Source organism: Electrona antarctica (assembly GCF_951216825.1).
Source record: "Electrona antarctica genome assembly, chromosome: 3".
Lineage (NCBI taxonomy): Eukaryota > Metazoa > Chordata > Actinopteri > Myctophiformes > Myctophidae > Electrona > Electrona antarctica.
The window spans coordinates 7844947-7905894 of record NC_136808.1 but is presented as its reverse complement, the minus strand read 5'-3'; the positions used below and the strand labels follow the sequence as shown (position 1 = coordinate 7905894).

At 40.1% G+C, this 60948-nt stretch overlaps 1 protein-coding gene and 1 long non-coding RNA gene across 2 annotated transcripts in view; both read right to left on the bottom strand.

Moving 5' to 3' along the window:
* Positions 1–2408: 2408 nt before the first annotated feature.
* On the bottom strand, positions 2409–35077 carry LOC306920424. Its single transcript, XR_013789659.1, has 4 exons — positions 34966–35077; positions 33506–33746; positions 3809–3882; positions 2409–2613 (listed from the first exon to the last, which is right to left on the bottom strand). It is a non-coding gene; the product is annotated as an uncharacterized lncRNA (long non-coding RNA).
* A 13865-nt stretch (positions 35078–48942) lies between these two features.
* The window catches only part of LOC306920646 (growth/differentiation factor 2-like), a gene marked incomplete at its 3' end in the record, with an annotated part of 69150 nt that continues 57144 nt past the window's right edge, over positions 48943–60948 (bottom strand). Inside the window, exons 3-7 of the mRNA XM_079497455.1 lie at positions 56821–56894; positions 52574–52723; positions 51558–51647; positions 50372–50465; positions 48943–49241 (exon numbers count right to left, since the gene is read on the bottom strand). Coding sequence (XP_079353581.1) covers positions 48943–49241; positions 50372–50465; positions 51558–51647; positions 52574–52723; positions 56821–56894 — 707 coding nt within the window. The remainder of the gene's footprint in view (positions 49242–50371; positions 50466–51557; positions 51648–52573; positions 52724–56820; positions 56895–60948) is intronic.

The following is a 60948-nucleotide window of genomic DNA, read 5'->3' as shown; positions in this document are numbered from 1 at the left end:
AAATGGCCAGTCTACAAGCTCACATGTTTTTCAAAATAGTAAAAAAAAAGGCAAAGAAGTTTAGGGATAAGGGGTTTAGGCGGTGTCTATTTGCTCAGACACTACGACGTAAAATTCTCTATTCATTGGGAATTTAATGTTTGTGTAGGACAAAGTTTGTGCACACACACCAAAAGCTGGATATAGGAGGGGCTAGCACCCCTAAAAAATACAGTTAAAAATAGGATTTTTTTTAAATTAACCCATTCTGGGCAAAATTATTTCAGAAAACTGGAGGATTTAGAAGATTTTTTTTAAATTTCGAGGGCAGGTCAAAATGGGTTAAACAAAGTAAAAAAAATGAAGAAAAGCAAGAAAATGGCAAAAAGTGCCTACTAACCATAAGGTTGGAGGACATTAGCATTGGAGTGGAGGAGTTGATGATTGGTGCCAGGCCCAGTGTCTCACCGGAGCCCAGAGTGAGGGGAGAGTCCAGGTTCACACTGACCCGGGCCACTCTCTGAGGCATGGCATCACCCAGCAGGAACTCCTGTCCAAGGGGGAAGTTTGGATGTATTGTCACTATCATGCACAGCGACAAGAGTAAAAACTTTTTTGTTTGGCTTCCTTCAGACAATGTAGGAGCATATAGGTAATAATAATAATATTATAACAATAACTATTAATATTGTTATTAACCCATTTAGGCCTGACCTTCTAAATCCTCAAGTTTTCTGAAATAAATATGGAGGATTTAGAAGAATAGCAGACCTACAAGCTCGTAGCGCGCCACTCGGTGGCGCTCTATGAGCTTGTTGCACACAAGTAGGCCATAAATGGCCTACTAGTGGCCTACTAGTGCGCAAGCAGAGCGTGCAAGTGCTGTAGACCGCTATAAACTTTCAAATCTTAGTCTCACATATTGAATTATTAGATTTACCTATTTGCTACGTACCTTGCTTCTGAAGGAAAAAAAGTAGTATTTTTAAGTATGGTAAAATCATCGTTACGTCACCGTCAACTATACCCTGGCATTGGTACATATATTCATCACGTCATATGCTCATATGTCCATATATGTGTACATGTCTATATGTATGTATATGTAGTTTTCTGAGTGGTTGGTGGTATAATGTGATCGGCTGGGTGGTTTGATGCGTATGTACTTGACACTGAAACGTATCATCATTACGTCACCATCGTCAACCAATTATACCCTGGCATTGGTACATAATCTTTTTTCACGATTCACGGAAAACATACCTGCACGGTCAGCTTCCGTATGTCCGTATGACATCATATCACATGCATTCTAAGGGACATTGGTACATATCTTCATCACGTCATGGGACATATGCTTCGTAGCATGACAAAATGGCCCGTAGCACTTGCCCTAGCCTATCCCCTTAGATAGCACATTATGTAGACTTAGATAGTATTTTAAACAGACTTATAGCTTGTTACGTAGACAGCTCTAGAATTGCACTTTATGTAGTCATAGCACTTTATAGTACACATGTATAATATATTATATAGTATAGTATGTATAGTTTACATAGATACTCCACTGTTACGTTCTTAGTTTACGCATGATTCATGATAACTACTTTTTTTATATATGTGATGTATACCATGCTTTTGTTATTGCTTAATGTAAATCGCTCTGGATTAAGAGTCTGCTAAATCCCTAAATTGTAAAAACACACCTGCACGGTCAGCTTGGGGCCAGCATATGACGTCATAACATGTGCTGGCCCCAAACACGCGCATCGTAGCACCTGACTGAAAACATGACTTGCACGCTCTGCTTGCGCAAGTAATAAATATAGCTGCAAGCAGCGATAAGACGGAGCCAAGCAATAAAAAAAATCACACCCCCGTGTGAACTGAGAGGTGCGGGCTGCTCAACAACACTGCTCGCTTTTCAAAATGTCATTATGCTTTAAGTAGCATGTGACATGTCAAACTAGGGGGGTTTTCATGTTTCTGAATCCATTCCACGTAGTTTTGCATGAAAAACACTCCTCCGGCTAAAAAACGGCCATAGCCATCATCACAAAAGTGATGAGGTCAGCACATTTGGCCAAATTTAGCCCAAGGCAGTGACATATCTCTGGCTTACAACCTACAGGGGTCAATTCTCGAGCAGCCCAGTCCACACACACGCAGGTCTAGAGCGGTTCTAGAGCAATAAATAAATAAAATACAATATAATTATAGGCTATACCGATACAAAACATTTTTCAATCAATCAATCAATCTTTATTTGTCACATACATATTTAAAAACGTATCTTTAAAATGCAGTGAAATGTACGTAGTTCAGCCCCACAGAAGTGAGCAGTAAAACAGGACAAGAAGACTAAAAGCTAAATAAATTCTACCATTTAAAAACTTCCATCCCTAAAACCAGCAAGACTATAATAAATAATTAAGTTAGACTACAATACTAATAATAATGTCCATTTGTGTCATGTCCATATGAAGTCCCTGTGAAGGGGTGGGGGAGGTTGTATGTGCATACGTGCACGTGCACGTGTACTCAACTGCCCCCTCTCCACGCCCAAGTGCGTGGGTGATGACCCGATCCCTGCCGTCTCTCAAGGTACATGTCATCATTTAGAATCCTAATGGCCTGGGGAAAAAAGTTTTTCCTCAGTCTTTTTTTCTCAGTATACACAGCATACACAGTGCTGCCTTGATCCCGCCTCTAGCTGCCGCTGATTGGCCAGGCCGTTTTGTGCCCGGGCATCAAGTCTGCCTGAGAGTTCCCAGATGGGAGCAGGAGGGGGGAACCCAGTGTACTCTCTGCTGCCCCATCTGGCGGAGTCAGGTTATACTTGTGTAGCCTAGGCCTATTAGATTTGTAGCCTAGCCTTAGATTTTTTTGAGGGGCGAATGCATGGCTTTTACCTCATATGGCAGCCAAGTCTATTGGATTTTAAATGTTTAAGAACACTTACGACGTAAATCGTTTGCCAGCAAAGTCTATGAACTTTGACATTATTTTGTTTAGAGCAGGGGGAGCACTTTACAGCAATCCAAGTCTATATGAACATATAGTAGCGCTTTAGGAAGCACTTTACAGCCAGCCAAGTAAATGGACTTTAATGTTTGTTTCGAGCACTTACTGTATGACATAAAATGTTTGCCAGCCAAGTCAACGGACTTTAATGTTTTTTTCGGGCACTACATGACGACGTAAGACGTCATGTGGCCGATGTAAATACAGTGGGTGCCCCTTAGGCCTCACTCACACCTTCGCATCTAGCATACAACATTGTTGAATGCTAGATGTAAACAAAGGGTTTGTTTACATCTTGCCCCAATGCATTTCCAATGGAAGTCACATGGTTTGACACAACATTTTTGTTGTACGGCTTTCGGCTGTGTTTCGACTGCCCCCCCTCCCCCTCATACAACAAAAATGTTGCGTCAAACCATGTGACTCCCATTGGAAATGAATTGCGAACTTGCATCAGTAAACAAGTCTCATGCATCAGCTATACATCAATCTGTTGTGCACGTGTGAGTCAGGCCTTAGCCTGGCTTGGACATACTAACTGCCCCTCACTTTTATCAATTAATGAAAATTCTTTGATTTGTTTGATATTTAAAATGAAAAACTAAATGTAGGAAATAATACTAAGGAGATATTTATTTACTCGTGACCCATACAAATGGACTCGCGACCAAAACCTGGGCAGTATATAGCATGTATAGCACTTTTCACAGAGACTCACAAAGTGCTTTGCCGTATACAACATGAAGTGATATACATACAGTCAGTATTTTTCAGAAGCTGGCCGAGCTGCCACAGTATAGCTTACCTGGAGCTCAGAAAGGAAGGATAAAGTGTCTAATGGCCCCTGGGTGGATCCGGTAATCGCTGCTCCTTTCTGTCCTGTAGAGTGTAGAGCAGTGGTTTTCAACTCGGTAAGACCCAACGATGCTTTTCGGTAACATTTTTATTTTAATTAATCACTTAATTTTTTTTCTTTTTTTTCTATTCTATTCTTGTTTCACCTAAACATCAACATTGATGTTCATTGTTTAGTCTTGCAATGCCATTGGTCATGATATTTGCATATAAATACCCCCCACAGAGGCACAAATTTACACAACTTCAAAATCTCTGGACTGCAATTTCTAATCAAAATTGACCTATGACCTTTAATATTTAACCCTGATAAAAGTAACTAAAATGCATGTAATACATATATTTGTGTGATCATTAGAATGTCTAGAACAGGGTTCCCCAATAGGCGGCCCGCGGGCCATTTGCGTCCCGCGGAGCGCCCCCTTGCGGCCCCCTTGTTGGGGGGGGGGGTCCCAGATATAAATGGCATTAAATGGGGGTCAGTAGCCTATGCATGTCAAACTGGGCATCCTTTTCAAATGGGGTCTTGCCCTGAAAATGAGGGCAAGACCTTGACCTCACACGTGCGGACTCGGCCCCCAGCCTGGTACCCTAGTCAAAATATTGCCCTTGAGAAAAAATAATTGGGGAACCCTGGTCTAGAACATGTATCATGTATTATTGTGAAAGATATCCACCGAATGTAAATTATTAATTTATTATTATTTTAATATTATTTTATGTGCATAACATTTTCATTAAACTTTTTTTTTTTTAACATATTTTTTAACATAAGTCCTAGTAGTACAAAGTAGTAGTAAGGTTGAAATCTCTTTTTTGCAAGTAGAAATGTATCCGGTCTTACAGGTAAGGTACAATAGCCTCTCAGACCCAAAACTTTGAGTGTTGTCGTTGGATAGATTGGATAGATTTTGTCCATATTTCCATGCCGTATTGATGTAGGGCATTAAGCAACTAGTCGACTAGTAAATCCACTAGCCGACTAGTTGACTAGTTTTTTTCCCCCCGATTTTGTAGGCCTCAAGATCAGGTAGATTATAGTTATAGTCACCAATGTACACAATTTTTAAATGTACAAATATTTATTCCCCCCCCCCCCCAAAAAAAACATACAGTAAACTAGGCAACTAGTAAAAAATTACTAGAAGTGAATGCCCTATATTGATGTTGTACCTATAGCAGAGATAACAGGCAGACATTGATCTCTAATTGTGTAGATTTCTTGTAAATTAAGTAGTAAGTAGTAAGTAAGTAAAACATTTTTATAGAGCACTTTTCAAAACGATGTTACAAAGTGCTGTACAACAAGGTAAAACAATCATGTTAACAATAGAAGGTAAAACATTGAAATGCAAATAAATCAAGTATAAATACATCAACAATAAGAGGTAAAACATTGAAATGCAAATACATCAAGAAAATACATCATAAAATAAAGTGCTGTGGAAATAAGCCTCTTATCTCATGACTATGGATGTCAAATAGTACCTGGTTGTTGGGCCAGCTCCAGTCCATCCATGCTGTCCTCTGTCCATCCCTCTGTTCCCCTGGAGAGGGACACCACAACACAAATCAGGGCAAAATGCATGTTTTATGTCTCTCGGTATGAGGAGGCCTTTTATTTATAATGTACAAACGGTCACACCTCTCTCTGAAAAGTCCCTCCCTCAAAATGTATAGTTTCTATATATGGTAATATTGATCTGGGTTCTGCCTGCCTGTGTTGGTATGTAGGACACAGCTGCGTTGGGTCGAGTAAGGAGCCAAGAACTTACATGACCTATTCACGTTTGGAAACCCCAGTCTGACTCCAAGAGTTACATAGGGTCACAGCCTTAGTTTATAGCTTTCACTCCCACAACAGCCAACCCCCAAAATAGTCTCAAGACTTAAAGGGATAGTTCAGATTTTTTGAACTTAAGTTGTATGAAATACTTGCCATTAATATAGTGGTTGCAACTGTATTCATTGATTGCCCGAGTCCCATGGTGGGAGTTCTGCTCCTGCGTGGCCCCCAGTGCCCCCCACAAAATGACCGGAACTACTTGATATTTCACCAAAACCAGAGCAGAACTCCCACCACAGGACTCGGGCAATCAATTAATACAGTTGCAACCACTATATTAATGGCAAGTATTTCATACAACTTAAGTTCAAAAAATCTGAACTATCCCTTTAAGCCTCTTCTCACAGTAACAAAGTAAAACTAGAAAGCAGTTCCTGTAGAAACTGCGTGGGCTCGCTAAAAACGCAATGTATAAAGTTATAGCTGTGTCTGTGGGACCACCCACCAAGTCTGAACACTGGAAAAAAGTACAAAAAGTTAAAAAGTATAACAAATTGTAAAAAATAATAATATAAGCATAAATAACTGCTTTTTTTTAAGTTAAAAAGTTTTTCTTTTACGTTTTTTTTAAGTTTTTAATTTTGAAGTTTTCTTTTGAAGTTTTTTTTTAAGTTTAAAAAAAAAAAGTTTTTAAAAAAAAAAGTTTAAAAAAAAAAAGAAATTTAAAAAAAAAAAAAGTTTAAAAAAAAAAAAAAGTTTAAAAAAAAAAAAAAGTTTAAAAAAAAAAAAAAGTTTAAAAAAAAAAAAAAGTTTAAAAAAAAAAAAGTTTAAAAAAAAGTGAAAAAAAAAAGTTTAAAAAAAAAAAAGTTTTTCATTTTTAAGTTTTCTTTTTTAAGTTTTTTATTTTTAAGTTTAAAAAAAAAAAAGTTTAAAAAAAGAAAAGTATAAAAAAAAAGAAGTTTAAAAAAACTTGTGGTGTTGGTACGATCGAAAATGTGGTTATAAGAGCGAGTTAAGAATTGTCTTCACGATACTTTCCTCGTAAGAATTATACAATGGAGGTCAATGGGCAGCTTGACTGTATTTGTGCCACTTAAAAGGCCGTAGTTGACATTCTGTATGTATCTGTGCTTTGGTGGTTACATTGTGTGAAAGAGGACATGTGTGGCTACAAAATGACCAAAGAACATCCATGTAAAGTGAATATTTTGGCCAGGACGACAATTTGTTTGGTAGATTTCCGAGGGAAGCATTTCAGTTTCCACACTCTACTCAAGGAGGCCCCGCACTCTAAGGGCGCACTGATTAGGCGATACGGCCTGCGATTGAACTGCGATTTCGGAAAAACCGTGTAACATATTCGAATACGGTTTGAACCACGACAAAGCCCACAGTCGTGTGAGCTAGCTAAAGTTTAAATCACGTTTCTACGACAAAGTATGCCAGAGTAATGAGGCTGCAAAAGTGAGGTTGATTTAGAGATAAAATCCCATACATTGTCTATGAGAGAAACATTTTATAAATAAAGTTAAATATTTTAAAAAGTATAAACTTTTTCAAAACGTTTTCACCAATGAAAATTCAAAGGTTGATGAACATTTTAAAGTTTGAATGGAGTTTCGCTGATATAGGCCCCTCCCAGTAATTTTGCCAGCCAATTACAATGTGAAGTCACCCTTGTGATCATGCATAAGTCATTCGGAGGGGATTTCCCACCCGAAATCATGTTTTTGCAATAAACTGGTAATTGTTTTTGCAATTGTAGCGCCCCCTATGGATGAAAATGGAATTGCTTTTGGCTCTGCGTTGATTAAGCCACCCTCGACATGTGATTTGGATTTGGGATGGATCGGACATTCCGTGCGTGAATTGTGGCATTTTTTGTAAAATAGGCCCCTCCCACTAACTTCGGAAGACGATTACGGACGAACGATACAGAAGATCAAAATTCTGACTGTGCTGTTTTAATCGGATAGGTCCGGAGATCATGTGTACCGATTTTTGTGAGATTTGGACAAAATCTGTAGGTGGAGGATCCAAAAGTGTGTTTTGAACAAAATTAAAAATGGCGGAAAATCTATCTAGACGCAAATGGGCGGGGCCTATATGGGGAGATGCGTCATGACCCAAGGAATCCAGGGGAAAAAAAAATTGATTGTACGACCTATGGTTCAAGAGTTATACGCCAAAACGTAAAGTGGGCTGTTATAGCGCCACCATGAGGCCGATCAATATACTTATACGGTTATTAATTTTAGTAATTATTATGAACCTTCCCCCCAAGTGTTGTAACTGTAGCCCGTACGGTCTCAGAGGGAAAAATACTTGAATGTGAGTTTTTGCATTTTCCCATTCATGTCAATGGGGAAATTTAATCCACTAATTAATTAATATCAATTAAACTTTACAACGGATGTCTTAGCAAGGAGATAGCACACTATTCCCGATAAAGCCGGTCGTTTTGACATATGGCTCAAGTGTGTGCGGCAAAAACTGTGGGAGGAGTAGCACATCAAAATAAAGTTTATACAGAAAGAAAACAAGAAAGAAAGAAACTAGAAAGCAGTTCCTGTAGAAACTGCGTGGGCTCGCTAAAAACGCAATGTATAAAGTTATAGCTGTGTCTGTGGGACCACCCACCAAGTCTGAACACTGGTTTTTCATTTTTAAGTTTTCTTTTTTAAGTTTTTTATTTTTAAGTTTTTTTTTAAGTTTAAAAAAAAAAAGTTTAAAAAAAAAAAGTTTAAAAAAAAAAGAAGTTTAAAAAAAAAAGTTTTTTAAAAAAAAAAGTTTAAAAAAAAAAGTAAAAAAAAAGTTTAAAAAAAAAAGTTTAAAAAAAAAAGTTTAAAAAAAAAAAGTTTTAAAAAAAAAAAGTTAAAAAAAAAAAAGTTAAAAAAAAAAAAGTTTAAAAAAAATATATTTTTTAAGTTTATATTAGTGTTCCTATTGGTGGTGTAAGTCCATAAACAAATTGTCAGGACTGTATCATGCTGCAAACAAAAGTTAGAGCTGTGTAAAGGCCAGCCAATGGGAAGACAGAAGGGCGGGGCTTAAGCAATTAATTAAGTACAGCGTGCTCCTATTGGTGGTCTAAGCCCATGGAGCAAATTGCAAGACTGTAGCATGCTGCAAGCAAAAGACAGGGTTTTTGTGTGTGTGTGTGTGTGTGTGTGTGCGTGTGCGTGCGCGTGCACGTGCGTGTGCACGTGCGTGCGTGTGCATGCATGCGTGTGTCTGTGACTCTGTGTGTAGAGCCTAATTGCACAAATAGCAGACCTACAAGCTGCGTGCGTGCGTGCGTGCGTGCGTGCGTATGCATGCGTGTGTCTGTGACTGCACAAATAGCAGACCTACAAGCTCACAAGGTTTCGCAGAGCAACTCATTGAGATCTTGTAACTCTAATGTCAGCCCTGTAATTAAGCCCTTATATGTCTCAGCTGTGGGAGAGTAAAACAGTGCTTCACTATGACTGGGAGATTTCAATGGGCCTGAATAGGGAAAAACCTATGCCCGAACAAATTGCTCTATCGCAAAAAGTAAAAGTCGAATGCAAATATTTTTTTCACTTTGAGTGGCCTGAGCCATTGAGGTACAACATGTGCGATGGTGGTGTTGGTACGATCGAAAATGTGGTTATAAGAGCGAGTTAAGAATTGTCTTCACGATACTTTCCTCGTAAGAATTATACAATGGAGGTCAATGGGCAGCTTGACTGTATTTGTGTCACTTAAAAGGCCGTAGTTCACATTCTGTATGTATCTGTGCTTTGGTGGTTACATTGTGTGAAAGAGGACATGTGTGGCTACAAAATGACCAAAGAACATCCGTGTAAAGTGAATATTTTGGCCAGGACGACAATTTGTTTGGTAGATTTCCGAGGTGAAGCATTTCAGTTTCCACACTCTACTCAAGGAGGCCCCGCACTCTAAGGGCGCACTAATTAGACGATACGGCCTGCGATTGAACTGCGATATCGGAGAAACCGTGTAACATATTCGAATACGGTTTGAACCACGAAAAAGTCCACAGCCGTGTGAGCTAGCTAAAGTTTAAATCACGTTTCTACGACAAAGTATGCCAGAGTAATGAGGCTGCAAAAGTGAGGTTGATTTAGAGATAAAATCCCATACATTGTCTATGAGAGAAACATTTTATAAATAAAGTTAAATATTTTAAAAAGTATAAACTTTTTCAAAACAACTTTTTCACCAATGAAAATTCAAAGATTGATGAACATTTTAAAGTTTGAATGGAGTTTCAAAGTGAAAGTATGACAGAGTAATAAGAGCACAAAAAAGTCAACTGTGAAAAATGGGACGTTTCTCCCATCGACTCTCATTATAAAGAATGTCAAAAAAAGTTAAAAAGTTAAAAAGTTAAAAAAGTATAAACAATTGTAAAAATCTAAATGCAAGCACACATAACTGCAAAGAGCTGAACAGTTTGAAGTTTGAACTAAATTTCTAGCATAAAGTGTGTGAAAGTAGTAGGAATTCGAAAAAAGGGCGGAAATTGGAATAAAGCAAGAATAAATATAAACTGGCAATAACTAGTGTGTGCTCGCTGTTGCGAGCCCACAACTAGAAAGCAGTTCCTGTAGAAACTGCGTGGGCTCGCTAAAAACGCAATGTATAAAGTTATAGCTGTGTCTGTGGGACCACCCACCAAGTCTGAACACTGGTTTTTCATTTTTAAGTTTTCTTTTTTAAGTTTTTTATTTTTAATTTTTTTTTTAAGTTTAAAAAAAAAAAGTTTTTAAAAAAAAAGTTTTTAAAAAAAAGAAGTTTAAAAAAAAAAAGTTTTTAAAAAAAAAAAGTTAAAAAAAAAAAGTTAAAAAAAAGTTTAAAAAAAAAAAGTTTAAAAAAAAAAGTTTAAAAAAAAAAAGTTTAAAAAAAAAAAAAGTTAAAAAAAAATTATTTTTTAAGTTTATATTAGTGTTCCTATTGGTGGTGTAAGTCCATAAACAAATTGTCAGGACTGTATCATGCTGCAAACAAAAGTTAGAGCTGTGTAAAGGCCAGCCAATGGGAAGACAGAAGGGCGGGGCTTAAGCAATTAATTAAGTACAGCGTGCTCCTATTGGTGGTCTAAGCCCATGGAGCAAATTGCAAGACTGTAGCATGCTGCAAGCAAAAGACAGGGTTTTTGTGTGTGTGTGTGTGCGTGTGCGTGCGCGTGCACGTGCGTGTGCACGTGCGTGCGTGTGCATGCATGCGTGTGTCTGTGACTCTGTGTGTAGAGCCTAATTGCACAAATAGCAGACCTACAAGCTGCGTGCGTGCGTGCGTGCGTGCGTGCGTGCGTATGCATGCGTGTGTCTGTGACTGCACAAATAGCAGACCTACAAGCTCACAAGGTTTCGCAGAGCAACTCATTGAGATCTTGTAACTCTAATGTCAGCCCTGTAATTAAGCCCTTATATGTCTCAGCTGTGGGAGAGTAAAACAGTGCTTCACTATGACTGGGAGATTTCAATGGGCCTGAATAGGGAAAAACCTATGCCCGAACAAATTGCTCTATCGCAAAAAGTAAAAGTCGAATGCAAATATTTTTTTCACTTTGAGTGGCCTGAGCCATTGAGGTACAACATGTGCGATGGTGGTGTTGGTACGATCGAAAATGTGGTTATAAGAGCGAGTTAAGAATTGTCTTCACGATACTTTCCTCGTAAGAATTATACAATGGAGGTCAATGGGCAGCTTGACTGTATTTGTGTCACTTAAAAGGCCGTAGTTCACATTCTGTATGTATCTGTGCTTTGGTGGTTACATTGTGTGAAAGAGGACATGTGTGGCTACAAAATGACCAAAGAACATCCGTGTAAAGTGAATATTTTGGCCAGGACGACAATTTGTTTGGTAGATTTCCGAGGTGAAGCATTTCAGTTTCCACACTCTACTCAAGGAGGCCCCGCACTCTAAGGGCGCACTAATTAGACGATACGGCCTGCGATTGAACTGCGATATCGGAGAAACCGTGTAACATATTCGAATACGGTTTGAACCACGAAAAAGTCCACAGCCGTGTGAGCTAGCTAAAGTTTAAATCACGTTTCTACGACAAAGTATGCCAGAGTAATGAGGCTGCAAAAGTGAGGTTGATTTAGAGATAAAATCCCATACATTGTCTATGAGAGAAACATTTTATAAATAAAGTTAAATATTTTAAAAAGTATAAACTTTTTCAAAACAACTTTTTCACCAATGAAAATTCAAAGATTGATGAACATTTTAAAGTTTGAATGGAGTTTCAAAGTGAAAGTATGACAGAGTAATAAGAGCACAAAAAAGTCAACTGTGAAAAATGGGACGTTTCTCCCATCGACTCTCATTATAAAGAATGTCAAAAAAAGTTAAAAAGTTAAAAAGTTAAAAAAGTATAAACAATTGTAAAAATCTAAATGCAAGCACACATAACTGCAAAGAGCTGAACAGTTTGAAGTTTGAACTAAATTTCTAGCATAAAGTGTGTGAAAGTAGTAGGAATTCGAAAAAAGGGCGGAAATTGGAATAAAGCAAGAATAAATATAAACTGGCAATAACTAGTGTGTGCTCGCTGTTGCGAGCCCACAACTAGAAAGAAGCAATTCTGGGAAATTGCAAAGTGTGGTTGCCTCACTCGCTGATATAGGCCCCTCCCAGTAATTTTGCTAGCCAATGACAATGTCAAGCCACCCTTGTGATCATGTGTAAGTAATTCAGAGTGTTTTTTCCCCCCTGAAATCATGTTTTTGCAATAAACGGGTAATTGTTTTTGCAACTGTAGCGCCCCCCTATGGATGAAAATGGAATTGCTTTTGGCTCTGCGTTGATTAAGCCACCCTCGACATGTGATTTGGATTTGGGATGGATGGGACATTCCGTGCGTGAATTGTGGCATTTTTTGTAAAATAGGCCCCTCCCACTAACTTCGGAAGACGATTACGGACGAACGATACAGAAGATCAAAATTCTGACTGTGCTGTTTTAATCGGATAGGTCCGGAGATCATGTGTACCGATTTTTGTGAGATTTGGACAAAATCAGTAGGTGGAGGATCCAAAAGTGGGTTTTGAACAAAATTCAAAATGGCGGAAAATCTATCTAGACGCAAATGGGCGTGGCCTATATGGGGAGATGCGTCATGACCCAAGGAATCCAGGAAAAAAATAATTTTGATTTTACCACCTACGGTTCAAGAGTTATACGCCAAAACGTAAAGTGGGCTGTTATAGCGCCACCATGAGGCCGATCAATATACTTATACGGTTATTAATTTTAGTAATTATTATGAACCTTCCCCCCAAGTGTTGTAACTGTAGCCCGTACGGTCTCAGAGGAAAAAATACTTGAATGTGAGTTTTTGCATTTTCCCATTCATGTCAATGGGGAAATTTAATCCACTAATTAATTAATATCAATTAAACTATACAACATTTCTCTTAGAAACGAGCAAGCACATCATTCCCGATGAAGCCGGTCGTTTTGACATATGGCTCAAGTGTGTGCGGCAAAAACTGTGGGAGGAGTAGCACTCCAAAATAAAGTTTATACAGAAAGAAAACAAAAAGAAGAAATAAAAGGTAAGGGGAACAATAGTATGGTTGCCCATAGGCAACCACACTAACTAGAAAGAAGCAATTCTGGGAAATTGCAAAGTGTGGTTGCCTCACTGGCTGATATAGGCCCCTCCCAGTAATTTTGCCAGACAATTACAATGTCAAGTCACCCTTGTGATCATGCGTACGTCATTCGTAGGGGATTTCACCCCCAAAAGCATGTTTTTGCAACAAACGGGTAATTGTTTTTGCAATTGTAGCGCCCCCTATGGATGAAAATGGAATTGCTTTTGGCTCTGCGTTGATTAAGCCACCCTCGACATGTGATTCAGATTTGGGATGAATCGGACATTCCGTGCGTGAATTGTGGCATTTTTTGTAAAATAGGCCCCTCCCACTAACTTTGGAAGACGATTACGGACGAACGATACGGAAGATCAAAAGTCTGACTGTGCTGTTTTAATCAAATAGGTCCGGAGATCATGTGTACCGATTTTTGTGAGATTTGGACAAAATCTGTAGGTGGAGGATCTAAAAGTGTGTTTTGAACAAAATTCAAAATGGCGGAAAATCTATCTAGACGCAAATGGGCGTGGCCTATATGGGGAGATGCGTCATGACCAAAGGAATCCAGGGGGAAAATATTTTTGTTTTTATGACCTACCGTTCAAGAGTTATAATGCAAAACGTAAAGTGGGCTGTTATAGTGCCACCATGAGGCCGACCGATGTAATCATAAGTTAATTAATTTTCGTAATTATTATGAACCTCCCCTCCAAATGTTGTAACTACAGCCCTTAAGGTCTCAGAGAAACAAATGGTTGAATGTGAGTTTTGGCATTTTCCCATTCAAGTGAATGGGGGAAATTAATTCACTAATTAATTAATATCAATTAAACTATACAACGGATGTCTTAGCAAGGAGATAGCACACGATTCCCGATAAAGCCGGTCGTTTTGACATATGGCTCGAGTGTGTGCGGCAAAAACTGTGGGAGGAGTAGCACGACAAAATAAAGTTTATACAGAAAGAAAACAATAAATAAAGAAAGAAATAAAAGGTAAGGGGAACAATAGTATGGTTGCCCATAGGCAACCACACTAACAAGTCACCCTTGTGATCATGCGTAAGTAATTCGAGGGTTTTTCCCCCCGAAAATATGTTTTTGCAACAAACTGGTAAGTGTTTTTGCAATTGTGGCGCCCCCTATGGATTCAAATAGAATTGCTTTTGGCTCTGCGTTGATTAAGCCACCCTCAACATGTGATTCAGATTTGGGATGGATCGGACATTCTGTGCGTGAATTGTGGCATTTTTTGTAAAATAGGCCCCTCCCACTAACTTTGGAAGACGATTACGGACGAACGATACGGAAGATAAAAATTCTGACTGTGCTGTTTTAATCGAATAGGTCCGGAGATCATGTGTACCGATATTTGTGAGATTTGGACAAAATCTGTAGGTGGAGGATCCAAAAGTGTGTTTTGAACAAAATTCAAAATGGTGGAAAATCTATCTAGACGCAAATGGGCGGGGCCTATATGGGGATATGCGTCATGACCCAAGGAATCCAGGAAAAAAATAATTTTGATTTTACGACCTACGGTTCAAGAGTTATATGCCAAAACGTAAAGTGGGCTGTTATAGCGCCACCATGAGGCCGATCAATATACTTATAAGGTTATTAATTTTAGTAATTATTATGAACCTTCCCCCCAAGTGTTGTAACTGTAGCCCGTACGGTCTCAGAGGAAAAAATACTTGAATGTGAGTTTTTGCATTTTCCCATTCAAGTGAATGGGGAAAATTAATTCACTAATTAATTAATATCAATTAAACTATACAACATTTCTCTTATCAATCAACAAGCACTCACTGGCTGATATAGGCCCCTCCCAGTAATTTTGCCAGCCAATTACAATGTCAAGTCACCCTTGTGATCATGCGTAAGTCATTCGTAGGGGATTTCCCCCCCAAAAGCATGTTTTTGCAACAAACGGGTAATTGTTTTTGCAATTGTAGCGCCCCCTATGGATGAAAATGGAATTGCTTTTGGCTCTGCTTTGATTAAGCCACCCTCGACATGTGATTCAGATTTGGGATGGATCGGACATTCCGTGCGTGAATTGTGGCATTTTTTGTAAAATAGGCCCCTCCCACTAACTTCGGAAGACGATTACGGCTGAACGATACAGAAGATCAAAATTCTGACTGTGCCGTTTTAATTGGATAGGTCCAGAGATCATTTGTACCAATTTGTGTGCGATTTGGACAAAATCTGTAGGTGGAGGATCCAAAAGTGTGTTTTGAACAAAATTCAAAATGGCGGAAAATCCATCCTGACGCAAATGGGCGTGGCCTATATGGGGAGATGCGTCATGAGCCAAGGAATCCAGGGAAAAAATAATTTGTTTTTATGACCTACGGGTCAAGAGTTAGAAGGCAAAACGTAAAGTGGGCTGTTATAGCGCCACCATGAGGCCGACCGATATAATTTTATGTTAATTAATTCTTGTAATTATTATGAATCTCCTCCCCAAGTGTTGTAACTACATCCCTTACGTTCTCAGAGAAACAAATAGTTGAATGTGAGTTTTCCCATTTTCCCATTCAAGTGAATGGGGGAAATTAATTCACTAATTAATTCATATCAATTAAACTATACAACAGTTCTCTTATCAATCAACAAGCACACGATTCCCGATGAAGCCGGTCGATTTGACATATGGCTCGAGTATGTTCGGCAAAAACTGGGGGAGGAGTAGCACGGCAAAATAAAGTTTATACAGAATAATAAAGAAACATAGAAAGAAAGAAAGAAAGAAAGAAATAAAAGGTAAGGGAAACAATAGTATGGTTGCCCATAGGCAACCACACTAACTAGAAAGCAGTTCCTGTAGAAACTGCGTGGGCTCGCTAATAACGCAATGTATAAAGTTATAGCTGTGTCTGTGGGACCACCCACCAAGTCTGAACACTGGTTTTTCATTTTTAAGTTTTCTTTTTTAAGTTTTTTTTTAAGTTAAAAAAAAAAAAGTTTTTTTAAAAAATAGTAAAAAAAAAAAAAAAAGAAGTTAAAAAAAAAAGTTTTTAAAAAAAGTTTAAAAAAAAAAAAGTTTAAAAAAAAAGTTTTTAAAAAAAGTTTAAAAAGAAAGTTTAAAAAGAAAAGTTTTTAAAAAAAAGTTTTTTAAAGAAAGTTTAAAAAAAAAAGTTAAAAACAAAAAAAAAGGTTTTTTAAAAAAAAAGTTTAAAAAAAGTTTAAAAAGTTTTTAAAAAAAAAAGTTTAAAAAAAAAAGTTTAAAAAAAAGTTTAAAAAAAAAAAGTTTAAAAAAAAAAAAGTTTTAAAAAAAAAGTTTAAAAAAAAAGGGTGAAAAAAAAGGTTAAAAAAAAAAGTTAAAAAAAAAATAGTTTTTAATTTTTAAGTTTTCTTTAAGTTTTTTATTTTTTAAGTTTAAAAAAAAAAAAGTATAAAAAAAAAGAAGTTTAAAAAAAATATATTTTTTAAGTTTATATTAGAGTGTTCCTATTGGTGGTGTAAGTCCATAAACACATTTTCAGGACTGTATCATGCTGCAAACAAAAGTTAGAGCTGTGTAAAGGCCAGCCAATGGGAAGACAGAAGGGCGGGGCTTAAGCAATTAATTAAGTACAGCGTGCTCCTATTGGTGGTCTAAGCCCATGGAGCAAATTGCAAGACTGTAGCATGCTGCAAGCAAAAGACAGGGTTTTTGTGTGTGTGTGTGTGTGTGTGTGTGTGTGTGTGTGCGCGTGCACGTGCGTGTGCGTGCACGTGCGTGCGTGTGCATGCATGCGTGTGTCTGTGACTCTGTGTGTAGAGCCTAATTGCACAAATAGCAGACCTACAAGCTGCGTGCGTGCGTGCGTATGCATGCGTGTGTCTGTGACTGCACAAATAGCAGACCTACAAGCTCACAAGGTTTCGCAGAGCATCGTGAAGACAATTCTTAACTCGCTCTTATAACCACATTTTCGATCGTACCAACACCACCATCGCACATGTTGTACCTCAATGGCTCAGGCCACTCAAAGTGAAAAAAATATTTGCATTCGACTTTTACTTTTTGCGATAGAGCAATTTGTTCGGGCATAGGTTTTTCCCTATTCAGGCCCATTGAAATCTCCCAGTCATAGTGAAGCACTGTTTTACTCTCCCACAGCTGAGACATATAAGGGCTTAATTACAGGGCTGACATTAGAGTTACAAGATCTCAATGAGTTACTTTCCTCGTAAGAATTATACAATGGAGGTCAATGGGCAGCTTGACTGTATTTGTGTCACTTAAAAGGCCGTAGTTCACATTCTGTATGTATTTGTGCTTTGGTGGTTACATTGTGTGAAAGAGGACATGTGTGGCTACAAAATTACCAAAGAACATCCGTGTAAAGTGAATATTTTGTCCAGGACGACAATTTGTTTGGTAGATTTCCGAGGGAAACATTTCAGTTTCCACACTCTACTCAAGGAGGCCCCGCACTCTAAGGGCGCACTAATTAGGCGATACGGCCTACGATTGAACTGCGATATCGGAAAAAACGTGTAACATCTTCGAATACGGTTTGAACCATGAAAAAGTCCACAGCCGTGTGAGCTAGCTAAAGTTTAAATCACGTTTCTACGACAAAGTATGCCAGAGTAATGAGGCTGCAAAAGTGAGGTTGATTTAGAGATAAAATCCCATACATTGTCTATGAGAGAAACATTTTATAAATAAAGTTAAATATTTTAAAAAGTATAAACTTTTTCAAAAAAACTTTGTCACCAATGAAAATTCAAAGATTGATGAACATTTTAAAGTTTGAATGGAGTTTCAAAGTGAAAGTATGACAGAGTAATAAGAGCACAAAAAAGTCAACTGTGAAAAATGGGACGTTTCTCCCATCGACTCTCATTATAAAGAATGTAAAAAAAAGTTAAAAAGTTAAAAAAGTATAAACAATTGTAAAAATCTAAATGCAAGCACACATAACTGCAAAGAGCTGAACAGTTTGAAGTTTGAACAAAATTTCTAGCATAAAGTGTGTGAAAGTAGTAGGAGTACGAAGAAAGTGGCGGAATAAAGAATAGGAATAAATGTAGGAACTAGAAAAGCAGTTCCTGGTGAAACTGCGTGGGCTCGCCAAAAAACTCAATGTATGATGTACAGTAGTAAATGTATTAAAGCTGAAGGAAAAAAAAATACAAAAAGTTAAAAAGTATAAAAATTTGTAAAAAGAATAGTATAAGCATAAGTAACTGCATAAAGCGGAGTAAAGTATGTGGAAGTAGTATGATGCCCAAAAAGTGGCAGAATAAAGTAAGTAAAGTTATAACTGTGTCTACTAATGATTTGTATTGCATTCTTGATTAATTAAGAAAAGGTAAAAAGAAAAAAATACAACATCAATGAATATGAAAGCATTAATGAGCAGAAATTGTATTAAATAGCATACGTTTACATGTAAAAAAAGGGTCAAATAGCATATAGGCCTATCTTTAAAAGCATAAACACAATGATTATTGACAATGGTCTAAGATTTTTCTTTCATTTTTGTGTTTTTAAAAGTTTTTTTTAAGTTTTTGTTAAGTTTATTTTTTAAGTTCATTTTTTTTAAAGTTTTTTTTAAGTATTTAAGTTTTTTTAAAGTTTTTCTTTAATTGTTTTTTGTAAGTTCTTTTTTAAAAGTTTTTTTTTTCTTTTAAGTTTTTTTTTAAGTTTTTCATTTTTAAGTTTTCTTTTTTAAGTTTTTTATTTTTAAGTTTTTTTTTAAGTTTTAAAAAAAAAGTTTTTAAAAAAAGTTTTAAAAAAAAGTTTTTAAAAAAAAGGTTAAAAAAAAAAAGTTTAAAAAAAAGTTAAAAAAAAAAAAAAGTTTAAAAAAAAAAAAGTTTAAAAAAAAAAGTTAATAAAAAAAAATATTTTTTAAGTTTATATTAGTGTTCCTATTGGTGGTGTAAGTCCATAAACAAATTTTCAGGACTGTATCATGCTGCAAACAAAAGTTAGAGCTGTGTAAAGGCCAGCCAATGGGAAGACAGAAGGGCGGGGCTTAAGCAATTAATTAAGTACAGCGTGCTCCTATTGGTGGTCTAAGCCCATGGAGCAAATTGCAAGACTGTAGCATGCTGCAAGCAAAAGACAGGGTTTTTGTGTGTGTGTGTGTGTGTGTGTGTGTGTGTGTGTGTGTGTGTGTGTGTGTGTGTGTGTGTTTGTGTGTTTGTGTGTGCGTGTGTGTGTGTGTGTGCACGTGCGTGCACGTGCGTGCGTGTGCATGCATGCGTGTGTCTGTGACTCTGTGTGTAGAGCCTAATTGCACAAATAGCAAATCTACAAGCTGCGTGCGTGCGTGCGTGCGTATGCATGCGTGTGTCTGTGACTGCACAAATAGCAGACTTACAAGCTCACAAGGTTTCGCAGAGCAACTCATTGAGATCTTGTAACTCTAATGTCAGCCCTGTAATTAAGCCCTTATATGTCTCAGCTGTGGGAGAGTAAAACAGTGCTTCACTATGACTGGGAGATTTCAATGGGCCTGAATAGGGAAAAACCTATGCCCGAACAAATTGCTCTATCGCAAAAAGTAAAAGTCGAATGCAAATATTTGTTTCACTTTGAGTGGCCTGAGACATTGAGGTACAACATGTGCGATGGTGGTGTTGGTACGATCGAAAATGTGGTTATAAGAGCGAGTTAAGAATTGTCTTCACGATACTTTCCTCGTAAGAATTATACAATGGAGGTCAATGGGCAGCTTGACTGTATTTGTGTCACTTAAAAGGCCGTAGTTCACATTCTGTATGTATCTGTGCTTTGGTGGTTAAAGAGGTGTGAAAGAGGACATGTGTGGCTACAAAATGACCAAAGAACATCCATGTAAAGTGAATATTTTGCCCGGGACGACAATTTGTTTGGTAAATTTCCAAGGAAAGAATTTCAGTTTCCACACTCTACTCAAGGAGGCCCCACACTCTAAGGGGACACGCGAAACGGCCTGCGATTGAACTGCGATTTCGGAAAAACCGTGTAACATATTCGAATACGGTTTGAACCACGAAAAAGTCCACAGTCGTGTGAGCTAGCTAAAGTTTAAATCACGTTTCTACGACAAAGTATGCCAGAGTAATGAGGCTGCAAAAGTGAGGTTGATTTAGAGATAAAATCCCATACATTGTCTATGAGAGAAACATTTTATAAATAAAGTTAAATATTTTAAAAAGTATAAACTTTTTCAAAAAAACCTTTTCACCAATGAAAATTCAAAGATTGATGAACATTTTAAAGTTTGAATGGAGTTTCAAAGTGAAAGTATGACAGAGTAATAAGAGCACAAAAAAGTCAACTGTGAAAAATGGGACGTTTCTCCCATCGACTCTCATTATAAAGAATGTAAAAAAAAGTTTAAAAGTTTAAAAGTTAAAAAAGTATAAACAATTGTAAAAATAAAAATGCAAGCATAAATAACTGCAAAGAGCTGAACAGTTTGAAGTTTGAACTAAATTTCTAGCATAAAGTGTGTGAAAGTAGTAGGAGGACGAAAAAAAGGGCGGAAATTGGAAGTATAAATATAAACTGGCAAGAACTAGTGTGTGCTCGCTGTTGCGAGCCCACAATAAATATAAACTGGCAATAACTAGTGTGTGCTCGCTGTTGCGAGCCCACAAATATAAACTGGCAATAACTAGTGTGTGCTCGCTGTTGCGAGCCCACAACTAGAAAAAGTGCCCTTCCGGGCACATGTCTCCACCAGGAGGATAGGAGTGTGTGTGATGTTTGGCAAAATGTTTAGGAGGATGTTTTTTTTTAATTTTAACAATTTTCTTCATTTTGTTGAGGAAATGCAGAGCCAGATTACTCATAGCATCTCTGAGGATAGAATTCTGGATGAGCAGGACATGTGCAGCATTTTGTACAAAACGGGCCACTCCTGAAAACTTTGGAAGGCAATCTTAGCCAATCAGTGTACAATCTGAGACTCATCCAATTGCCTTTGATGGCAATTGGATGATTTGAGGCATTTTGTTCCAAAAATGTGTTTTGCAAAAATCAACCTGTTGGTGGCGCTATAACAGGCCAATGTGAAAAGGGTGGGATATATTCCTCAGCCTAGTAAGAAAATGTGTGAAAGATTTCACGTAAATTGCATGCTGCGTTCATGATTTGAGGCTTTTGTTCAAAACGGGGCAATCTTGCAAACTGGGAAAGCCAATTATAGCCAATTAGGATGGAATATGAAATCTCGGACAGATCCGACTTGAGCACATGACCATAGATATACTGTGTAACGATTTGTGAGATTTTTGGACACAATCTGGAAGAGTAATATCAAAAAATGTGTTTTACAAAAGTCAGCCTCCTGGTGGCGCTATAAAAGGCAGATGCGGAAAATGCAGGTCAAAGGTTTGTCCTTGGCCTCTAGGGAGTGTGCATGCAACGTTTCACGCAGATCGGTGCAGTTTTAGGTAAATTTGAAAAGGCCTCATGGTGGCGCTATAACAGGCCGTTCTGGAAAACGTGGGGCAGAGGTTCATCGTTGGCATCCAGGGAGTGCGTGTGCAAAGTTTGGCATCGACCGGGTTAACGGTGCCGGAGATTAGCTGGTAACGGACGGACGGAAGGACACACACACGGACGGAGTGCAAAACATACTCTCTCCCCATGCCTTCGGCCTGGTGGAGACAATAAGAAAGCCTTCTAGCATGGAATTCTCCTATAACATTGGCAGAGCAGTGTCCCAGCAGAGGGCAGCACATCACAACTGCTAAATGTACAGTATTTGTTGAGATACAGTAGTATCACGCCAACTAAACTAGCCTGCTGTACATGATTGTCTCTTAAATGTATAAACAGAATAGACACATATCTAAGGATTATACCTCTGAAGTGTCCTGTCACAGTTACATCCTGAAAAAGCTGGTTCTTGAAGTATAGACATCATTACTGTAGTAGTGAAAATGCACTTTTTGCTGAACTGACTAAGCAGGGGTTCAGAATGCTACAGCCAGAGTTTTAACTACAACCAAAAAGGTTGAATACATCCCTCCTATTTTACCTTCTCGGCACAGGCTCCCACTGGAAAGAATAATAATAATGGATCTGTTTTTAAACTATGAGTGGCTTCTCCTTCCTACAGTATGGCGACACACTGAATACACAGCAAAAAAGATCATTTCAGGTAATATGGTCTCTACCAACTGATCATGATTTCTGGACCCAGTGCTGCTGGCAATGCCTCTCAAATGGATCTGGGTTTACCTGGATCCCTATGTGAAACCCACTGTATATAAACCAAGCATGGCATTACCAACCATGTAATGCACAGGGATATTGAACAAACTGATAAACACTGATATCCGTCTTCTTCCAGCTACCGCTCTTAAGTGGAGAAGGCTTCTCAGTAGCCCCCAAACTTTGGAACAAGTACTGTTTTTTTAATCTTAAAACTCATGTATACTCCCTGCTTTAAACTCAGTTTAAGAGTTGTACCTATGTCTGTATTGTTGTGTTTTTATATTATTTATCGACTGTACAGCACTTTGGTGAACTCTGTTGTTTTTTAAAGTGCTTTAAAAATAAATATATATAGTACTTGAATTAAAGTCTGCTATACACTTACACTAAGCCTAACTTGTGTGTTATCTTATTCGTTATAATATTGTACTGTTGTATTGTAAGTTGTAACACATTCTTGTATTATTTAATAATATTGATCATTTCGTTTTCATGTTGAGGCTGTGCTTGTCATACAGCATGAAATGTGCGATACCTTTGTCTTGACTCGACTTGACAGTACAAAAGGCATAAATCATAATTTATGAGGCTGAGATAACCCGCACATCAGTGTTTACAACACTAAAGACACAATTACAAACAGGTTTGTGATTGAGGAGATGACAGTGTCAATAAAAAAAGAAAGGTGAGTAACCAAATGCTCTGAGGTAAGAGCACTATAAGAATCTAAACCAATTTAGGATGTAGATATACCATCATTACACTATGTATGGTGTTTTTATTTTTCCTGTTTTTTATGTTGGGGACAAAGGATGAAAATGTGCATCTCGTGCTAAATGTATTTACACTGCATTTTATGTATCGTTCATATTGTCCCGTCCAAATAGATGAAAAATTAAATCAAAAGTGGTTCTCAAACTGTTTCTTGTCAAGAATTGTAAGATATTTTTGGGCCTTTATTAATAGTTCTACTAGAGAGACAGGAAAGAGGGATAGAGTCGGGGAGTGACATGCAGCACAGGCCTGTTAGGTTCGGGAATTGAACCCGGCCCCGGGGCTCGCTGTCAAGCATCAATCAGAGCCTATGTGGTACGCGCCGTAACCACTTGGCTATCAGCACCCGAATGACCTCCAAATGAACATGTATTCGACCGCGGACCTCCATCTGCAATGTGTTTGACTATTTTGTTTTCTTTCATTCATTAATTGATAAATATAAGTTCCATTAACCACGTGAAGAACACAAAAGCACATACCATAACTGTACATATCATCCACATAATATGTGGATATGTACACTGAGTCATATTATGACTCAGTTACAGCCCATAAAAAATAGGTCAGGTCAAGTTGAGTCTCGCCCTGATTCTTCTTCTTTATGTTGACCTTTTGAATTATTAAGTTGTCTACTGTATAGCTGATCATACCATTTAGATTAAATCTCTCAGCGCCATTCCATATGTTGTCTGAACAAGCCTGGGAAGAAAAGGGGAAGAAAATCTAACTGAAAATGTCTAAGTTCTTTAGTGACAGACAATTCCATTTTGACATGTTCAAAGCCATGTACTCTTCCATAAGTCATAGGGAGTAGGAACCAATTTTATGCTCCTATTTTGCACGTTTTCTAACACCTACAAAAGGAAAGCTTTAAGCTTTCCTTCTTTAGGTGTTTTATTTTTTATTTTTTATAAAGTATATTTATTGGTTTTAACAACAAACAGACATTACACAACAAAAACATAATAACAAACAACACAAGAAAGAAAGAAAAGAAAAGAAAAACAGCTCAGGCACAACACTATTATAAAAAAAAGATTGAATATACAAAGACATGGCAAGGACAATGAACGACAATAAGTGGCTCTTGAATTTAGATTCCCATTCAGGAAATACATCCATACTGTACATAAATACATACTTTAGGTGTTATTTAACTACAGTACTTTGCAAGCAGATGTGCTGCGTGCGGACTTCCGTGACTGCCCAAAAAGACCCAAAATGTTCTTTATAGCATAACCGGGCAAAAATTGTTATGCTGAAATTTCAGCACCAGGGGCAGGACAAATTTACGAGGCTTCAACTTATAGCTCTGTTTTCCAGTCTAAAATGTCTATAGAATGTGTGTCTCAGGGCAAAACACGTGAGCGGTATTATAATCTACTCACCCAGCGGCTACGATTTAATAGACCGGTATGTTCAAGCACATACATGTATGGATCCCTGCCCACTCCTCACTGCCTCAGGTGGAGGATTACTGGATTATGGTTGCTGGGGTCTGTCAGAGTGATGGGAGGTTAAAAGGTGTCATGGTGTACATTTCAAACCTGATATGAGATGGTTTAGTCATTAAACAAACACTAAATGAGGATAGATAGATAGATCTATCATCAGTGGGCACACAATACATACATCTATCGTCCATGAATGGATATACACAGTATGTTCAGACTATCGACAGTGAATATGTTGTGAAGCTGATATTATGTATAGTGAGTCAGCTACACAGAGGGTATACATTACATATGCACAATCTAGCTGTTGTTAATATAATGAGGAATATGCAATCTACCAATGGTGAGAACATAGGCCTACTGTAGGACTAGTACTTATTTTGGTGAAAACGCTGAACATTAAAATCATATGGTGCCAATATTCAAATGATAGAAAAAGGATGATGGTGGAGTTGCACATTCTGTACAGTCCCAGGTGGTCCTGGGATTGATAGTATGATTGATTATATGAACGAAATGCGCCTTTTGTAACTCAGAGAATGTGCAAGGTATAATAATGTAAAGGTTTAACAGGTCTAAATGGGTTCAATTAACACTAGGATTTTAAAGTGTACATTAAAGATTAAAAAGGTACCAATTGGTCTGCGGATTAAGGCATATCAAACTGTTGATCCATTAAATGCCAGTGGTTCTCAACATGTGGGTCAGGACCCCCAGGGGGTTCCCCACATGATTCCCGCTCGGGGCGGCGTGTTTCCTCCTCCGCGTCATCAGTGCCCATCCCCGAGGCGGGGTTGGCGAAAGGGCCTTTATTACAATCCAGTAGGTCTAGGGGTAAAAATGGATTGCGACATAGGCTGAAAAGTGAACTGTTGTTTATTTGTTGCCTTTGATAAGGTTATTTTAAAGAGTTCACATGCGATTACAAACAGTATAGTAACAGTATAGTAAGGCTTGTACTCATTAGACAACCATCAAATGCTACAATAAAGGTAATGTTGAGGTTTAAACTGAAAACTAAGGATGTATGGGGAAATTAACTCAGAGAAATAAGCAAAAGGGAACTTAGCCTACTCTAAACAACAAATACTAACTAATGCTAACCAACATGAAAAAGAAAACCGGTTACAGAAATGAGAACTAGGATAAACTCCCTACTCTAACCAACACCTAATAATAGCGGTTTACAAAAAGCAAGATCCCATACTCCATTAACCTTAGCAGAATGTTTGCTTCTTACAAACTTTCAGTGGCTTAACACTTTGAGAGCCCACGCAAAACTGCCCAAAAACCACTTTCACCTAGAAAATCCATTCACATTTTTTATAATTCAGCTAACTGTGGAGACACATGCTGGAACTTTTTACTTTGAAATGTTTTATAGTTTCTGAGTTATTTAATTTAAACGCCAAATGCATTCTCAATGGCGAACTTTGGCACCACCACAAAAAAAAAAAAATCATTGTGTTGATTTAAAAAAATATATATATATATATATATATATATATATTTATTTTAAAGACGTCCACAGACGACAGAGCAGAGCGGTATTACCGCTCTGCCCGTGCGGTAATACCAAAGACGTCCACAGACGTCTTGGGCACAAAATGTGTTTTAACATAATGTGTTCAACTCAAGATGAAGAGAGTATTTTACTGAGGACACACCAATACTTTAGTGGCCCAAAGTAGCAACCAAACCCAAATGCTCTGGACAGCATGCACCCACAGCTACTGCAAACTGTGACACACTGCCGGTGAGCACAGGTGCCAACACTTGTTTAAATAGTGGAGATGACGGGCAGGTGATTGGTCCAGGCTGGATTGGAGGCGAGGCGTAGCAACAGGTAGGTCTCCTCCCATGGCAACAGGACCTAGACTGAAAGCTGGTGTCAGTATTCCACTCTCCAATCATGGACATGCATAGGCCAAGTATAATTATATATATATTAACATAATACACTTATGTAACAGTGGAGTTCCCCATATATGGGGACTACAGTAGGTTGGCGGAGGGTGTGTAGAGCCCAGGATCACATTAGATAATTGACACAGGAGTGGAAAATGGGTTACAAAATTGTGGGATAAAAATTATAAAATAAAAGTAATCAACAAACTATACTATAAAAACTGGTCAAACATTGGCCAAATTGTGAAATAATATAAGAAAGAAGCGTTGTAGATGTGCTATTTTCACAATATGCATTGGGGGGACCACAGTTCAAATATGATTATTTTGGGGGGGGGGGGGTCACAGCCTGAAAAGGTTGAGAACCACTGCACTATCTATAATTATGTTGGGTTTGGCAGTTCAATATTGTTATTATTATTATAATCATTATTATTATTTTTTAAACCAATGTCCATACAGACAAAAAAGCATTGTCATAAAAAACCAGGCCATGTTCACAAAGGGTAGGCATCATAAGCCTTGGCTTCAGCCTACACCTTTTCGGTGCCACTTTTATAAGTGGATCCAACCGCATGTATGTAGATTTATGTATGTATGTGTATATGCATATGTATGTATTATGTGCTTCCTTTGTTATTTTAAAAACACTGAATAAACTTACCTTACCTTACCTTATTACAGAGAGAGAGAATGTACTAAACAAGAATTGATTCAAATCAATTAATTACCAGCTGATTACAATCTTCAGAATTGTGCTATTATCTGAAATGTATATATATCTGTGTCTGTTTATGTGTGTGTGTGTGTAAACAACAACAGGATCTGTCCAGGTGAGTGTAGCCTAGTACAAAATGGAACCAAACATTGGTGACTATCAAGTCATTAGAGGAAATGGAGGTTATTTGGAATGTGTTGTCTGTAGCTTGATTTAACAGACCGAAAACAAATTAGAGGGAACATTGCCGCGGACCACCGCACCAACCTCCGCAGGGACCCCCCTTATATTCAATCAATTCAATTCAAGAATTGATTCAATATGAATAATAACCAGCAGCTTCCGTATAGATGTGTGTTTAATATAAGGGGGGTCCCTGCGGAGGTTGGTGCGGTGGTCCGCGGGAATGTTCCCTCTAATTTGTTTTCGGTCTGAGTAAACAGTCAAACCTCCTGAGCAGACATCAGCAACTGCTGAGCAAACATACATCACCTTGACACCAACTAGCCCAACATGAGAGAATGCGAAGTGAGCGCCCCACACTTCACACAGGTGTGATTGTTTTTTTTTGCCAAATGGATTTTGGGAGTGAATCAATGAATAGTTAGATAAGGCAACAAGTTACAACTTTGTTTTTGGTAATATCAAGGTGGTAGGCTAGCAATTTTAGGAGCCTTTTCAGGCTGTGACCCGCCAAAGTAATCATATTTGAACTGGGGACCCCCCCACCCAGACAAGCAACAGAATGGTTCCACAGATAAATGTTGTGAAATAGCAGATGTCCAAGGTCGTTGTGAACTTGTGGATTGGCTATTTGCACAATTGTTGCCTCCGTCTTATATAATAATAGGGCTGTCAATCGATTCAAATATGTAATCGCGATTAATCACATGATTGTCCATAGTTAATCACAAATTAATCGCATATTTTTATCCACGGACCACCATTTGATGACATTTAGCCTTCCAGACCCAAACTAAAGAACTGTATTGATGTTGGTACCATTAGGAGAGATAACAGGCCAATGTAGATCAAATTGATTTTGCTACATTCTCAAATTGTGTAGAAGTAATGCAGATGTTTAACAATTTTTCAACTGTTGAGTGTGAAATTGAACCAAAAGGACCCACTTGGTTGAATTGTACTCGCAAGAGTTAAAGATCTCTAAGGGTTCATTTGGTTACCAAGTCTCCATCATGTAGCTGGGGACCACCTTTAGTGCTTTTCAAAATACTCTTATCAACATGGGAGAATGTTTTTGTTTGTTGCAAATGCCATGGAAGAGGGCAGAAATTCTCAAAGCATAAACTCCACACACACGCTGCGCGAGACGAGACCCCTCCGCTCCGCCTGCCTCTCTCTCCTGCAAGCCATAGCTGCAAGCATGCACACACACACAGGCTGTCAACATTAGCTTTAGCAGGCATTAGCATGGTGCAAAAGTAACCTCTGTGTTTGTCTCCCGAAACTGTTCAGTTCAGCCTGCATGAACAGCGCTCGAGCGCTCGGTTTCTGCCCCCTCAATGTCGTAACTGTATGAGTTGGCTCTGGGTCAAACCACCGCGATGAAATGGCTGTGAAATGGCTGTGAATGTGCGTGGCAATGGAATTGGCCAATGCGAACTCTATAGTCGTAATACTTTGGCACAAACCAACTATTGGCGAAGAAGTTTCGATGAGTTAGCTATATTTTATATACAGAGATTGAGAAGGAATAAGCGAAATGGTGAGGCGACAATTCCTCCTCCGCTGTTTCTCTTCTCCTGAGGAGAGATCACAGTGGGCGGTGGCTTCCAGGCGTGTGTGACTGTGTGTGTGTGTGCGTGTGTGTGTGAGCCAATGGCGCGAGGGGAGGCAGTGTTGGCAGGTCCGCGAATTATAAGCGAGTTGGAGTGTGTGTAAGTAGTGTGTTGAAAGGTGTTTTTTGTGGGCTTTTGAAATATGCAGACTTGGCAACACTCAGCAAGAAGTACTCGGTGTCTGAGCCAATGGCGCGAGGGGAGGCAGTGTTGCCAGGTCCGCGAATTATAAGCGAGTTGGAGTGTGTGTAAGTAGTGTGTTGAAAGGTGTTTTTTGTGGGCTTTTGAAATATGCAGACTTGGCAACACTCAGCAAGAAGTACTCGGCAGTATGGTTGCCAGTGTTGCCAACTGTCGTGACAGAAATAAGCTAAGCAGCCTCCACGTTAGGCTGGAAATATGCAGACTGGAAATATGCAGACTTGGCAACACTCAGCAAGAAGTACTCGTCAGTATGGTTGCCAGTGTTGCCAACTGTCGTGACAGAAATGCATGCAGACTTGGCTGGAAATATGCAGACTTGGCAACACTCAGCAGAATGATCTCGTGTCGATCTAGTGTTGCAAGTTTCCCATCCTAATATAGACCAGCCCGATTCTTCGAATCAGCTGGTAAAAAGCAAGAGATCAAGCCAAACATGCCTCAACTTCTGTATCATTCCATGGGAGAATAAATATTGACTCAAATGTGCTCATTTTTTTATTAAAGTAACTTTTTACAGTAAATGAATTAAATGTGATTTTGTCCAATCTGTATGGTAGAGCATGTTAATACAATATAACTTCTACAATTGGGGTAATTGTATTTTCTCCCTCTCTTCTATTGAGACATTTAGATCATGTCAATGTCTCGCCTAGACACAGGATCAAATTGGACAGCGCTGTTTGTCTGCACAGTAAAATTAATTGTTAAAGAGGCACTATGTAACTTCCCTGTTTTACCCTGGACTTGAACTCGGGTCTCCTATCAATTAGCTGATAAAGCCTGCCTGCTTGTTCCAGGCAGAAAAAGTATTTTGACCTTCGGGTGTGAAACCAGGATAGTGTCAATGTCAAAGGTCATGTCCAGAGTAGACACAGGATCTATGACTCAATAGAGGAGCAGGGAGACCGAATACAACCACCACAACTGTATATTAAGTTATATTGTGTTAACGTACTCTACTTCTAATGTAAAATGTTATTTTGTCCATACAGGTTGGTCAAAATAAAACGGTATTCACAAAAAGATGTTACATAACACAGGTTTAACACCTTGGTATGTAGATAGAGAATGTTTTGGATGGCGTGACTGTGCTGGTCATGGTGAGGTGGCACAGTGGCATCCTCTTAATGAAACACATTCCTCTGTTCTGATTCACTGCTTGGATCTGGTGCCTCTAGCAGCGCTGGAAAACATACATTTACTCAAGTACAGTTTTTAGATACTTAAACTTTACTTGAGTATGTCATTTTTTCTTTTTACTATTCTTTATCATTTTTGCGCCACTACATCTCAGAGGCAAATACTGTACATTTCCACCAGTGTTGATTTCGTCGAATATATGACGAATTCGTCAACTACCTTTTTTTCACTGAGGAAAATTAAATAAAAACAAACTATACGGTATCTAGACAATTTTGTTAACAAATAAAAAACTAGACTAAATGTTAGCAAGGGACTAGTGGAGAAGGGATGGAGTACTAACTAATAGATAAGTCATTTTATGTTTGGTTGTGCTCGGGTGTTCCTCTCTGAAAATAGCAGATCTACAAGCTCAAGCTCGTAGATCGGATATTTTTATACAGGACATTCTGCATAATGAGTACTTTTACTTTTGGTAAAAATAAATGAGTACTTTTTCCACCACTCAAGGTTCAAGGTTAGCTTGATTGTCCCTTGCGGGAAATTGGTTTGCAGCCAGATAGTAAAAAAATACACACAACAAACAACCAGTGGCGTTTCCAGGAATTACATTTTGGGCAGGCACGAATTACATTTTGGACAGGCAAGATGTGTTAATATTGTCGAAAAATGTTTAGGAGTAATATAATCGTGTGTGTGTGTGTGTGTGTGTGTGTGTGTGTGTGTGTGTCACGGCTTGGCCTGTTGTAGCGCCACCATGAGGCTGATTTGAAAACTGTCAAGTGGCATTTCTTCCTCAGCCAAGTGGGAATATGCATGCACAGTTTCACCGCAATCGGACGCTGCGTTGAGTCGTTGTGGCGATTTGTACAAAACGGGTACAAAGCGGGCTACTCCTGAAAAGTTTAGAAGCCAATCGTAGGCAATGAAGGTGGATTATGAGAAATCAAACAAACCCGTCTTGATCACATGACTATGGAGAGCATGTGTACCGATTTGCGTGAAATGTGGATCTGAAGGAGTAATATTAGAAAATGTGTTTTACATATGTCGGCCTCCTGGTGGCGCTATAAAGAGCAGATGTGAAAAATTCCAGGCAAACGTTTTTCCTTGGCCTCTAGGGAGTTGGCATACAAAGTTATCCACAAATCCATGCAGTTGGAGGTAAAAACACTTTTCGGCCAGTTATAGCGCCACCATGAGGCTGAGTTGAAAATGTTCACGTGGCATTTCTTCCTCGGCCTAGTGGGAATGTGCGTGCGCAATGTCACGGAAATCACACGATGTGTTCATGATTTGCAGCATTTTGTTTGAAACTGAGCACTCCTGCGAACTTTGGAAGCCAATCTTAGCCAATCAGGATGGAGTCTGAGAAATCTGAAAAACCCGTTTCGTTGAATGGCTCTAGAGAGACTGTGTACCAATTTGCGTGATGTTTGGACAAAATCTGTAGGTGTACTGTCCAAAAACTTGTTTTGCACAAAGCGGCCTCCTGATGGCGCTATAACAGGCCATTCTGGAAATTTTGGGGCAGAGGTTCATCGTTGGCATCCAGGGAGTGTGTGTGCAAAATTTGGCATCGACCGGGTTAACGGTGCCGGAGATTAGCTGTTCACAGACGGACGGACACACGGACGGACGGACGGACGGACACACGGACGGACGGACGGACACACGGACGGACGGACGGAGTGCAAAACATACTCTCTCCCCATGCCTTCGGCCTGGTGGAGACAACAAACAGCACCACAGGGGTGTGACAGATAAGATAATCTCAGAGTGCAATTTAGGAGATACTCTTTATAAAGGGGTATTATTAAATGTTTGTATCTAAATTTCTACGACACCTGCATGCATGTGTGTGTCACTGTCAACTGTATTCTGTTCAGAATTACGTTCTGCGAATTTTCTGCAATTAGTAGAATAATACAATAGGCAACTGGCCAAGAGGCAGAAATACAATTACACTTCAATACCACATCGTCAATGTTACATTTTGGACCAGCAAATACAACATCCATAATACACCTTACAGTACCTATGAATAAATACAAAAAGTCCCCAGTCCTACTATTTAGTAGCAGGGCAAAATACACCATATACACAATCTACACGATCTGAACCAATAAATAAATAAATAGGCATGAACATAGGCTAGTACATATCCAAACATGTGCAGGTGTTGGACTGTACATCAAAGATGATCCTTTTGAAACTTCAAGGGAACTTTCAAGGCCAATTTTAGTCTGGACTGTAGATCATTCCACGACCAGGGGCCTCCTCGGATTTGAATGCTGGTACTACACGCCAAGCATTTGACCTGAGGTTTAGGCCGTTTTGGACCAAGTTGAATTTGGATGAAATGTAAGACGGCAGGTCACCCAGAATGGCTTTATAAATGAAAATATGCCAATGCTGAAGCATATTTCTTCAACTTATCTGCAAGTAGCGATAAGGTGGGACCAAGCAGGGCGGCAATAAGCCGTATAAGGCAATAAGGCCGACCGCGGCTGGAGTTATAATGGCCCATGTCCAAATGGTCAAATATTTTCAGATGGGGATATGCCAAACATATAACGGGGTCCTTTTAGGAGAACGTTTATGAACTTACTGGTGTATTTTTTTTAATTTTTATTCCACATCTTTGCAGTGACACATTGCATAATACATATAGTGTACATGGTACATATATATATTTACAGTAGGTGCGTTTCATGGTAGTCATTGCATGTTTGTGGATTTTTCTCTTTTTATTTTTTAAAAGAAAACCCCACCAGTATTCCCCCTACTCCCAAGTACCCCCCCCCCCCCCCCCCCCCCCATCCCACCCATAGAAAGAAGAGTAGCCGATAGAGGGAAAAAGAGAAGAAGAATTAAAAAAGAAAAAGAAAAAAAAAGAAAAGAAAAGAGACAAGGGAAAGACAGCATGTTGACTCAGCCTCAGATGGCATATGCTCCTTGTGAATTGTGACAATGATAGAACAAAGTATGCACCCTCGGGTGAATTATACACTTATCTAGTCCAATGAGATAGCTTGACGTGAATCAAAGTGAGAGATGAGAGGCTGCCAATGTTTATAAAGGTTTCAACAACTTACTGGTGTATTGATGTATGTGTGAGAAGAATCGGTTTCGTGCTGTTGCATCATCCATCCATCCATCCATCCACCCGGAGCGGTGTCATAGGGGCAACAGCGGAGAGCAGACTTCCCATTTAGTTTTCATGGTGTTGCATCAGTCGTAATGTTGCATCAGATGGTCAGTGTGCTGTGCATCTGTAGCTCATCCTGGTGCTCCATGTGTGGGATGGATCTCCAATCCAGCCATTCATCTAAATGACTAAATACAAATAGACCATTTGGAACCAAATTAACACTTAGCCTATAGTTATTTTAACTAGTCTAAAAATGGAACAACATTGACTCATTGTATTTTTTATTTTTTGGCATTTGCATTTGTTTTTATTTGATTTAATCTTGAGTTTGTTACTTTAGTTTAGTTAGATTGTGTATATACACTAGAGGTTCACGCGCCTTCGGTACACTCACATCTAGCTTACAAAAAAGGGAAAAAAATATTGAAAAAAAAACCACTACCCATCATGCACCTGTAACTCAACATGCCTTGCAGTGCGTCGACCCGGATGTGACCCGCGTGTCACATCCGCCATAGCCAATGGGAAGAAGTAAATAAAGGAGTCCAGTTCCTGTTTCTGGACCGCTTTAAAGGGGAATTTCTCCCTAAACCTTTTTTTTTTACAAAAGTTGATAATTATGTATATTGACCAAAAAAAATATTTAAAAAAAAATAGATATAGGAGAGCTGGGGCTGGAGCTGGGGCTGCTGCTGGAGGGGGTCTAACACCAGCTCACGTAGACCAGGAGAGTGCAGTGTCAACAATGCATGGAGTGTTGCTGTCACATCATCTAGAACAGAACAAAAAACAACTGCGCGATTGAATAGGAGTTCTAGCGTTAGACCCCTCCAGCTGCAGCCCCAGCTCCCCTACATCTTTTTTTATTTTTTTTTACTTTTGTAAAAAAAGGTTTAGGGATAAATTCCCCTTTAAAAGGCTGTTTTGTCTGGGCGCCATCCGCGGTGATTGAACACAACACAGATGTTCTGGGATCATTTCTGAAGTTATGCTGCGTCGAGGTTACAATATAAACGCTTCTGAAGACAAATACTGTTTTAAGACACACACATTGAGTAATGGCAGATTTGAGAAACGGAAGCTGCAAGCGCAGCATGGAAACAGAAACTGCAGAAGCTCGGCTGAAAACGCGGAGGTAAAGTGAGTGACGTCAGAGCGGAGGCATAAACGGAAGTTCCACGCGATTGTGAACATCCACGGTGTTGTAATGTTCTGCCCTCGCTGCTTCGAGGCACAGTTAGGCAGAAAGATAACTCCGGACAAAAGTACCAGGTGTAACAACTCTTTACTGAAGTCCCAGAGTAAAACTGAAAGTACAACAAAACATCATCAGTTTGATTCAAATGTAGCATAAATTATCATTAATTTGACATACATAATCACAAAGATGCATAATATACTCACAGACAATGCTTTGTCGCACAACATGGAAAAAAGGACATCTGTCTGCCTTCACACACCAAACTGAACAAACTAGTGTGCTGCCCTGCTAATTACAATTTAGCACACCTTGAGCAGGCTCAGAAGAGACCTAATTACACAATGTCAAACACCTGTCTTAAAACAAGGTACACTCTTCAAATTAACTTGTGAAATAGCACCACCCACTGGCGGACAATAGTCTCAGCCAGCACATGTAATATAGGATGTATTTGTGTGCATACATGCATGTTGGGGGTAGGAGTTAGCTTGTCAGAACAGTAAAAGGCGCCACAACATGGTCTAGAAACTGAACAATTAACTCCAGACACCCAAAATTGATATTTAAAATACATTTTATATTTAGTTGAAATGGCTGTGGGCTGTGGTTTGTTCGGGTTTTAGGGTGACGTTCTGGATGTTATGGGGGTTGTGATTCTAACATCATAGATGAGTTGCATCAGATAAATGATGCAACTGACTAAATGCAAAAGTAACCGGTTTCTGTCCCCTCCTAGTTTAAAGGACCAACTATACCTCTAAACCTTGGAACCTCATTGTATATAACTAGAATTCCGCGGGCCTTCGGCCCGCTCATCCTAGGGCCATGCAATACGCAAATGGGAAGAAGGCAATGGCAACCCATGATGTTTTCATTTATGCATTTGCTTGGAAAGCGCAAAGTTGCCAAGCTGGCTGAGTGACCTTGTTTGGTTTTGTGTATTTGCGTATGAAAGAGAGCATGGCAAGGCGCAGGAACAGTAATACTGTACTGTACTGTACTGTACTGTACTGTACTCATGTGTACTGTACTGTTCTCTGTACTGTCGTTATTAGTGTTGTGTTGTTATTTTTTATTATTATTATTATTACATGGATTAATATTCTGATGTACTGTACTGTACTCTGTACTGTTGATATTATAGTTAGTGTTGTGTTCTTATTTTTTATTATTATTATTACATGGATTAATATTCTGATGTGAGCTTTCTTTCTGTACTGTACTGTACTGTACTCATGTCTCATGTGTACTGTACTGTTCTCTGTACTGATATTATTGTTGTTTATTATTATTATTATTATTAGCGTTTTGTGGCGTGTGTGTGTGTGTGTGCGTGCCATTTGAGCTGCATCGCGAGGCGATCCAAAATCCCCCCCCCCCCCCGCGCATGCACGCACGCACGCACACCCCACACACACACACACGTCTGCAGTGACACTGCATTGTACGTAGCTGTTTTGTGTTGCACTTGCAGCGCGTTGTTGCAGCGTGTGCGTGTAGTGTTGGTGTTGTTGTTCTTATCCATATATGCGCCTCGGTTCGTCCCGTTTGTACCACACCAGGTGTCGACGCGGTCGTGTTTGCATTATTTTAACTGTGTATGTAATCGCGGCGCTCTCCATCCAAGTTAGAATCAGTGTGTGCGGTGTGATGTTGTTCTTCTTCTTCTACTTTTGGTGTGTGTGTGTGTGTGTGTGTGTGTGTGTGTGTGTGTGTGTGTGTGTGTGTGTGTGTGTGTGTGTGTGTGTGTGTGTGTGTGTGTGTGTGTGTGTGTGTGTTGCCTACAATATATATACCAATTTGCGTAATGTTTGGACAAAATCTGTAGGTGTACTGTCAAAACATTTGTTTTGCACAAAGTGCTGGAGGGGAAAGGAACTGGTTGGAATAACGTGTTCCTTCCACGTGTTACGTCCTCTCGGGGAAACTCCCCCCTGTCAGGTAAAAAGAAGCGGCTTGGACTCCTCATGCATAGAAGGAAGCATGAGGTCAGTCCGTTGCTCTCCCCAGGTTGGCAGAGGAAGTGTTGCTTGCACCCAGGATTACTAAGGCCTGACTCACACCTTCGCATCTAGCATACAACAATGTTGCATGGTAGATGTAAGCAACCATGTGACTTCCATTGGAAATGCATTGGGGCGGCCATGACACTTACAACTTGCTTACATCTTGCACCTATACAACAATGTTGCATGCAAGATGTAAGCAACGATGTGACTTCCATTGGAAATGCATTGGGGCGGCCATGACACGCACGCACAAACGCACGCACGAGACTGACACAGGAGTGGATTTTCACTCCTGTCCTGTCCCACAGAAAAAATCCTGTCCTGTCCCAATCCTGGGACAGAGTTAAAAAAAAATCCCATCCTGTCCCACTCCTGTAGAATGACTTCTGATCCCATCCCGCTCCCACTCGAAATTACTCCCGCTCCCATCCCGCTCCTGTTTTTCTTTTGTTTTTTTTTGTTATTCATTAGGCAATATATCGATCGATCGATCCATCCATCTATCCATCTATCTATCTATAGGCCTATCTATCTATCTATCACTTCTGGCTTCTCAAGACAGATAGCCTACCAATACAATTAAAATAAATAAAGTGTTGGATTTAACTTTGACTACCAAATACAGTTCTGACACTTAATTTAAGTCCTATGACACGTTTTTTCCCTGAACAGAACTTAAAGCTTAACAGTTAACAAGTGCTTTGTCAATTAAGATTTAAAAAAAAAACCTCAGTGTTAATTTAACTCTATATGAATAATTATTCAGTGTACAAGTCTATGTGTATGGCAGTGGTTCCCAGGGGTCCTTGAGAGAGTTCCAGGGGGTCCCCAGCTAAATAAGAGTTTGGAACCAAATGGACCCTTATGGGTCTGTAACAAATTATGTTATGGGAGTGTACAAATGGAACCAAATGCTGTTCCATTTGTACACTCAGAGTTAAATTAACATTGATTTTACAATATAATTTGGGGGTCCCAGCGATAAAAATGCCATTAAATGGGGGTCCGTAGACTAATGCATGTCAAACTGGGGGTCCTTGAAATTAAAATGGTTGAGAATCACAGCTAGAACCGTAATGAAAATCTTCTCTTATGGGGATCCCTGCCCCTGGCATCTTTTCAAATGGGGGTCCGCGGGCTAATACATGTCGATTTAGGGGTCCTTGACATGAAAATGTTTGGGAACCACTAGTCTAGTAGCCAGCCCATAGAGCCTCATTGTGAACCCGGACATGTTGAGTACACCAAGGTTTTATGTTAGAAATGTTTAGTATGGATCCCCAGCATGTAGAAACTGCCGGATGCTAACTTGCATATGTTGAGCAATTTTCATAATTTGCATAATATGTGACCATACCAATTACAACCTATAGAAGGCAAAATATTCAAAATTTCATCATGCTTTATGTAGCATGTGATGTGTCAAACTGTGGCAGGGGGCGGGATCAAGGTATCTGTGAGTGGGGTGACATGTAGGGCTTAGCCTGGCTAATAAGCCAGACTAATATCACACAACACTGTCGCGGTATATCAGTCTGGGCTGGCTCCACTTGGATTTAATTTCCCGGGGAACATTTTCTCTTTGACGCAATTGGTCAGAGCTACTGTCAGTCAAAAGTCTCAAGCATTGAACGTCACTGTACCAAAGCCCGCCTATATTGCATACCGTGTCCCGATTGGTCCGACCTGTTCTCTGCTGTAGGAAAGAGGCGTGCTACTGAGCCTCGCCAGACCGTAATCCGCTGGTAGGCAACTTTTTTTTGCCAACGGCTGATTCGGTCTGGTTTATTAACCAGGCTAGACAACCTATAGAAGGCAAAATATTCAAAATTTCATCATGCTTTATGTAGCATGTGATGTGTCAAACTGTGGCAGGGGGCGGGATCAAGGTATCTGTGTGGGGTGACAGGGCTGGCTGGGCTGGCTTGCCAGCCCTGTCACCCCACTCACAGATACCTTGATCCCGCCCCCTGCCACACAAACTAGGGGGTTTTCATGATGCTTAATCCATTCCAAGCATTAGTTTTGCAAAAAACTCAAAGTCATTGGGCTAAAAACGGCAAATGCCGTCATCACAAATTGATGAAGTTAGCACATTTGGGCAAGTGGGCATAGCCGTTTTAAGCCCAATGAGTGTTTTTTTGCAAAACTAATGCTTGGAATGGATTCAGCATCATGAAAACCCCCTAGTTTGACACATCACATGCTAGATAAAGCATGATGACATTTTTTATATTTTGCCTTCTATAGGTTGTTAATGGTATGGTCACATATTATGCCAATTATGAAAATTGCTCGCAAGTTAGCATCCGGCAGTTTCTACATGCTGGGGACCCATACTAAACATTTCTAACATAAAACCTTGGTGTACTCAACATGTCCGGGTTCACTTTTTGGCTACTAGGCTATATGGGACTCGGTTGGGAGAAAGAAGGGAGACGATGTATACACTGACACCACGACGCGTAAACAGCGCCTCAAACTGTGACTCCGCCCACAAACGGGGGAAGTTGTGATTTTCACTCGTTCACTGCAATGCAATTTGCGGCATTTTCAAAACAATATTGAGCAGAGTAGCGATTATCAAACGTATTTGCAATGCCATACGTTGAAAGATCTGTTGCCCGTGGACAAGGCACGCTACCTCCGCAAGTTAGATAGCATCGGCATAGATGTTTGTCCGTATGTGATTAAGGATTGGACCAAGTTGCATTGGCAGCCATAGAAAATTCCGGGGTAAATTCTTACCCCGGATGTGACGTTTTTGGGCGTTCCTGTCTAGCGTGGTGTCAGTGTATGGTATAACATTCGCTCAGAACAGAACAGCTGTTCAGGGAGCTAGCTAACACTAACAGCGTTACCATGTAGCTAATGTAGCATCACAATTGAAAGTTGCAACGTTGCCACTGCCAGGGGAAACAAATGCATCAGGATGATCTGGCTATAAATAATCGATTAAATCATTCACGGCACCGGCGCGATGCAGAATTATACACGGCCGCATTGCGACGTCTTATAAAACTGTATAAGACGTCCAGCCCGACTGGATTGAGGTTTTTGTGTTGTGGAAGCACTAGCACTGCTGGATTATGGGTATGTAGTCAAGCAAGTCAAAAGAGTGTTGGCTCACAGAAAGATGACTACAACAAAAATGGGTGCTTCTGTTCTTTTGGTTGGAACTTGGCAGTGCGACCAATGTCATTCACGCTCCTGCACACTCCCGTTGACTTCCATTCCCGTCCCGTCCTGATCACGGGATTAATACAAATATGAATCCCATCCCGCGGGAATCCCGTGTCCTGACAAAATGTAAGTCTCGTCGCACGCACACTGAGTGTTTCCTTTGGAAAAGACAACTGCCTAAAAGGGCAGACTATGATCTGTTTTCCCCTCCTGGGACTGAGAGAACGTACATCCCTGTGGGATGATCATCAGATGGAATTGCTATTTCCTCTCCCTGTGACCTGCACATCAGATGGTTGTACTTTACATGATGTAATTTCACTTTTGAATTGCACAAGAGCACTTGTGCAATTCACTAAACTGTTCTGGTGGTAACGTTTTAAAATAAAGCAATAAGCCCACTAGAGGTGTGAGGTTACCTTGTATTTTATATTGGCTGAGAGGCGTGGTGAGACACGACGCGCAGCGGCCACACAGGCTGAGTAGAAATAAATGGTGCTATTTTATTATGATCGTTAGTGAGGACCAATTATATGAAGATAGGTTGAAAAGTGGTCAAGTGGTCCTTTAAACATGCATATCCTATTGTTGCTGTCAGGCAGAAACCTCAATATCTCCATATTTTTATTTTGTGAATTAACCCATTTTTACCTGAGATCAGATTCTAAAACATATATAGAGTTGCAAATTGCGGCTATGTCTCCCACTAGTCTCCCACTAGTCAACAAATAGCCTACTGTGTATAGTGTATAATCCAACCTAGGAATATAGGGACCATCTCTAGAGGCCTAGAGATGGTCAAATACAATATATGAATGATGTGCTGCTACTATTTTAATATGACATTATTGTTACAGTTAAGAGGCTGCTAGGCTACAGTGCAGTGCACACATACACAGTACTGTGCATTGCTCAACTCTGGATAATTAATTGCTGCAAATAATCTGATTCTGTGCCAATGATAATGAATGATTTATGATACATTTTCTATGCACTCTTTGACTTATACAGTCAGTTTGTCAGTGTATAGTTGTGCTGTATTGGTACCGTTGCAGCCATCTATATGCGTGTTGTTTTGGTGACCAGCTTTGTCTGTTTCATTTGATCATTAGGCCTATTATTAGTAATAATGATCAAATTATCAACATTACATTCACAGGGGTGCAGAAATATGAATTGAATGACAATAATTAATACTTAGTTTAGACAGTACTTGGTTTAGACTAGTCATTGGTTAGACCAGTCATTAGTCCTACAACTACAACCTATCTCAAACCCTCACCCTAACCTCCCACGAGGCAGCACACCTAAACCTAACCTTAACCCATGTCTAACCAATGACTAGTCTAAACTAAGTATGCACCCCGACATAAAAAGGTAGACGCCCCGCCCCATCTGGCTCTGGAGCGTATGTGCTCAAGGGAGGGCAAGATTTTCCCGAGATTCCCTGCGAAGCACCACGGAAGCATACAGGCTAATACTAGTAACTGTGTCTATCTAATTACATGTAACAAATGCAACCTACAATATGTGGGTGAAACTAGAAACACAATAGCAGATAGACTAAACCAACATAGATATAATATAAATAATGCAAAAGAAACAACTTTATTAATTGTTCAACATTTCATGACCCATGGGATTAGTGCCTTGGAGGTTTGTGGATTAGAATCTAATCAAACCTGGACAGAGGGGGAAAGGAGATATGCGGAGAAGCAGTGGATTTTAAAATTAAACACCAAATTTCCACACGGCTTAAACAATACCAATCCAATAGGCCCACAGGGAACAGCTTAGGCTTCGTACACACCTTTCGGACGCACAGATCTGTCCGACCGACCACTGATTACATTTTTATGATTTGATGCCTCCATGTCCCACAATGCTTTGCGCGATTTGGGCGGTGCTACGACACGCGGAAATAGATGCACATATGTTCAGTGTAGTTTTCTTGACTGCAGCAGCAGCTAGCGGTCGAGGTAGCCTCTGTCCCAGGCTCACTTAACTGCGAAAAAGGCCGTTTTTCACACTCAAAGTTCACTTAGAAGGTCCGGATCAAGGACCAAATATTTGCATTTTGATTTTGGTCCGTTTGGTGTTCACACTGGACTTTGTAAAGCGTACCAAATATGTAAACAAATGACACGTGGACATGTTAAGCGAACCAAATAGTGAAACAAAGAAAAGAGGTCATTTTACGACGGAGGGAAAAATAACATGAGGGGGTGCGGGAAATCACTGTCTACAATTTTTGGGCGCAACCTTCAGTCACACAGAGAGAAGAGAACAGCAACATGAATCATGATTGCAACAACTTGAAATTGCATTAATTCTTAATTATTTTATTAGCCAAATAAGGCAACAGATGAACAGAGGAGCAGGTGTTATAGCCTACAACAAAGTATCCCCGAATCCCGATAAAAGGGACTTTTCTTCCATGTGTGCAGACTGTGCACCTTAACCTGATTCGATATAGGCCTATGTTATTTCTGCGCATCAAATCGACGGGCATTTCCATGTCATCTTATGGTTTAAACTTGAAGCCGTGCTGGTCAGTTAAGCTTCAAGTCAGAACAGCTCCGCGTGCGGCCGTGCGCTAGAGCGAGACAGGATGATTTTAAATATTTCTCTGTCTGCGTCTCTCCCATAGAGCTATAAAATATATCGGGTCTCTCCCCCCACATGTGCGCGCGTCATAACTTTGCGTGGTGGCGGTGGCGCATGCTTAAAATAAACAGATCCACAAGCTTACATCGTGTACCATACCGTAAGTACCATTCGTGTCGATAACTTGTACATCTGTTATATCTGCGCATGTGAACCTCGTACGCTGCCATTACATTTCTACTCTAGGCTACTCATAGACATATATGCGTCTACTATTAAAATCAATAGTGATCCCCGTAAAAAAGACATGCTTTTAGAACTAATTATTAATGCAGCCTCACAACTGCCGAGGCCCGACGGCTATTTTGGCTATCGTCCTGTATTTCTGTATATAGAATAGAACTTAGTACCAGACTGGACTCACTCACTGACTGGAGACAGCCGTGCGCAACTTGGACTCTCCAAGTTACGCACGGCCCTATAGCCAAAAGAAGACATACAAACAAGCGATATAATAGTCTGTGTCACGTAACTCAGAAGACTACAGCCTAAACCCCACCCAGTGCTGTCAAGAACGGAAGTTCTCTCCTATTAGTTGGCGGTTAAAAAACACCCTTCTGTCCGATCTGAAGTCCCACCCTGTTCGTTGGCCGTTTTGACTACAAGGTGTCCGATGTGTTTGTTGTGCCCTCCGCCCCCACATCGGACAGGTTTGTCCGATCAAACGACGTGACTCCCATTGAAAATGAATTGGAGCAGCAATCAAATAGCAATCAGGCATCGCACACGGACCAAACATTTGTTCTTTAGGTGTGTACGCAGCCTTAGTAAACAAACCCTTAAATGCTAAACTCCTAAATGGCCCTTAATTAGAACAGAGCCAGGACAATAGCAGTAACACAAAGCCATTCAGATTCAAAATCAGACCATATTGGTCTGAGGTTGACACTAATGGGCTTGATGGGTGGACTTAATCCCCTCAAAAGTTTAATCATCAAGGTTGAATCATCAATCAACACTTTAATCGTTGACCTCAGAGGTATACGACTAATTAATTGCCCAGACTCTTCTTCAACCAAGATGGCGAAAGCAAACATTCTTTGTTCGGTACTCATACAATAGTTTGGTACAAAACACTGAAGTCCTTAAACCAGAAACCTAACCTCCCACGGGGCAGCACACCTAAACCTAACCTTAACCCATGTCTAACCAATGACTAGTCTAAACTAAGTATGCACCCCGACATAAAAAGGTAGACGCCCCGCCCCATCTGGCTCTGGAGCGTATGTGCTCAAGGGAGGGCAAGATTTTCCCGAGATTCCCTGCGAAGCACCGCGGAAGCATGAGCGTGCGTCACAGAGCACATGTTCGGGTCTGATAAGTCCATAGAGTATATATATAATAGAGACTGAACTGGCGCGAAGCTCCGCCCCCTCCGCTATTCATGTCAGTGGAAGTTGCTCAGTGGCGTTTTGAAGCACCCGGAAGACTGCCGGAAGTACCGTCTCAGAACGTCTACTTCCGCATTTGACCACCACATTTTGGTGGTCAAATGCGGAAGTGCAACCGAGCGCTCAATGTTAAAGCCCAGCTGCACGGGGTTTCCCGGTCATGAATCCACGGGTCCGCCTGTAGTCCCTCCTCCTACCACTAGGGAGGAGAGCTTCAACGTTGGAAAGCCTGCCTGCCCCCTTGGATAAGTCCCAGAAAAGATGCGCTGTGATCGGCCAGTAGTCACTTGAGTGACAGCGTGACGTAGCGTGCCTTCCACACTTCCGGCGTACTTCCTCCCCCAGTGCTAGAAACATTAAAGAGGAATGTGCACGGAGGTGTGGCCCGGTCTCCTGCGGGAGGTTTGCACATGTGCAGTGTAAACAGGAACTGCGATGATGGAGTGTTCCAGCAGAGGTGCTAGATAGAAAGCTCATAACTTTGATTTAAACAGCAGTCACCCTTCCCTTTTCAAATGTTTTATGTTTCATAGACATATATACATAGACGCCCCTTCCGGCTCTGAGGCGTGTGTCACCATTGAAGGCACTATTTTCCCGACATTCCTTGCGAAGAATAGCGGAAGCAAAGTGGAAGCTTGTCAAGCTTCCGCGTGCGTAACATAAGTCCCGGAAAAGACGCGCTGTGATTGGCCAGTAGTCACTTGAGTGACAGCGAGAGACATGGGGGAGTCACATGAGTGATGTCACTTGGGCAGCGACGCAGTCGCCTTCAGCAAATGCCTTCAGCACTTCTAAATAAGAAAGCTGCGGAGAACTGTTGCTTTGTGTTCACTCTTTAATGTTTTCTGTTAGTAATCTAATCCCCCCTGGCTCTGATGTTGTATTGTTAATAACTTTGTTGTTTGTGTTTGTTTGTTTGTCTTGTTTTGTATTGTAATGTATATTGTCATGACTGTTATAAAGATTTGTTAAAAAAAAAAAAAAAAGCCTTCAGCACTGCACTTCCGCCTTCATTGCGATACACGTCGCTCCAATGAACTGCAGCGGCAAATGAGGCATCTATTTCTTAATATCTATGATCCACAGCACTTGAATGAACAGGATCCATGTTCCTTTGTCATTTCACAAAAATAAAAGTTTAACACAAGTACTACAATCCACAAAAGGAAAATATACAAAAACATTTAGTAAATGTACTAATGTTTGTATTTCAGTCTGTTATACACAACATTTTTTCCACACAGTTATGACATTGATTTACTTTTTAAAATAAAAACAAAATCAACATTGTACTATTGTACTGTACATTCTACTCTTTTTTTGATATCCTTTTTATTATTTCAGTTCAGGGTCAGCAACTCTCAAGCACCTCTAGCACCTCTGCTGGAACACTCCATCATCGCAGTTCCTGTTTACACTGTGCAAACCTCCCGCAGGAGAACGGGCCACACCTCCGTGCACATTCCTCTTTATTTGTCCTAGCCCCAGTGTGAATTGTTCTGCCCCTCCTTCGACACATATGGCTCCAACGAACTGCAGCGGCCAATGAGGCATCTATTTTTTTAATATCTATGTGCAAATGGACAATTAACAGCCGGGTGTTGTGCCATTTTGTATGCATTCCCTTGTTCTCGGTTCTACCAGAAGATGGCGCCATATAATATGTTTTCAAAGGCCTGCCAAGGAGAATACATTTGACCCTCACATAATGCCACTTGTGATAGGCAGCCCATACTGTACACTACAGGGGTTGTTGAGGGTGTTCCAGGGGATCCCCCACTGAATGACTGATACCACCTTTATTAGCCTACATCAGGGGTGATCACACTTACTTGAGAGCTACTTTCAAAATGACCAGCTCAACAAGATCTACCCACCGAAATAACTATTATTGCTGAAAATAGTTCAAATATGTACCTGAGGGGGCATTGGATTAGCAGAGCTGGCGGTACATATAAGACAAATGCACTTGGGATGGGAAATAAAATGGAATAGGTAGGGGTTTTTTTTGCATTTAATTTGTAATGCTACCGACGTTTGTGCACAGCAACACTCTTGAAATAAAAATATTGCACTGTGGGTTTGACTTTGAGCTGACAGGCCCTTTTTGATTGTCATTCAATCAATCAAATTCAAGTGGCAGAAGCCAACAAAAGTTATTATATATAACTATAGTTATTGTGTATATATTATATCGACGTTACTATAAGTAAGTAAACAAATTAAGAAGATGCAGGACTCAACCGTCAGGATTCAAACTCCATTCCTTTATTGTATATGTCATCACACCGGAGAGAGACTAGTGTCTCCCTCCAGAGCTTCCCCCAGCACCCCCTACACACATGTCCCACACATCTTTTATTATACTGTCAGGAGTACAGAAAGTAACAAGAGAGATGGTCATTCCTTACATGATAGACTCTATTCTATAGTTGACTCACACAGTTTGAAATAGGTTTACATGAGTCGGCAGTCTCTAATGAGTTTGTCAGTGAAGAACAGGTGGTAATTATAGTGTTAAGTATCAGCTACTAGTAGGCTTCATTAAATTAATCAATACCATAGTGTTATATGCATTTTCGCCACCACAAGAAAGTTGGATGGTCTGACTCTAGCTTCTGTTCATTTAAAGCAGCCACTGGTACTAGTACCACTGGTGGTACTTGAGCCCCCTCTGGTGGTACACAGAGGAGGTGCCCAAAAAAGGAGAAAAAAAAGACAAAAGTGGAATGAAATATTTATATTACTACATGTAGTTCTTCTGACCAAGCAATTGGTTGAAATAGGCTATCCAGCCGTGCTGAAATGAGCACGGACAGCACACCTAGCCGTTAATAGAAGATTGGAGAACGGATTAATCACATTAGAAATATCATCAGTTGTGCTGATTAGTGAAACAGAGTTTTGTCAGAGCAGCAGCATCATTGGCTTAGGAATGGAACAACAAAAGGCAATTATTATGGTGTTCTTGGAGAGCCAAATATTTTCTGAGGTGGTACGTCAGTATGACAAGGTTGGGAACCAATATTTAAAGGACCCAGGTTTGGTATGCATTAGAGGCCACAGACCCCAATAACCGAGTGTACAAATGTAACCATAGTGCATGGCAAATATGTTTATGGATAAGGAGTAAGGGGTGGCAAGATGTAGCCCCAAGTCTCTTCACCAAATATAGCAGATCTACAAGCTCACAACTTGAGCTTGTAGATCAGCTCTATGTTTTTAGTAAATGTAATTAAACAGTATGGCGTCCAATAGGACTTACCAACAGTACTAGTTATTTTTTTAAATGGTATCCTTTGTTGAGTTATTACAAAATTAATAGGCCTACTTCATACATGGGCAACTGGAGGCCCGGGGGCCACATGCGGTCCCCACCTTCACTTAAAGTGGCTCTCAGGTTAATATCCGAACATTGATATATTATTGATTTCAGCTAATTACTAGTATTAAAATGTTATTGTCTTTTTTATGTCCAATGTATTTGTATTTAGTTCATAACTAAATGCATTTGAAATTAAATACAAAAGTTACTTTTCAGGATTCCAATTAAAAAATAGCAACAAATTATTCAGGATTTCCATTCAAATATAGCAAAAATAGCTGATTTACAAGCTCAAAACGCGTCGCACTGCGGCGCGTTTTGAGCTTGTAGATCGGCTGTTTTTGCTACAACAGTAATATGCAATGAGGCCCTCTGGAGTGAGGGTGGAAATATAGTGGCCCTCTCCATCTTCAAAGTTGCCCACCCATGGCCTACTTACTCTGACTTTTTAATCCTGCACCTGACAAATAACCCAAAGTATGAAATAAACTAACACCAAAACTAAGCGTTAAATAAAAACTAGCAAACCAACTCTTAAAAAGTAATTAAAACTAACCAAATTAGAAAAGTAAAAAACTATTATAACCTTGCTGAGCTCATACAGTATTGTTTACGATCCAACAAAGTTACCATCAAAAAAGAAAAGTCTGCACAACAGCGTTAGGCTCTCAATGATATTTTACTGTGAAATAATAATCATTTCAGTGAGCCTTTAACGAGTGTTGTGGAATCATCAGTGGTGGAAAAATTACTCACATGCTTTACTTAAGTAAAAGTCTCAATACTGCAATGTAGAAATAATCAAACTAATCAGTTACAGTACTACTAGTTAATGTCCGGATTTAAAAATCTACTTAAAGTACCAAAAGTACTGAAGGTCTTCAGAAGGTCTAATTTTTCTCAAGTATTCAAATGTATACAATCTTTAGAAAATAGCAGATCTACAAGCTCACAATGTGCCATAGATGTGATGCATTGTGAGCTTGTAGATCAGCTATTTTCAAATGGCCGAATTGTACAGGGCTGAAGTGGTTAATGTATGTTTTGTAATTATAATCTAACTCTACAAAGTAACTATAGTAATTCAAGTTTTCAAATAAATGTAGTGGAGTAAAAGTACAATATTTTGCATCCGAGATGTAGTGGAGTAGAAGTAAAAGTAATGGAGATTGGAATTACTCGAATAGTAAAGTACAAATAACTCAAAATTGCACTCAAAATTACGTGTACTTGAGTAAATGTACTTAGTTATTTTAGTCATGCTGTGGAAGTGTAACATAGTGGTGCTTTAGCTACATTTCTTACTAAGTTGAATAAAAATGGAAAAGAAAGCTGAAACATGCATATTCTATCAAGGTACAATAGTATCAGTTCTTCGTATCACAACAAATCATCATCATACTATAGTGAGACTTACACAACTACAGTTGAGTCTACACAACTGCACATGTGCTACAAAATAATTGAAACAGGATTAAACTGATTTAACAAAGTGTCCCTACTCCGTAAATGTAGAGACAAACGTATGACAATATGGGTTTAATTGGTTAAAATGTGTTTCTGCTGAGAGACACACAGCAAGGATGTCGCTAAATCCATTATTTAGCGACATCCACACTCGGTTGCCACTAACAGGGATTTAAAAACGAAATCGCCGTGCTCCCAATCCAACACGTCGTTGCCACTGTATTTCACAGGGACACAACACAAGGTACGTCCCACGTCCTTGCCAGCGCTGATGGCAGAGTTCAGGAGGACGGCATGGCCGTTGATGTCGAATGGGTTCCGCAAGTGGAAGGAGCACAGCCCGTAGCAGTTCTTGATGTCGTAGGAAGGCGGGGAGATGACAAACGAGGTGAGGTCCACGTCCAGGCTGTGCAGTCGGCAAAGTGTGGAAGTCCCTGCAGGGTCAACAATTTACAATTTAGGCATTTAGCAGACGCTCTTAATCCAGAGCGACTTACAATAGGCAAGAACAAAAAGCATGGGAATACATCACATATGTAACAAAATGCATTTATCGCGAAACATGCGTAAGCTAAGACCGTGACTAGAACATATCTATATAATGACACTATACATATAAACTATAACTAGAACATATCTATATAATGACACTATACATATAAACTACACATATGTGCTATACTATGCTGTACATATATACTATGAAGTGCTATGACTACATACAATGCACTTATTGTGCTGTCTACATGACATGCTATAAGTCTGTTTCAAATGCTATATAAGTCTAAGAAGTGCTGTCTAAGGGGGTAGGGTAAGTGCTATGGGCCATGATGGAGTCTGAAAAGGTGGGTTTTCAGACTACGGCGGAAGATCGGGAGTGATGCTGCAGTTCTGATTGCAACGGGAAGTGCATTCCACAGTTTTGGGGCCAGAAGGGAGAAGAGTTTGGGACGTGTGGAGCGTTGTCCCGGCGTTTTTAGTGAGGGTACTTCCAGCTTCCCTGCGTTGGCTGATCTGAGTGCGCGGGAGGGTTTGTAGGGTTCAATCATGCTGGCAAGATATGGGGGAGCCATACCTTTGGTTGCTTTAAATGCCAACATCAGAGTTTTGTATTCTGTGCGGGCAGCGACCGGGAGCCAGTGCTGCCCTGCTGCCCTTTTCACCCGCCGCCCTTTCTCCACCTTGTGCATGGCCGTATGCACTGCCTTCAGCAGCAGAAAAGCACGGTACTGGCTCTCTCCTATACGTGACACGCACGCACACACACACACACACACACACACACACACACACACACACACACACACACACACACACACACACACACACACACACACACACACACACACACACACACACACACACACACACACACACACACTATACACTATAGGCTATAGGCCTACAAAGCTCACAGTGCGTCACTTTGTGCTGCGCTGCGAGCTTGTAGGCCTACATCTGCATTCTTACCATTTTTGAAAAATCTTGAAGATGTTTGAATTATGAGTTGGATTAAACGCATGCACGCACGCACGCACGCACGCACGCACGCACGCACGCTTACCTGTTGCTGGTCCATCCATAGGAAAATCACTTAGTGCCTTGAGCCTGTGTAGTTTCTGTATGAGCATGTGACCTGCCTCCTCCTTCTTCATCACCTGTGTTACCCACCGGACAAAAACACATTACACAGAAATGATACTTTTTGAAGAATGTCATTTATTGTCTCCACCAGGCCGAAGGCATGGGGAGAGAGTATGTTTTGCACTCCGTCCGTGTGTGTGTGTGTGTGTGTGTGTCCGTGTGTGTGTCCGTGTGTGTGTCCGTCCTTCCGTCCGTCTGTTACCAGCTAATCTCCGGCACCATTAACCCGGTCGATGCCAAACTTTGCACACACACTCCCTGGATGCCAACGATGAACCTCTGCCCCACATTTTCCAGAACGGCCTGTTATAGCGCCACCATGAGGCAGCTTTTCACATATTTTACCTAAAACTGCACCGATCTGCGTGAAACGTTGCATGCACACTCCCTAGAGGCCAATGACAAACCTTTGACCTGCATTTTCCGCATCTGCCTTTTATAGCGCCACCAGGAGGCCGACTTTTGTAAAACACATTTTTGGATATTACTCCTCCAGATTCTGTCCAAAAATCTCACAAATCGTTACACATGGTCATGTGCTCAAGTCGGATCTGTCCAATATTTCATATTCCATCATAATTGGCTATAATTGGCTTTCACAGTTTGCAAGATTGCCCCGTTTTGAACAAAAGCCTAAAATCATGAACGCAGCATGCAATTTACGTGAAATCTTTCACACATTTTCTTACTAGGCTGAGGAATATATCCCACACTTTTCACATTGGCCTGTTATAGCGCCACCAGGAGGCCACAACCCGACCTGCCCTGGTGGAGACCTGTGCCCCGAGGGGCACTTTTTCTAGTTTGTTTTGCATTACACGGCTTGGTTGAATGCTTGATTCTGAATGGTAAATCACTGAATTCAGCGCATCCAGACTCATTTCTACGCAGTGATATTAGTCTGGCCATATGCTATAGGCTAACTTGAGTACCGGTATACTTTGTGTGTAAACTATGTTAAATTGGAACATTTCAAAAGTATACCTGGAATAATTAAGCCTATACTTAAAATGAATCTCACAAATTGAAAGTATATACATTTAATAATCTTTTACATTTACATTATATTTGAATACTAATTTACTAAAAGGCTAAACGTTTTTCACCTGTGTTATTTGGTCCATGGCCTCCACCAGTCTGTGTCGGAGCAGATCCAGCAGAACAGCAGGCAGGGCCAGTTCCACATGCTGCACCTTCTGAAGGACATATGTCTTCATTGTTATATTGTTTATTGTTATTGTTTATTTTTGTATATGTTTGATATACTATTGTACATGACTATTGTTATTGGTCTTTTTAACTTCTTTTTCATGATGTCCTGGAGCGCCAAGGACGTGTTTTTCGTGTTTTATAACATGGTAAAAAAAAAAGAAAAAAAAAATTATATATATAAAATAAAATAAAAGATATATGGTAGCGGTCAGGGCCTTTTGGCGCCCCCTAGTGGCGATGGATGAGTGGGAGACTTAGCCATAAAACCCATAGTCTGAACGGAATAAAAACCCATACTCTGAACGCCGGAACGATGGAGGCTGTGTAAGTTGTGAATCAATACCGCCCCCATCTGGCGGAGTCAGGTTAAGTCTATCACCTGAACAGATGACACATTGTATTACTGGAGTATCATCAATGCTATGCTATTTATTCCGGTTTATCGAGGGCAAAAACAAACTTGCTGCAAGCTGATATCCCTAAACTTCTTTGCCTTTTTTTACTATTTTGATAAACATTTTTGAATAGTTAAAATGGCCAGTCTACAAGCTCACATGTTTTTCAAAATAGTAAAAAAAAAGGCAAAGAAGTTTAGGGATAAGGGGTTTAGGCGGTGTCTATTTGCTCAGACACTACGACGTAAAATTCTCTATTCATTGGGAATTTAATGTTTGTGTAGGACAAAGTTTGTGCACACACACCAAAAGCTGGATATAGGAGGGGCTAGCACCCCTAAAAAATACAGTTAAAAATAGGATTTTTTTTAAATTAACCCATTCTGGGCAAAATTATTTCAGAAAACTGGAGGATTTAGAAGATTTTTTTAAAATTTCGAGGGCAGGTCAAAATGGGTTAAACAAAGTAAAAGAAATGAAGAAAAGCAAGAAAATGGCAAAAAGTGCCTACTAACCATAAGGTTGGAGGACATTAGCATTGGAGTGGAGGAGTTGATGATTGGTGCCAGGCCCAGTGTCTCACCGGAGCCCAGAGTGAGGGGAGAGTCCAGGTTCACACTGACCCGGGCCACTCTCTGAGGCATGGCATCACCCAGCAGGAACTCCTGTCCAAGGGGGAAGTTTGGATGTATTGTCACTATCATGCACAGCGACAAGAGTAAAAACTTTTTTGTTTGGCTTCCTTCAGACAATGTAGGAGCATATAGGTAATAATAATAATATTATAACAATAACTATTAATATTGTTATTAACCCATTTAGGCCTGACCTTCTAAATCCTCAAGTTTTCTGAAATAAATATGGAGGATTTAGAAGAATAGCAGACCTCATAGGCGGCGGGTGGATTTTACCTTTGGGTAGGCTAGAATTGCGTGGGGGGGGGGGAACTCTCGCGGCCGAGCGGAGCGAGGCCGCGCAAATTTATTTATTTATTTATTTCCCCCAGATGGTCTAAAAATTAGTTACTTTGACCAATTTATTACCAATCTCGTACACCATTGCTCACGAAAGCAACACCCTTGACCCAATTATAGACACTGCATCTAGCTTTTAATTAAAGTTCCCCGGGCATTGTTTTGGGATATTTTGGCCGATATGGGTCTTATTCTCAAGTTTCGAGTCAGTGTGGAGATTACCCGGCGGTGTTGCTGCCCCTCCCGGCGCATGGCTCTTCACAGACGGCACAGAGACAGCAGCCACTCCGCTGAACGTGTCAGTGTTGCTGCAGTGGTGTGAACTGTGAACCGTGCGGTCACTGGTGGTGCTGCTGACTGCTGACAGCCGAGCCGCTCACAGCTTCTTCTTAGTTCTGAATTACTTTATCTTTGCCTTGAAAAAGACCGTAGGGCGTAGGCTATATCCATTTTGCGTTTTGCTGTTTTCCAAAACAAACCAGCACGCGCTACTAGTCTGTTTGCTACAAAGCGACTGGAAGGAAGAGAAAAGAAAGGCTACCAAGTAGCCAATCATATGACCCGATCAGCGATCACCAGGGGGCAGCGACAACACACGCACACACACAATAGCCTTCTATATAATGCTGAGCACATATATTATATATATTAAAAAAATACCCAGCAACATTTTTGGGAAGGCTAAGCCTTCCCTAGCCTTACACACCCGCCGCCTATGGCAGACCTACAAGCTCGTAGCGCGCCACTCGGTGGCGCTCTATGAGCTTGTTGCACACAAGTAGGCCATAAATGGCCTACTAGTGGCCTACTAGTGCGCAAGCAGAGCGTGCAAGTGCTGTAGACCGCTATAAACTTTCAAATCTTAGTCTCACATATTGAATTATTAGATTTACCTATTTGCTACGTACCTTGCTTCTGAAGGAAAAAAAGTAGTATTTTTAAGTATGGTAAAATCATCGTTACGTCACCGTCAACTATACCCTGGCATTGGTACATATATTCATCACGTCATATGCTCATATGTCCATATATGTGTACATGTCTATATGTATGTATATGTAGTTTTCTGAGTGGTTGGTGGTATAATGTGATCGGCTGGGTGGTTTGATGCGTATGTACTTGACACTGAAACGTATCATCATTACGTCACCATCGTCAACCAATTATACCCTGGCATTGGTACATAATCTTTTTTCACGATTCACGGAAAACATACCTGCACGGTCAGCTTCCGTATGTCCGTATGACATCATATCACATGCATTCTAAGGGACATTGGTACATATCTTCATCACGTCATGGGACATATGCTTCGTAGCATGACAAAATGGCCCGTAGCACTTGCCCTAGCCTATCCCCTTAGATAGCACATTATGTAGACTTAGATAGTATTTTAAACAGACTTATAGCTTGTTACGTAGACAGCTCTAGAATTGCACTTTATGTAGTCATAGCACTTTATAGTACACATGTATAATATATTATATAGTATAGTATGTATAGTTTACATAGATACTCCACTGTTACGTTCTTAGTTTACGCATGATTCATGATAACTACTTTTTTATATATATGTGATGTATACCATGCTTTTGTTATTGCTTAATGTAAATCGCTCTGGATTAAGAGTCTGCTAAATCCCTAAATTGTAAATTGTAAAAACACACCTGCACGGTCAGCTTGGGGCCAGCATATGATGTCATAACATGTGCTGGCCCCAAACACGCGCATCGTAGCACCTGACTGAAAACATGACTTGCACGCTCTGCTTGCGCAAGTAATAAATATAGCTGCAAGCAGCGATAAGACGGAGCCAAGCAATAAAAAAAATCACACCCGTGTGAACTGAGAGGTGCGGGCTGCTCAACAACACTGCTCGCTTTTCAAAATGTCATTATGCTTTAAGTAGCATGTGACATGTCAAACTAGGGGGGTTTTCATGTTTCTGAATCCATTCCACGTAGTTTTGCATGAAAAACACTCCTCCGGCTAAAAAACGGCCATAGCCATCATCACAAAAGTGATGAGGTCAGCACATTTGGCCAAATTTAGCCCAAGGCAGTGACATATCTCTGGCTTACAACCTACAGGGGTCAATTCTCGAGCAGCCCAGTCCACACACACGCAGGTCTAGAGCGGTTCTAGAGCAATAAATAAATAAAATACAATATAATTATAGGCTATACCGATACAAAACATTTTTCAATCAATCAATCAATCTTTATTTGTCACATACATATTTAAAAACGTATCTTTAAAATGCAGTGAAATGTACGTAGTTCAGCCTCACAGAAGTGAGCAGTAAAACAGGACAAGAAGACTAAAAGCTAAATAAATTCTACCATTTAAAAACTTCCATCCCTAAAACCAGCAAGACTATAATAAATAATTAAGTTAGACTACAATACTAATAATAATGTCCATTTGTGTCATGTCCATATGAAGTCCCTGTGAAGGGGTGGGGGAGGTTGTATGTGCATACGTGCACGTGCACGTGTACTCAACTGCCCCCTCTCCACGCCCAAGTGCGTGGGTGATGACCCGATCCCTGCCGTCTCTCAAGGTACATGTCATCATTTAGAATCCTAATGGCCTGGGGAAAAAAGTTTTTCCTCAGTCTTTTTTTCTCAGTATACACAGCATACACAGTGCTGCCTTGATCCCGCCTCTAGCTGCCGCTGATTGGCCAGGCCGTTTTGTGCCCGGGCATCAAGTCTGCCTGAGAGTTCCCAGATGGGAGCAGGAGGGGGGAACCCAGTGTACTCTCTGCTGCCCCATCTGGCGGAGTCAGGTTATACTTGTGTAGCCTAGGCCTATTAGATTTGTAGCCTAGCCTTAGATTTTTTTGAGGGGCGAATGCATGGCTTTTACCTCATATGGCAGCCAAGTCTATTGGATTTTAAATGTTTAAGAACACTTACGACGTAAATCGTTTGCCAGCAAAGTCTATGAACTTTGACATTATTTTGTTTAGAGCAGGGGGAGCACTTTACAGCAATCCAAGTCTATATGAACATATAGTAGCGCTTTAGGAAGCACTTTACAGCCAGCCAAGTAAATGGACTTTAATGTTTGTTTCGAGCACTTACTGTATGACATAAAATGTTTGCCAGCCAAGTCAACGGACTTTAATGTTTTTTTCGGGCACTACATGACGACGTAAGACGTCATGTGGCCGATGTAAATACAGTGGGTGCCCCTTAGGCCTCACTCACACCTTCGCATCTAGCATACAACATTGTTGAATGCTAGATGTAAACAAAGGGTTTGTTTACATCTTGCCCCAATGCATTTCCAATGGAAGTCACATGGTTTGACACAACATTTTTGTTGTACGGCTTTCGGCTGTGTTTCGACTGCCCCCCCTCCCCCTCATACAACAAAAATGTTGCGTCAAACCATGTGACTCCCATTGGAAATGAATTGCGAACTTGCATCAGTAAACAAGTCTCATGCATCAGCTATACATCAATCTGTTGTGCACGTGTGAGTCAGGCCTTAGCCTGGCTTGGACATACTAACTGCCCCTCACTTTTATCAATTAATGAAAATTCTTTGATTTGTTTGATATTTAAAATGAAAAACTAAATGTAGGAAATAATACTAAGGAGATATTTATTTACTCGTGACCCATACAAATGGACTCGCGACCAAAACCTGGGCAGTATATAGCATGTATAGCACTTTTCACAGAGACTCACAAAGTGCTTTGCCGTATACAACATGAAGTGATATACATACAGTCAGTATTTTTCAGGAGCTGGCCGAGCTGCCACAGTATAGCTTACCTGGAGCTCAGAAAGGAAGGATAAAGTGTCTAATGGCCCCTGGGTGGATCCGGTAATCGCTGCTCCTTTCTGTCCTGTAGAGTGTAGAGCAGTGGTTTTCAACTCGGTAAGACCCAACGATGCTTTTCGGTAACATTTTTATTTTAATTAATCACTTAATTTTTTTTCTTTTTTTTCTATTCTATTCTTGTTTCACCTAAACATCAACATTGATGTTCATTGTTTAGTCTTGCAATGCCATTGGTCATGATATTTGCATATAAATACCCCCCACAGAGGCACAAATTTACACAACTTCAAAATCTCTGGACTGCAATTTCTAATCAAAATTGACCTATGACCTTTAATATTTAACCCTGATAAAAGTAACTAAAATGCTTGTAATACATATATTTGTGTGATCATTAGAATGTCTAGAACAGGGTTCCCCAATAGGCGGCCCGCGGGCCATTTGCGTCCCGCGGAGCGCCCCCTTGCGGCCCCCTTGTTGGGGGGGGGGGGTCCCAGATATAAATGGCATTAAATGGGGGTCAGTAGCCTATGCATGTCAAACTGGGCATCCTTTTCAAATGGGGTCTTGCCCTGAAAATGAGGGCAAGACCTTGACCTCACACGTGCGGACTCGGCCCCCAGCCTGGTACCCTAGTCAAAATATTGCCCTTGAGAAAAAATAATTGGGGAACCCTGGTCTAGAACATGTATCATGTATTATTGTGAAAGATATCCACCGAATGTAAATTATTAATTTATTATTATTTTAATATTATTTTATGTGCATAACATTTTCATTAAACTTTTTTTTTTTTAACATATTTTTTAACATAAGTCCTAGTAGTACAAAGTAGTAGTAAGGTTGAAATCTCTTTTTTGCAAGTAGAAATGTATCCGGTCTTACAGGTAAGGTACTATAGAGCGTCGCAGTCCCGCCTCCTACCCTGGACCAGGAAATGAAACCCAATGCATTATTCTCATAGACATTTCTTAAAGTATTTATTTAAAGACGGTTACGCCGCGGACAAAGCCAACTCGAGTCGTGACAACTCATGACAACACAAACAATATTTTGGACCAAACAAATAATTACATAAAGAAAAAAACGGCAGGTTACAACACTTTTTTTGTTGTTTTTCTTCTTTGTAATTATTTGTTTGGTCCAAAATATTGTTTGTGTTGTCATGAGTTGTCACGACTCGAGTTGGCTTTGTCCGCGGCGTAACCGTCTTTAAATAAATACTTTAAGAAATGTCTATGAGAATAATGCATTGGGTTTCATTTCCTGGTCCAGGGTAGGAGGCGGGACTGCGACACTCTATAGCCTCTCAGACCCAAAACTTTGAGTGTTGTCGTTGGATAGATTGGATAGATTTTGTCCATATTTCCATGCCGTATTGATGTAGGGCATTAAGCAACTAGTCGACTAGTAAATCCACTAGCCGACCTTGCTGGTACTAGTTGACTAGTTTTTTTCCCCCCGATTTTGTAGGCCTCAAGATCAGGTAGATTATAGTTATAGTCACTAGTGATCTTCGATATTCATGTTTTTCATTAATATCGGTATCGGTGCTAAAAACAAATAATCGAAAAAAAACGGCCGATTATTATATTTCTCATAAATGCGCAAACATGGTGAAACAACCACTTTCATTGAAAATCCGGTAGAGTACGGTTGTAAGGAGATGTATAGCTGCGTGTCTGACTCTCCCAGTGCTCCACTCCCAGTGGAGTAGTAGACACGGCTCCACTCTGCACTGACGTCTCCTCTCTCTCACACACACACACACACACACACACACACACGGAGTCAGAGAGAGGGCCACTGCACTGACTGCAGGCAGGAGAAAGGATTATAGGCTACTAACCTTGTAACCATAAAAAGCTTTGCTGTTTTCATCTTCAATTAACCAAAATAAAATCCACACGTGAGAGGGACAGAGAGCAGTGGTAGAACTACGTTAGCCAAGCTAGCTGCTGCCTGCTAACGCTGCAAACAACAGCTGTAACGCGTTGTCTATTGATTGCCTGTCGTGTGTGTGTGTGTGCGTGCCAGCCAACTGAAGCACAACTTTTCCCCCCCCCCATCCTGACTAGCCTAATATGATTATTGCATTTTGTCTATATGCAATAACTAACTGCAAGCCAATGAAGAATGAACCAATCAGTAGCATTGGCAGTCTTCATTTCTAATTCATATTAATTTAGTTGCCAATAATTTTACTGTTGGCCAGTGTTTTGAGACATATTGTCTTTTTTTGCTATAAAATGAATGGTAAAAACAAATTCTACATGCATTAAAAATGTGGCCAGTGATCTTGAAAGTGGCAAATTTCAGTGGTGGAGTAAAAACAAGGTAACATGGCTTTGGAGAGTTTGGGCAGCAGATCTACAAGCTCTCAACATGTCATGATGCAATGTGCTGTGGGCTTGTAGATCACCAATTTTGATAAACTAGAACGGTGCCCATAGGGCCTCTACAGCCCATTGGGCACTGATCTACTTGGAACGATGCAAGTTGGAAATGAATGCCCCACCCAGATATCAGGTCTGTCTCCCTGTTATGCCCATATATGGAGTTCTTTGTAAGGCATGCCCAAATAGGGAGTATATGCAGCCAGCTTGTGGAGTTCTGTCTTCTGTGTCAGGCATGCCCAAATATGGAGTGCTGTGAGGTCAGAACAGGCCAGCTCCATATGGACGCTGGGCATGGGCCTGGTCAAGAGCCCGGGCAGAGGCCTTTTTGGGGCAGTTCTGGACAATTACACACACACACAAACACTTGGTGCATTCATAGATAGATAGATAGATAGATAGATACAATTATATATATGCTGCTACAGTACATGTTTGCACTTGAATAAAAAAAAAAGCTGCATTTGATGGAGGGGGGGGAAGTGTTACTGAAACGATGTTGGTGCTTCTTGCACTTCCTTTTTTATAAGCGATACATATTCTCCAATGCATTTAAAGGAATTCTTGTGTTGGAATTTATGTTACTGTAAAAAACTTTTTTAACTTAAATTAATATCGGTTCATAATATCGGCTATCTGCTTTTTGATTGTCCACTAATCGGTGATCGGATATATCGGCCAAAAACCATATCGGTCGATCACTAATAGTCACCAATGTACACAGTTTTTAAATGTACAAATATTTATTCCCCCCCCCAAAAAAAAACATACAGTAAACTAGGCAACTAGTAAAAATTACTAGAAGTGAATGCCCTATATTGATGTTGTACCTATAGCAGAGATAACAGGCAGACATTGATCTCTAATTGTGTAGATTTCTTGTAAATTAAGTAGTAAGTAGTAAGTAAGTAAAACAATTTTATAGAGCACTTTTCAAAACGATGTTACAAAGTGCTGTACAACAAGGTAAAACAATCATGTTAACAATAGAAGGTAAAACATTGAAATGCAAATAAATCAAGTATAAATACATCAACAATAAGAGGTAAAACATTGAAATGCAAATAAATCAAGAAAATACATCATAAAATAAAGTGCTGACGAAATAAAAACGTTTTTAACAAGTTCTTAAAACCGTCGACAGACTCTGCATTTTTTAGCTCAAAGGGCAGGGCATTCCACAAAGTGGGGGCAACCACTGCAAATGCACGGTCACCCTTTGTTTTGAGCCTAGTTGTTGGAATAGACAGAAGGCCTTTATCAGAGGACCTGAGAGAACGTGTATTTGGCTTTGAATGCAGTAGTTCAGAGATGTAAAGTAGGCCTAATGCAGATGTTTAACAATAATTTAACTCTTCCAGGGTCCATTTGGTTACCAACTCCCCATCATTTGGGGACCACCTGGAACCACTGGTGGAAAATCATGATGCTAGACTAGTGTAGTAATCCTTGCTGAGCCATGAGGCCCATAAGGCAGGAGCCTAATGCCTATCTCCTGTTTCTGTAGCGTGAGGCAGCTTGATGTACTGTACAAGTACACCACCTGGATATGACGCTAGTATGTTGCAGGGACCTTTCCACAGAGTTTTTGGTATGACCTGACCAGGGATCTAACCCTGACCTCCCGGTCTCAGGGCAAAGTGCAGACACAACATTTTTCCCGTAAATAAACACCCTACTTGATACAGCATCACACAAAAGTAGCAGATCTGCACATGCTCG